Below are 58718 nucleotides of genomic sequence, written 5' to 3'. Positions count from 1 at the left end.
GGTAGCCATGGAGAAGCATATGTTTTGAAGGTTCATCCATGTGACAGCACATATCAGTATTTCATACATTTTTTATGGCCAAATACTATTTCATCGAATGTATGTATCACAACTTTCTTATTCATTTATCTGCAGATGGGCTGTTTCTATCAATTGACAATTATGGATAGTATTCCTATAAACATCAATTTTTTATTGTGATAAAATATATATGTAACACAAAATTTTCCATTTTAACTACTTGCATGGATACAATTCACAATGTCATCATCACAAGTAAGCATCACCACCGTAAATCTCCAAAACAACTTCATCATCAACAGAAAATCTGTATCCATTAAACAATAAGTCCTCTTTCCTCCCTCCCCACAACCCAGCCCCTGGCAGTCACCATTCTGCTTTATATCTCTATGAATATGATTAGTCTGGATACTCCAAGTAAATATTACATAATAGCTGTCCTTTCTTGTTTGGCTATTTCACTTAGCATCATGCTTTCAAGGTAAACATCAAATCTTTTACCAAATAACAACTACACATTTCATAGCTTAAAAGCTACCAAAGTTTAACACTGTAATCAAAAGCAATGACATCATCAACAACCTGTTCAAAGTATCTTTTGCTGGCACCACTTCATTTCTTCCTCACAACTTCCCTGTGAGATGGGCCTTACAGATGAAGGCATGAGGCTCAGAGATGAGTGACTTGCTCAACAACATGAGTCTCATAAACCAAACGTATATATTCAGGTCTTCCAATTCCACTCCCGAACTCCCAGTCCTTTGTAGTTACAGGATTAGCTGCCTTCCAACCCACCCTTTATAAGGATGGTCAGCAGAGACCTATGTAGAAGAAACAGTCAAGAACGTTCCAAAAAGAAGAAACATTTTGAGCCAGAACTTAATAAATTCGTTTTTTCTAGGAAGAGGGGAACAGAAGGGGCATTCCAGGCAGGTGACCATCTGACCTGGGTGCAGAGATTAGCCTGGTGGGTATTGGGCAAGGAGAGAAACAGGATATACAGAGTGACAGGATGTAGCCTAATCTGATTTGAAAAGAGTTTAGAAGAAATCTTTCTTTCATTCCCATCTACAATGGATTATCTTAAACAAGGACCTTTGTTTTGTTTTGTTTTTTCTTGCTTTACCAGAATATACAGATAAATAGAACTTTAGTCAAAATTTACATGTGCCCCTAGGGCTTCCTAGTTGGCATCTGCTGCATCTGTCTTCTCCCATTGCAGCCTGTACTGGGGCAGGAGGTGGGTGGGATGAATATCACTTAACACATGTTTGAGCCAAAATCTGGATAACCAAGTAGGAATTAAAGTGAGTTTGAGTCATTTATTCAATAACTTATGCCATAGGTTACCTATGTCCCCAAGAATAATTTCCAAAGATAGTAAAACAATACAAACAAAAATAGCATCAGTTATGAATGTTATCCCAACCACAACATTCCAGAATTTGTTTCTTAAAAAAAAACTTATTTTTTTTTATTTTTATTTTATTTTTTAACTTTACAATATTGTATTGGTTTTGCCTTATATCAAAATGAATCCGCCACAGGTATACATGTGTTCCCCATCCTGAACCCTCCTCCCTCCTCCCTCCCCATACCATCCCACTGGGTCATCCCAATGCACCAGCCCCAAGCATCCAGTATCGTGCATCGAACCTGGACTGGCGACTCGTTTCATACATGATATTATACATGTTTCAATGCCATTCTCCCAAATCAACCCACCTTCTCCCTCTCCCACAGAGTCCAAAAGACTGTTCTATACATCAGTGTCTCTTTCGCTGTCTCATATACAGGGTTATTGTTACCATCTTTCTAAATTCCATATATATGCGTTAGTATACTGTATTGGTGTTTTTCTTTCTGGCTTACTTCACTCTGTATAATAGGCTCCAGTTTCATCCACCTCATTAGGACTGATTCAAATGTATTCTTTTTAATGGCTGAGTAATACTCCATTGTGTATATGTACCACTGCTTTCTTATCCATTCATCTGCTAATGGACATCTAGGTTGCTTCCATGGCCTGGCTATTATAAACAGTGCTGCGATGAACACTGGGGTACACGTGTCTCTTTCCCTTCTGGTTTCCTCAGTGTGTATGCCCAGCAGTGGGATTGCTGGGTCATAAGGCAGTTCTATTTCCAGTTTTTTAAGGAATCTCCACACTGTTCTCCACAGTGGCTGTACTAGGTTGCATTCCCACCAACAGTGTAAGAGGGTTCCCTTTTCTCCACACCCTCCCCAGCATTCATTGCTTGTAGACTTTTGGATCGCAGCCATTCTGACTGGCGTGAAATGGTACCTCATAGTGGTTTTGATTTGCATTTCTCTGATAATGAGTGATGTTGAGCATCTTTTCATGTGTTTGTTAGCCATTTGTATGTCTTCTTTGGAGAAATGTCTATTTAGTTCTTTGGCTCATTTTTTGATTGGGTCATTTTGGAGGAATCAACCTGCCTGACTTCAGGCTCTACTACAAAGCCACAGTCATCAAGACAGTATGGTACTGGCACAAAGACAGAAATATAGATCAATGGAACAAAATAGAAAGCCCAGAGATAAATCCATGCACATATGGACACCTTATCTTTGACAAAGGAGGCAAGAATATACAATGGAGAAAAGACAATCTCTTTAACAAGTGGTGCTGGGAAAACTGGTCAACCACTTGTAAAAGAATGAAACTAGAACACTTTCTAACACCATATACAAAAATAAACTCAAAATGGATTAAAGATCTAAACGTAAGACCAGAAACTATAAAACTCCTACAGGAGAACATAGGCAAAACACTCTCCGACATACATCACAGCAGGATCCTCTATGACCCACCTCCCAGAATATTGGAAATAAAAGCAAAAATAAACAAGTGGGACCTAATTAAACTTAAAAGCTTCTGCACAACAAAGGAAACTATAAGCAAGGTGAAAAGACAGGCTTCAGAATGGGAGAAAATAATAGCAAATGAAGCAACTGACAAACAACTAATCTCAAAAATATACAAGCAACTCCTACAGCTCAATTCCAGAAAAAAACTTATTTTTATCTTATAGAAGAATCCATCTTGAAGAACAAAATCCATGGCTTTGCTATTAGGGGCAACATGGTTTAAAATATAAAGGCATTTAGTTTAATAATCAATCCTATAAAAAGATACCTTTTTTCAAAAAATAGGTTGTTTATTACAAAAACATGAAGGAAAATTGAGAGGAGTAAAGATTAGGCATTTTGGAGACTTCCTTGGTGGCTAAGACTTTATGCTCCTGAAGCAGGGGCCCCAGGTTCAATCCCTGGTCAGGGAGCTATATCCCTCATGCCACAACTAAAAAAAAAAAAAAGTCCCTCATTCCACAAATGAAGATCGAAAATCCTGTGTGCTACAACAAAGACCCTGTGCAGCCAAATAAATAAATAAATAAAAAATAATATGTATTAGACTATTGGAGCACAGAGATGCCATACTTACTTTAAAAAAAAAAAGAATAGGCATTTTCGATTTGTAGAGATCAACCATTCATAAGCAGAAGAATCATAAATTTGATATTAATGAAAAGGTTTGTTGGTCTACTAAAATTAAATGGTAAAGACTTCTTTGGACAACTCTGTTTGTCAATTGATATCTCCAGTGTCAACAGACAAAATTAGTAAAAAGAAAAGTAAAACAGGTTAGCCTCAGCAATGGAAATCCAGTAAGATTATGTAGTTGAAAACCAAACACACCAAGGTTCATCTTTCCCTTAAATCTTTCCTTGTCAAATGTAATTTATTAACCTTTAAGCCCCTCATAATTGAAAATTAGAGAAAAACATTTTAGTATACATTTAAATTTCTATGTGTGTGTGCTCAGTTGCTCAGTCGTGTCCAACTCTGTGATCTATATATTTTTTTAAATGCTTTAAATGTGTATGCATGCGTGTTCAGTCACTTTAGTCATGTCCAATTCTGCAACCATAGGGACAGTAGCCCACCAGGCTCTTCTGTCCATGGGATTTCCCAGACAAGAATATTGGAGTGGGTTGCCATACCTCCTCCTGAGGATCTTCCTGACCCAGGAATCAAACCTAAGTCTCCTGCATTACAGGTGAATTCTTTACCACTGAGCCAATAAAAAGGGATGCTCACTCACTCGTGTCCAACTCTTTGCGGTTCCATGGACTGTAGTCCACCAGGCTCTTCTGACCACGGAATTCTCTAGGCAAGAATACTGGAGTGGATTGCCATTTTTTTAACTCCAGGGGATCTTCCAACCCAGGGATCAGATGCAAGTCTCTTGCATCTCCTGCACTGCATGCAGATTCTTTACCACTGAGCCACCTGGGAAGCCCTATGCTTTTATATAAAGACATTCAAAAAGAAAGCGTAGACTGTAAGTAGCCTGGCACTTATAGAACATGAACACATAAACATCACATCTCAAACCCTAAGCTACTTATGATAAACACCTACATAAAGGACAAAAACATATCATTTTACCCAGAAAAAGGTGTAAGATACATCACTGAGGCTATTATTTATACCAGATAGAATTTAGGTCCTTGGACCAATCGTATTTTTTTTTTTAACATAAAAAAGTTTAAACTATGCTTCCCTAAACTTTTTATTTTAAGAATATAGAGTTTTGCTTGTTTTATCTATCTAACATAGTTGTGTTCATTTGTTACCAGGTCACAGAAATGTAAACAGAAGTATCAAACAATGGTTTATTAAATAACATGGTTAGAAAACAAATTAGAACCAGAAAATAACAACATTGGTCCCTAATTTCAATTCTAACCTATAACTGTGATCATTCCCTCAAAGGAAGAAATTTTTCAAATAAATATTAAAAGCTGGTGAATTTTAAGGGGTATGCCACCCCGAGATATTAAGTACTGAAAATGAATCAGCACAAGGAAACAGGAACAAAGCAGTAGTGTTACGGTGCCACCCACTGGCTAGAAATCCCCATAGCAAATATGAGAGCCAATCATAAAAGAGAAATTATTGAAATAGGAAGGAAAATAATATTGATGATTCTAATTCATGGTTAGTATCAGAAACTTCTAACAAAACAGAATCATCCGTATTATTTTAGTAGCACAAAGAAAGAGAGTAACTCTTAAAATGCTAACAAGAATTTTATTAATTTTGAAATGCCAGTCTACAATCTCCAAATACTAAGACTTTATCTCATAGTCAAAACAATTAACATATAAAATGTCATTTTAGCTATGTAGCTAAATATATGAAGACACGCAATCAAAAGATGCACATGTGCATTTCACTGCTAAGAAAGAAATTATAATATTAATAATATATTCAAATGTTAATGAAATGGTGTTAACCCCACTTTTACCTTTATCAGGGAAGTAACAAAATACATGAAACAAAGGACATGTCTAAAAAACTGGACTGAAAAATATGTTTCTCAAAAATTCTTAAGGAAAGGGGAAAGGGAAAAAGTCCTAAGAAAGACCATTCATAGAAACTAGTAAAAAATAAATGTTTTCTTTAAAGTACAACAGCACCATTAAGTCCAAAAGATATTTACCTTAATACAGTCTCCATTTTGTCCTAATGACATCCTTTTGTTTTTCTAAAACAGTTCTTTTCTTAAATGCTAACATTCTTAAAATTTCAGCATAAAAAATATTTGAGTTACTTCTCCTCAAACACAACCTTCCCATTAAGACTCAGAATAATATATAAACCTTGACATCAGTTTATAGTCCATGGGACCCTACTGAATGTTGATCTCTAAAGACCAGATTTCAGAATTTCTCTATAGACATGATCTGATCTTCCCTAATTAGAATTCATGAATACATTCCAGGCAGTCAGGACAGGCATCACGTTTTTTGGCTTGATGGTGATTATCACCTGGTCTGCAAAAGCCAAGGTCTTCACTCACTCATAGACGGTTGATTGCAGATAAGAACATAGTGAGAAAAGTCAAATTCCCACAAACATAAATTGCTAACACCACCTTTTTAAAAACATAACCCTAAAAGAAAAAAAAAATGAGATATGAAAAAAGGAAACTCCGATCACTAAGGTTTGTGCCAATAAATAAGAAGAAAGAACTTACTTCTGCTTCAGCTGCAGTAAACGACTGGAGGATCTGAATTCTATCATCATCCAGTATTTCAACTGTCAAGAACGAGAACAAAAGTTTGTAAGGCCAGTGTGTATGCAGGTAAACTCATTCTCAAAGAAAGCTCTGATTTGAAGCATTGGCAATTTTCCAAGATGTACATTCTTGCATTTCAAGTGACCAAATGTTGCAAACTTCTTGCATATTTAAGGCTCTTACAAATCAGGTCAAGCTGGCTACAGCATACATGTGAAAGGATTTTTTTCTAGTCAGAGTTCTAACAATCCAAGTGTTAAATACATATATATTTTTTAAATAGCAAGCCATAATCTAGTGGTTATCAAAAGTCCCTTTAGGGGTCAAACCCCACACAACATTGTAAATCAACTATACCAATCAAAAAAAAAAAAAGGACTCAAATCCTATGTATGTTACCCTATCAAGACCCAGAAAACGGTAGGACAGTTTTTACTACTCAGTTCCAAAAAAGCTGCTGAGCACACACGCTAGACAACAAAGAGGTTTTGTTTTTAGGAGGCCACCTTAGGACACAAAGGAAGTTAGCCTAGAAACCAGGCTAACATGTCACTGATTCTCTGCTAATCTCTCCACTACTAATGGCTACAGGTATCTTACCCTGCCTGGCACTGGGGCCAAAATGGACCTTGCCACTAGAGAGCACTGGCAAAGTATTAAGTCCTTCTTACGTAGCACGCTGGTTAGCTAGCTATATACAGTGCAGATGGCAACTTAAGTGATAGCACTCAGGAAGTCTGTTGAATAGGTAAAATTCATCTGCAGCTTTGCCCTGTCTTGACTATGGATGAGCATCTCATCCTCCTCCGTCTCAGGGGTCTCTCAGCTCCAGTCATTTAGGGCTCTCAGTTCATTGTAGCCCCACGTCAGAGCAGCATGCAAAGTAAAAAAGTACTTACAAAGAAGGCATCTTCCCTAAAAGCTTCCATCTTTTCCTTGCATTTTACTCACAAATTCTAATACTAGTGAATATAAAAAACAAAGGCAGAAAATTTCCACTATTTTTATCATAGACTGAGTGATGGAAATAAATTTTTAGTAAGGTACTATGTAAGAGTCAACCATTAGTGTTGAGAAACTAATTATATTCCAACAGTTTGTATAAAAGTGATTCTACAACACTGCTCTTTGAGCAGGTTACCTTTCCTAGAGAGTCGGTAAGCATGTATCTCCAGAATAATCTCTGTCCCAACGTGCCAGGCTACAAATCCAATCATTGCATAGGTTTTCCATGGGCCAGGAAGATTCAGTCCTGGCAAATCCATTCCCAGGAACATTGCTGCCACTACATTTATAAGAAAATACACATGTTAAAATACAATTCAAGAGGTAACTATGTATGTGTGTGCATACATGTGTGAATTATATCAAGTGAAATATACTAAAAGAGTTTATGAGATGAATTAGATTAATAATTAAGAACAAGTAGTTAATTTAGTCTTTATTGTAAGACTAGAAAGGCTAAGATGGGAAATTATAATTACAATCCTCCAATTGTTAAGAAAGAGGTGCCCAAAGTTTTAAGTCTACAATGAAGGAGAGGGGAAAAGTATGGAAGCCACTTCTGACTATACCTCCTCTTCCACGATTTCTATAGAACATAGAAATGTGAGGGCAGGAGATCAGCTTAGGTATTTATCACATAAAGCATCACAAGGAGATATAGATGTAAAGAACAGACTTTTGGACTCAGTGGGAGAAGGGGAGGGTGGGATGATTTGAGAGAATAGCATTAAAATATATACATTGTCATATGTAAAATAGATGGCCAGTGCAAGCAAGTTTGATGGCTGAAGCAGGGCACCCAAAGCCAGTGCTCTGAGACAATCCAGAAGAATAGAGTGGGGAGGGACCTGGGAGAGGGGTTCAGGATTGGGGGAGGGGAACACATATATACCAGTGGCCAATTCATGTTTTTGTATGGTAAAAACCATCATAATATTGTAATGTAATTATCCTCCATTAAAATTAATTAATTCATTTAAAAAATACTACAAAATCATACTTGACGTTTAAAAAACACCTTGCCCTGGAAGGTACCATTCCCAAGGAGAAAACCTGGCGACAGAGGGCTGGGTCCCCAAGCCTGATTCAGCCCAATCCATGACAGACTCTCAAGCTGAGCTGCTTATATATTTGGTCATCAGCATAACTTATCCTGCTGGCAAAGGCAAACACTAAAAAGAAGTCTTAAAAGGAGGGTTTTAAAGTCATTTTTAAAACCTTGAAACTGAAATAATAGCTTAAATAGTTACCTCTAGAAATTGCTTTCTGGATTTCAATGCTTAAGACTGATTTCTCCTCAACAACCAATTACTCCAGTTACTAATGTATCTAAAAATCATTTAAGCCAAATTACAACTTGCAGTATAAACAATTTTCAATTATATATGAATAAGTGGCATCACAATTACTTACCTGCTATTATTCTAGCAGCTGTTCCCATACTCCAATGAGTCCAGTTAAACATTTGCCTTCTACCAAATAAAGAACCAGTCAGTATTCTTTAAAGTGATGGAACTACAATAAATTCCCAAGAGAATAAAAAGCATGTAATTTCCCTTATTGCTTAGGCATCAGCTATCTGAAATACATTTTAAAACCTTTTTAAGTAAATATAATTTATCACTGAATTTTATAAAATGCAAAAAAAAAAAAAAGAATTGGCTTGCCAATTAAGGATATCTACCTTAAGGGCATTAATAAATAAAGACTACAAGTACCTTGGGTCATGTAAAGGTGGTCTGAAAGCTGCCAAAAGAAGCTGAAGAACTGCTAAAACCATCACTATAAAACCAAGGTATGGGTGATAACCTGCATGCTGAACAAAGATACATCATTTTAATGGTATTAATCCTGCCCATCAAATCTGCAAATTAAAAATAATACACACAGAAGCAGTTTCTTAGGGCTTTTCTCTAGCCATAAACATTTAATAATAATAATAAACACTGTTCACTGAGTGTCTATGCCAGGCACATACTTTATACACATTATCACTAACGCTCACTCTGATGCCTAATGATTAGTTATCAATATCCCACTTCCACAAACAAGGGAACTGAGGCTTAAGATGGTGAGTAATGTACCCAGGTCCACATAGTGCATAAATGGTTGTGATGGAATCCAATCACGGAATGCTGCACCCTTCCACCAGTACGTTAGATGACCGCTAACACCAGCACCGGAGAAGGCAATGGCACCCGACTCCAGTACTCTTGCCTGGAGAATCCCACGGACGGGGGAGCCTGGTGGGCTGCCGTCTATGGGACTGCACAGAGTCAGACACAACTGAAGCGACTTAGCAGCAGCAAAAGCAGCAGCAGTCGCAGCAACACCAGCACAGCCATTTGAAGCCCACCGAAGACTAGTTTTCATTTTAATACCAAAGAAAGGCAATGCCAAAGAGTGCTCAAACTACTGCACAATTGCACTCATCTCACACATTAGTAAAGTAATGCTCAAAATTCTCCAAGCCAGGCTTCAGCAATATGTGAACCGTGAACTTCCAGATGTTCAAGCTGGTTTTAGAAAAGGCAGAGGAACCAGAGATCAAATTGCCAACATCCGCTGGATCATCGAAAAAGCAAGAGAGTTCCAGAAAAACATCTATTTCTGCTTTATTGACTATACCAAAGCCTTTGACTGTGTGGATCACAAGAAACTGTGGAAAATTCTGGAAGAGATGGGAATACCAGACCACCTGACCTGCCTCTTGAGAAACCTATATGCAGGTCAGGAAGCAACAGTTAGAATTGTACATGGAACAACAGACTGGTTCCAAATCGGGAAAGGAGTATGTCAAGGCTGTATATTGTCACCCTGTTTATTTAACTTCTATGCAGAGTACATGATGAGAAACGCTGGGCTGGAAGAAGCACAAGCTGGAATCAAGATTGCCGGGAGAAATATCAATAACCTCAGATATGCAGATAACACCACCCTTATGGCAGACTTTATTGACTATTCCAAAGCCTTTGACTGTGTGGATCACAATAAACTGTGGAAAATTCTGAAAGAGATGGGAATACCAGACCACCTGATCTGCCTCTTGAGAAATTTGTATGCAGGGCAGGAAGCAACAGTTAGAACTGGACATGGAACAACAGACTGGTTCCAAATAGGAAAAGGAGTATGTCAAGGCTGTATATTGTCACCCTGTTTATTTAACTTATATGCAGAGTACATCATGAGAAACACTGGACTGGAAGAAACACAAACTGGAATCAAGATTGCCGGGAGAAATATCAATAACCTCAGATATGCAGATGACACCACCCTTATGGCAGAAAGTGAAGAGGAACTCAAAAGCCTCTTGATGAAAGTGAAAGTAGAGAGTGAAAAAGTTGGCTTAAACCTCCACATTCAGAAAACGAAGATCATGGCATCTGGTCCCATCACTTCATGGGAAATAGATGGGGAAACAGTGGAAACAGTGTCAGACTTTATTTCTGGGGGCTCCAAAATCACTGCAGATGGTGACTGCAGCCATGAAATTAAAAGACGCTTACTCCTTGGAAGGAAAGTTATGACCAACCTAGATAGCATATTCAAAAGCAGAGACACTACTTTGCCAACAAAGGTCTGTCTAGTCAAGGCTTTGGTTTTTCCAGTGGTCATGTATGGATGTAAAAGTTGGACTGTGAAGAAAGCTGAGTGCTGAAGTATTGATACTTTTGAACTGTGGTGTTGGAGAAGACTCTTGAGAGTCCCTTGGACTGCAAGGAGATCCAACCAGTCCATTCTGAAGGAGATCAGCCCTGGGATTCCTTTGGAAGGAATGATGCTAAAGCGAAGAGTTGACTCATTGGAAAAGACTCTGATGCTGGGAGGGATTGGGGGTAAGAGGAGAAGGGGATGACAGAGGATGAGATGGCTGGCTGGCATCACCGACTCAATTGACATGAGTCTGAGTGAACTCTGGGAGTTGGTGATGGACAGGGAGGCCTGGCGTGCTGTGATTCATGGGGTCGCAAAGAGTCGGACACGACTGAGCAACTGAACTCAACTGAATAAAAAATAGTAATAGCAGTGAACAAAATTATTTTGTTTAGAATGTGCCCGGAACTCTTTTAAGTGCATTCAGTTAATTAAATATCAACCCTCAGAAAGCCTATGAGATAGATACTCTATTATCTTCATTTGAGTAAACTGAGGGACTGAGAAGTTAAGCAACTTGCCCAAGATGTCTCAGGTAATCAGAGATGACTGCTGCTAAGTCACTTCAGTCGTGTCCAACTCTGTGCGACCCCATAGAGGGCAGCCCACCAGGCTCCCCCATCCCTGGGATTCTCCAGGCAAGAACACTGGAGTGGGTTGCCGTTTCCTTCTCCAATGCATGAAAGGGAAAAGTGAAAGTGAAGTCGCTCAGTCGTATCAGACTCTTAGCAACTCCATGGACTGCAGCCCACCAGGCTCCTCCACCCATGGGACATTCCAGGCAAGAGTACTGGAGTGAGGTGCCATTGCCTTCTCCAATCAGTGATGACACAAGGATTCAAATCCAAGGATCCAGCTATAGAATTATGTTTTTACCTTTTTACCACCCTTGTCACAACTATGAAGACTACAAGCTACGAAGTTTGTAAAGTAAGCATTACACTTGTCACAAGTACCTGGAGAAAATAAAGTCCCAATGTCTCAAGTCATATCAGAAAATCTTCATAATTTCCTTTAAAAAATAGGTTGACCAGTCTAAAAATACTTAAAAAGCAGAAAGGAGGTTTCCTAGTAATATCTATGACCCAAGATTCATCCATATTTACCCTTTTGGCAACAGCCCAAATTGAAATATCAAATTTTGATATCAAAATTTAACTGGCTGTTAAACTAGAAGAGTATACTGGAAACTCAGACTCTGACCTTAGGTACATCTCTGATTCTCAGTAAGCCTCATTCATTCATTTGATAAATATTTACTGACATGTCACATACCAGAATCTGATCTGAGTGTTATAGATACACTAACAAACATACCCATAAATATCCCATCACTCACAGAGTTCACATACTAGTGTGAGAAGACAAAAGAAAAAATACATTATTTAAGTAAATTATATTAAATTACATAAGGTAAACATTTCTTTAGAAAAAAAAAAAATAGAGCAGAGCAGGGCTCTTTGAGAAACTATGATTTAAGCAAAGACTTGCAGAAGGTAAGGGAGTAGAGGACACATGACCTAGGAAAAAGAAAGAATCTTTGTAAAGACTACAAATCAGTAACATGCTGAGAATTAGCCAAATATGAAATTAAATGAGCTAAGGTTGAGGAAAGGAAGAGGAGACCAATCCAGAGAGTAACTGGGAACCAGTGATAGAGGACTTTAGCTTTAACTTGGGGTAAAACTGAGACATTAGAGAAACCAGTTTGGGACATAGGAATGATATAATCTGATTTACATTTTTAAAAAATCACTCTGCTTCTTGATTGAAAACAGATTGCACATGGGCAAGGGTTGAAGTAGAGAGACCAACTAGGTACCTGTTGTAACAATTCAGGCAAAAAGATGATGTTGGCTCAAATCCACAGAGTAGCCAGTGATGGTTAAAAGTGCTTTTATTTGACATGTATTGCCAATGGGATTCCCTGATGGAATTGACACAGGGTGTGCAAGAGAGCAGAGTTAAGAATAATTCCAAGGTTTTGGCCCAAGAAGGGAACTGCTTGAGATGTCTTGGACACACAAGTTGAGTTTCTGAGTAGCCAGCTGGATGTTTGAGTCTCCAAGTCAGGGTAAAGGTCTAAACTTGAGATCCACATTTGAGAATAAGCCTCCATTTCTTCTTTAATGACATGGGATTATCATCAGTAACGACTTTATTTGAAGTTTAACTTTGATAGCACATGTAAAGCACTTAGCACAGCTGCTCACATAGTAGGAATACAACTAATGTTAACAGTGATAGTCACAGTATTAGAGAAAACCACTTAAAGTGTTCGTGTTCCTTAGATATCATGCTTTCAACTTTCACCGTTCTATAGTGAGAAAACTCATTAAAGCTACATAGTATATAGTTAAAATTTGAGACTGTCTAAAAACACATTCCACTACCAAGTAATCTGCACTAATATTCTAACTCCATCCCTGACACCAGCCATGTGAAACACTCATCAGATGATTCAAAAAGGAGAGAAAGAGGGACATGAAGATATATCTTTTCATGCATCATTTGAGAAAAAAAGCAGCAATCTCCTTTGGCATCAAAATGAATTTTAAACATATGAATATAATAAAAAAACATTCTGTGTAAGATCTACTTACCCAGTTCCAGCCTCCTCTGTAAATAAAAGGCAGAAGGAAAGCAATAAAGGTGAGGGCAGAAGTAGTGAGCATGAGAGTTCGATGCACCTGCAAGAGTGAAATGATAAATGAGAAGAGAGCGAACACGAAAGAGAAAGAAGCTGGTGTAACCATGAAGATCACCGGCTGAGATCCACAGAAGGTACCCATTCAGTTGACATCTAACCACAGTTCATTGTCAGTTTAAAAAAAAAATCTTACTATACCATTGAACTTTAAAGAAAAGTCTAAGCTGCCAACCTCATCACTCAAAAGCATCTGCCAAGACTTCACCTGCACAGAACAGCGGGAATGGATATTTTCACACACAGAGAGCACCTACCTGCCAAACTCATTTCCTTCCAAACACATTTATTAAGTTCCACCACCAAGCAAAATGGTTACATACAATGAAACTCCAAGGAAACAGAAAGTACTGTTTCCTGGGGAGCTTGGGATTTAATTGCGCAGATAAGAGAAACATATTTGAAATGTATAATTCATCATTCAAACAAGGAGAATACTGAGAGTGAAAATGGGCACTGATACTGGATTATTCCAGGATAACTGGTGCAAACCAAAACTACCCCAGAGAATGCAGGACCTATGGTCACTAAATATAGTATAAATATACACATATATATAGTCACCAGAAAGTAGGACCTATAGTCAGGCAATGTGTGCAGATATTATAGCTTTGAAGACAGTGGAGGACTTGAACTGGTTGAAAGGGAGACAAAGAGTTTTCCAGTTGGGAATATCCACGTGAGAAGAGGAAAAAGAGAGAGCGAACAATCAAAGGCAGAGACAGACAGGAGCAAGACATATGACAATCAGTAGTGAGAACAAATAAAACAGATTAACACTGCCAGCCAAAACTGAGAAATGATATTAGACAAGGTAAATCTTAAAAGCTACAAATTTATATGAAGTTTCAATAATACCTTCTTCTAAAGTCAAAACTGTTACAATAAGCAATATTTTTTTTCTACAAGCAGACATGCACATTCTATCTCAACACATATCTGTTGATCTTTCACTGTATACGCAAATATCCGTACTACATGACAAATGAAAGGTAAGGTTTGTTTTATTTTGTTTTGAGGGTCAGTTATTGACCCTTGCCCATGTTTCTATTAAAAGACTGCTTCCTCATCCCCCAGGGAAGGGACAGCATGAAAAAGGACACTTTCAATTTCTTTTCCCACCTACACAGGAAATACATAATCTTGACTGATGAGTCAAGGCTGTATATTGTCACCCTGCTTATTTAACATGCAGAGTACATCATGAGAAATGCTGGGCCAGATGAAGCACAAACTGGCATCAAGATTGCTGAGAGAAGTATCAATAACCTCAGACATGCAGATGACACCACCCTTATGGCAGAAAGTGAAGATGAACTAAAGAGCCTCTTGATGAAAGTGAAAGAGAAGAGTGAGAAAGTTGGCTTAAAACTCAACATTCAGAAAACTAAGATCATGGCATCTGGTCCCATCACTTCATGGGAAATAGATGGGGAAACAGTAGAAACAGTGTCAGACTTTATTTTTGGGGGCTCCAAAATCACTGCAGATGGTGACTGCAGCCATGAAATTAAAAGACGCTTGCTCCTTGGAAGAAAAGTTATGACCAACCTAGATAGCATATTAAAAAGCAGAGGCATTACTTTGCCAACAAAGGCCCATCTAGTCAAAGCTATGGTTTTTCCAATAGTCAGGTATGGATGTGAGTGTTGGACTATAAAGAAAGCTGAGCGCTGAAGAATTGATGCTTTTGAACTGTGGTGTTGGAGAAGACTCTTGAGAGTCCCTTGGACTTCAAGGAGATCCAACCAGTCCATCCTAAAGATCCGTTCTGGGTGTTCATTGGAAGGACTGACATTGAAGCTGAAACTCCAGTACTTTGCCCACCTGATGCTAAGAGCTGACTCATTGGAAAAGACCCTGATGCTGGGAAAGATTGAAGGCGGGAGGAGAAGGGGATGACAGAGGATGAGATGGTTGGATGGCATCACCGACTTGATGGACATGAGTTTGAGTAAACTCCGGGAGTTGGTGACGGACAGGGAGGCCTGGCGTGCTGCAGTCCATGAGGTCACAAAGAGTCGGACACGACTAAGTGACTGAGCTGAACTGACTGATGAGTGAGGGATTGCCTAACCTTCACTAGCCCATCAACCAGAGGACGGACCGCTGCTTTGCAGCATAGTGAGCAACCAGTTTCTTTCTTCTGCTTTGCTGCCTTCCTGGGCTTTCCTGATTGTTCAGCTGGTAAAGAACCCACCTGTCAATGCAGGAGATGCAAGAGATGCAGGTTTGATCCCTGGGTCAGGAAGATCCCCTGGAGAAGGAAATGATAACCCGCTCCAATTTTCTTGCCTGGAGAATCCCCATGGACAGAAGAGCCTGGTGGGATACCAGTCTATGGGGTCGCAGAAAGTCAGACACAACTGAGCATGCATGCACTGCCTTCTTGGACCCATCTGTACTCAGTGCAGTGGATGAATGCTCTTCTAATCTTCTTTTGCAACTAGACATGTAACTCAAGATCACGTTACATGCATTCAAGGTCTGTGTTCCAAAAAAACACACATGGTAATGATACATTCTCCAACTCAGCCTGATCCTTCATAAAGCTGTCTTTATTTTTATCTCCATCAAGTATCTTATGTCTATTCTCAGTTGGTTAGGAAACCAAAGGGCAAAGAGAGATTATAAGGATTCCAAAATTACAACTATAACCATCCAAAAATCCACTTAATTCATGTGTTTTCATGTTGCAACATTCAAGTAATATGGAAATTGCATTAAACTATTTCTCCACCTACCTGAAACCAAGCTGCATCACCAAATAAAGCCTTTGACCAAACAGGTTTGAAGAACCGGGCAATCAGTACACCTACACTAACAGTGGTCATCCATGCCACAAACATTAAGGCACCTACAGGTGAGAAAATGCAATGGTTGACAACACAATCTAATCAAGCTATTTCTTAAATGACCAATCCAAATGCTTAGAAAATGTAAACAATCAACAAGACATTCAGCTGACATAATAAATACAACCTAAAGATCAATGCTTTTACCACCACTACTACTTCTAATAGCCAACACTTTCAAAGCTCTTATTTCATGCCAGACACTGTCTCCAAGTACTTTATGCATATTAATCTAACTGATCCTAACAACAATTCCTATAAAATATTTACAATTATTATTCCAGTTCTGCTATATGGGGAAGGAAAGCATAGAGAAGTTAAGTAACTTGCCCAAGGTTATAAGTCAGAATTTGAATCCAGTCTTTTTTTAATTAATTGTGCTCTTAATCATTACACTAATACAACCTATCTATAGTTTTCTCAGAATCGTCTCACATTTTACTCCTAAAAATAATGGAAAACAAATAGGCACATTATTTCTGAATCCAATTACTGCTCAACTAGAGCTACTAGTAGAAGTGAAATAACAACAATAAAGATATTTTCAAGTTTTACTGAAACTCCCACTAGAATGGATAATTCTGAAGTATATAAAGGTAATATACCAATTAAGGAAAGTCCCCTGCCAGTATTAATATTTTATAAAAGTAGAGTATAGTACAGTATACACTTACACTATTCTCCTATTTTTAACCTCATTTTTCAACAATAACTGGACTGCTTTTCAAATGAAATCAATTTTTACTTGTACAACCAGAGTACATCAGAGCCTTATTTCTAGGCTACTGCTCTTCCAACTTGATTCCCTTCATTTTAAGTATGTGATACATAATGATAGCACTGAGTTACTTTGTATACCCTCAAATTCTTGTACATTGACCAGTTCTTCAACAACAACAACAAAAATTACATCTTTGAAACCAAGTGAAAGTGTTAGTTGCTCAGTTGTGTCTGACTCTTTGCGACCCCATGGTCTATAACCTACCAGGCTCCTCCGTCCATGGGATTCTCCAGGCAAGAATACTGGAGTGGGTTGCCACTCCCTTCTCCAGGGGATCTTGCCAACTCAGGAATCAAACTCAGGTCTCCAGTATTGCAGGCAGATTATTTACCATATAAGCCACCAGGGAAGCTTTGAAACCAAACTACTATTATAATTAAACAATCACAATCGCAAACTACTAATTTATTACCATTTATTTTAATAAATGGCATAATTAAAGTCTCATAAAAGTTAATTCACCCAATAATACTCAATCCTGGCTGCAATTAGAAACTAGTGTACTTTTAAAAATTCTATTGATAAATGCCTTAAAAGCTCCACTGGTGATTTTAATATAAGTCAGGGTTAAAACCACTGAAATATCCCTACTCTCTTTTTGTGAAAAAATAGTAAACATTAAGATAGATAATGCTACCTGCAAATGTTGTTGCCTAAACTTAGATTTATGGATATTTGCTAAATTGTGCCTGTTATCCTTCTCAATCTAGCCAGCATTAAATTTATCCCACAAAGTTAAGTTTATTCCACAAAGTAGTAATAATATACATGTAACTTACCATGAACCTTCAGAAGGAGTAAAGAATGGGATCCTCCTATGTTCTTTGGATCGCCTGTCACATTGTATTTTTCATATGTAATCAAAGGTTGCTGAGAATGCTTATGAATTCGACCTGAAATTTTTTAAGAAAATGAAGATGAATTACTTTCTCAGGAGAGAAGGAATGGAGAGACAATGACATGGCTTGAAAACAAAATTTCTTAAGGTAATAAAAAATAAATTTCAGTAGAGATGATATATACTATTATATACTGATATTATATTAATATGCAACATGTATTAATATAATATTAATATATATAGCCTTAATATATTATAATAATATTCATTATTTATAAAATAAAATCTATAATGTATAGAATTATTTCAGCTAGTTTGTTTATGTTGCTATGAATGGACGTGTGTCCATTCTGGGAATCAATCCTTCAGAAATATTCCCTTTTTAACCAAAGATATATACACAAGAATGTTCATAGAAACATTTCTTTACACTGGCCATACAAATTCAATCAAGCTAAATGTCCATCATTAGAAGAATGAGTAAACAAATTATGGAACATACATAATTTTTAGAATACAAGTGTCAAAAAGAATTAAAATAATTAAGAAATTTGATATGGTATGAATCTTTGTCTCAAGTAAGTATTAGACCACAGACTACACTTCAATGACTTCCAAAAAGAAATATGTTTACAAGTTATTTATCTAACTAAAATTAAGCAAAATAAAAATTAACAAAAGAAAGCTAGGAAAAAGTGGTCCAGCTAGATACTTATAAAGCTCTTCTAAATAATCCTTAGGATACATAGGAAGTCAAAACTAAAATTACAAACCTTTTTAAACAAATAACAATGAAGGCACTTTATATCAAAACACAGGTGATATAATCAAGGTACTATTCAAAAGTTTTTAATCATTCTAAAGCATTCTCTTAAAAAAATTTAAGAAGACTTTGAAGTAAATAATTTAATTAAAGATGCATTTAAAATTACAAAACATAACCTAGGAAACCAGAAAAGAAGGTGGATTAAAAATAAATGAATGAAATTAACAAACTAATAAGTCTAAAAATGAGAAAAATTAATTCTGTAAAAGCCAATAAAATTGAGTTTTTGATAAATCTGACCACAAGATTAAAAAAAAATCACAAACAATATTAGAAATGAAAACAATGACATAGCTGCTGATATGAAGATATTCCTTAAAATTATATAAAAATGGTATATACAACTTTAAGTCAGCCAAAAATATTTCAAAATCTAACTGAAGTAGATGACTTTCTGAGAAAATCTAGAATTACAAAAATTGATCAAAGTAGTAGCAAATCTGGAGAATAATAACAATAAAATTTTATTTAATTAGTCAAATATTTCCATCCCTAAGTCAGGCTGTTATGTGAATGAGTTCTATCATACAACTTTAAAATTTTTTTAACTTCAAAAATTCATGTTTATTTAAACTCTTCTTGAGTTCTTTCTATAAGATTAGCATAACACTGAAACCAACATGAGGCAGGCATGCACACACACAAAAACACACACAATCCCATAACCATACACCAAAAACATTTATGAATATAGATGCAAAAAGCTTAAATAAAATATTAGTGAATTATATTAATCTGCATTAAGGGAATAACAAGACATGACCGAGCACTTTCATCCCAGGAAAGTGAGAATTGTTCACTGTTCAGAAATATACATAAGTAATGATAAACTGTCATGTCAGTTGCTGCCTGAAAGACAGTAGATGAAATTCAGCACACACCCATGACAAGAACTCTTTGTAAAGGTAGGAACAGAATACTTCCTAAACACAATAAAATATATCCCCCAGAAAAATACAATAAACATGAGACAACACTGAATATTAGAAGCAATCCCATAAAAATCAGGAATAAGACAAGAATATTTGCCATATTACACTATCATTCCACACTACTCTGGGAGAAGTAAGAAATGCAGTGAAACAAGAAAAGAAAGAAAACGAGGGCTGCTAATATCATTATTTGCACAAAACACAATGTTTTATCTAGAAAATCCAAGATATTAATTTGGAAAACTAGCTGGCTACTTTCAAGATAAGCATTCAAAAATCAATAACTTTCCTAAACATCAACAAATTGAGAAAATGTCAGAAAAAAAATTCCATTCACAATAGTATGTATTAGAAATTTATAAAATACCTAGGAACAAGGTAACAAAAATAAATAAGCCCTATAGGAAGACATGAAGAATACTTCAGGATATGAATCAATGCAATTTCCCAATATATTCCTGGATAGGAAGACTCAAAGATGTTGATTATCCCACAAATTAATCTAAAATTTCAATTCCAACCATAAACCCAATAAGATTTTTAATGAAACTTGACAAATCATTTCTAAACTCTATCTAGAAGAGCAGATACACAAAGAGGAGGCAAGAATTCCTGAAAAAAGAAAGCTAGGAGGGGAATCATGCTTTATCAAAACTTACAACCTATTATTCAAACAGTATAGTAATAGACAAATAGATCAATGGAAGAATAAATTAGAAATAATGTGATTTACTGACAGATTTTTAGTGTATGATAAAGAGCCTTTAGAAACAGAGGAAAAATGGACTGTTCAAAAACTAGTGTTTGGACACCTGGTTATTCATTTGGTGAATACAATTATATCATGTCTTGTTATACCAGAGAAGATCAGAGATAAAACAGAAAATGAGAAGTTTTTATAATGAATACCTATAGACTAGTGTCAAGAAAAAGGAGACAATAGCTATCAGAAGCTACAAAAATGTCAAATAGAAGATAATGAAAAAAAAAAAACTATTGAAAATGACAAGGAAGGCTTTGAAGAACCTAAAAATATTGGATTAGTACAGTGGTAGTATTAAAAACCAGACCACATTCTTAACAGCCTGAGAATCAAGTTGGAAGAAAAGTGTTTTAAAACTGAAGTACCATGAAGCCATGGACTAACATGAACGTAACCTTCATTAAAGCAGAAATCCATATAATTTTGGTGTTCCATTGCATGGCTCCATTATAAATTTGGTGTTTTGCCTTAAGGGACATTGAGTTCATGTTTAGCATCCTGATGGCTCAACGGTTAAGAATCTGCCTGCAATGCAGAGGATGCAAGTTCAATCCCTGGGTCAGGAAGATCCCCTGGAGAAGGAAACGGCAACTCACTTCAGAATTCTTGCCTGGATAATCCCACGGACAGAAGAGCCTGGCAGTCTACAGTCCATAGGGTCACAAAGAGGCAGACAGAACCTAGCATATGCATACAATGCTTTCACTTCACTTCCTGCAGTATTATTCCTAAATTGCCAAAATAACAGGTCATGTGATAATGGGGTCTCTACATTAATTATTTAAATTGGTAGATTTTCTCATTGTGAATAATTTATTCACACAGATGAGTTCTGTCTTTCAGTTCGGACTCAGCATTTCACATGATGGCTTATTTCACGATAAGACAAAGCTTTCTGAGGGTAAAATAGTAGTTAGAACAAGGTTTTAAATGGGTTTTACTAAATATGACAATACTTTTAACTCTCAATTATCTTTTGTTTGCTTCTGACCCCTTTTCCTAGGTGATTTCTCCCATTGTGGGTCATTTCTCAAGTTTTTCTTCTTATAGTAAAATATATATCTTGTTTCTTTTCATTGATCCAGTTTGTAAATGTGTGCTAAAAAAAATCAGAATATATTTATATAAATAGAATTATTTATTTACAGAGAAGGTTTTTTTCCTCACTGACATTGTGTTATACATTAACTCCATTTGTTAATACTGTGCAAAACAACCTTGTTTACAAGGGAATTGGGTAAACATTTATACCATTTTGTTCACTGCATTTAGTAGACATGAATGTTTAACAGTCATGTAATCATCATGATTTAGTAACTTGGAAGAATAGCTATGACAAATCTAGACAAGGTATTAAAAAGCAAAAACATCACTTGGTCGACAAAAGTCCGTATAGTCGAAGCTATGGTTTGACTTAGTTACTGAACATCATGATGTAAAGAAATGTGACAATATTTAGGTATCTGCTTTCTGAATGTTTCAAATTGTAATCTACAATCACTGTTGATACCCAGAGAAGAGAATTAAATTTCCTGTGAAAAGGTAAGAAAAATAAAACACCTCAGCAGTCAGAAAAAGAACAGAAAGATAGCTATATGCCAGCTTAACACCAAATATGAGGATAACAAGAAAAATTAGTAGAAAATGAAAATCTGAAAACATTAAGCAATTTCATCTGTATATTAATATTGATCACTTTTGCTGAATCACTTTTGGATGAAGTGATATATTTGGATAAAGAAACTGGTTAATTTTTGTTTTTGCTAATAACGTAGTGTCCTTTGGAGCTTAGCATAGTCTGTAAGAATCATCAGAAGCTTCTGATTCAGCATCACAGTCCCTCTGACCTTCAGTCTGCATTACTAAACAATGTCTCCTGAGCTTGTCAAATTTGCCCAGGATGACCTTGTTCTATTTATGTTTACATGGGTTACAGAGATATTATTGCTCTGAAAAAGGGTTTCAGCCTCATAAAGTCTCACTGTTTTTAAGCAGAGTGCAGCATATAAGTGATCCACACATATATGACCAGACAACAAATGGACTGAAACAATGGACTGGTTCAAAATTAGGAAAGGAGAACATCAAGGCTGTATGTTGTCACCCTGGTTATTATTTAACTTATATACAGAGTACATTATGTGAAATGCCAGGCTGGATGAATCACCAGCTGGAATCAAGATTGCCATCAGAAATATCAATAGCCTCCGATATGCAGATGATACCACTCCAATGGCAGAAAGTAAAGAGGAACTAAAGAGCCTCTTGATCAGGGTGAAAGAGGAGAGTGAAAAAGCTGGCTTAAAACTTAACATTCAAAAAACTAAGATTATGGCATCTGTTCCCATCACTTCATGGCAAGCAGATAGAGAAAAAGTGGAAACAGAGATAGACTTTATTTTCTTGGGCTCCAGAATCACTGAGGACGGTGACTGCAGCCATGAAATTAAAAGACGCTTATTTGTTGGAGGAAAGCTATGATAAAGCTAGACAGCATATTAAAAAGCAGAAACATCACTTAGCCAACAAAGGTCCACATAGTCAAAGCTATGGTTTTGTCAGTAGTCATGTATGCAGGTGAGAGATGGACCATAAAGAAAGCTGAGCATTGAAGAACTGATGCTTTCGAATTGTGGTATTGGAGAAAACTCCTGAGAGTCCCCTGACAGCATGGAGATCAAACCAGTCAGTCCCAAAGAAAACCAACCCTGAATATTGATTGGAAGGACTGATGCTGAAGCTGAAGCTCCAATACTTTGGCCACCTAATGCAAAGAGCTGATTCATGAAAAAGACCCTGATGCTGGGAAAGATTAAGGGCAGGAGAAGGGGGAGGCAGAGGATGAGATGGTTGGATGGCATCACTGACTCAATGGACATGAGTTTGAGCAAACTCCAGGAGATGGTGAAGGACCAGGAAGTCTGGTGTGCTGCAGTCCATGGGGTCACAGAGTCGGACACAACTGAGCTACTAAACAACAACAAAAACAACGAAAGCAACAGTGATGTGTGGGGGAACTGTATTTTGTTCAGGGGAAGTGAGAAATAGATTTAAGGGCCTAGATCTGATAGACAGAGTGCCTGATCAACTATGGACAGAGGTTCGTGACATTGTACAGGAGACAGGGATCAAGACCATCCCCATGGAAAAGAAATGCAAAAAAGCAAAATGGCTGTCTGGGGAGGGCTTACAAATAGCTGTGAAAAGAAGAGAAGCGAAAAGCAAAGGAGAAAAGGAAAGATATAAGCATCTGAATGCAGAGTTCCAAAGAATAGCAAGGAGAGATAAGAAAGCCTCCCTCAGCGATCAATGCAAAGAAATAGAGGAAAACAACGGAATGGGAAAGACTAGAGATCTCTTCAAGAAGATTAGAGACACCAAGGGAATATTTCATGCAAAGATGGACTCGATAAAGGACAGAAATGGTATGGACCTAACAGAAGCAGAAGATATTAAGAAGAGGTGGCAAGAAGACACAGAAGAACTGTGCAAAAAAGATCTTCATGACCAAGATAACCACGATGGTGTGATCACTCATCTAGAGCCAGACATAGTGGAATGTGAAGTCCAGTGGGCCTTAAGAAGCATCACTATGAACAAAGCCAGTGGAGATGATGGAATTCCAGTTGAGCTATTGCAAATCCTGAAAGATGATGCTGTGAAAGTGCTGCACTCAATATGCCAGCAAATTTGGAAAACTCAGCAGTGGCCACAGGACTGGAAAAGGTTAGTTTTCATTCCAATCCCAAAGAAAGGCAATGCCAAAGAATGCTCAAACTACCACACAATTGCACTCATCTCACACGCTAGTAAAGTAATGCTCAAAATTCTCCAAGCCAGGCTTCAGCAATACGTGAACTGTGAACTTCCAGATGTTCAAGCTGGTTTTAGATAAGGCAGAGGAACCAGAGATAAAATTGCCAACATCCGCTGGATCATGGAAAAGGAAGAGAGTTCCAGAAAAACATCTATTTCTGCTTTATTGACTATGCCAAAGCCTTTGACTGTGTGGATCACAATAAACTGTGGAAAATTCTGAAAGAGATGGGAATACCAGACCACCTGACCTGCTTCTTGAGAAACCTATATGCAGATCAGGAAGCAACAGTTAGAACTGGACATGGAACAACAGACTGGTTCCAAATAGGAAAAGGAATATGTCAAGGCTGTATATTGTCACCCTGCTGATTTAACTTCTATGCAGAGTACAGCATGAGAAACACTGGGCTGGAAGAAGCACAAGCTGGAATCAAGATTGCCGGGAGAAATATCAATAACCTCAGATATGCAGATGACACCACCTTTATGGCAGAAAGTGAAGAGTAACTAGAAAGATTCTTGATGAAAGTGAAAGAGGAGAGTGAAAAAGTTGGCTTAAAGCTCAACATTCAGAAAACAAAGATCATGGCATCTGGTCCCATCACTTCATGGGAAATAGATGGGGAAACAGTGGAAACAGTGTCAGATTTTATTTTTCTGGGCTCCAAAATCACTGCAGATGGTAACTGCAGCCAGGAAATGAAAAGACGCTTACTCCTTGGAAGGAAAGTTATGACCAACCTAGATAACATATTCAAAGTCAAAGACATTACTTTGCCAACAAAGGTCCGTCTAGTCAAGGCTATGGTTTTTCCAGTGGTCATGTATGGATGTGAGAGTTGGACTGTGAAGAAAGCTGAATGATGAAGAATTGATGCTTTTGAACTGTGGTATTGGAGAAGACTCTTGAGAGTCCCTTGGACTGCAAGGAGATCCAACCAGTCCATTCTGAAGATCAGCCCTGGGATTTCTTTGGAAGGAATGATGCTAAAGCTGAAACTCCAATATCTTGGCCACCTCATGCAAAGTGTTGACTCACTGGAAAAGAATCTGATGTTGGGAGGGATTAGGGGCAGGAGGAGAAGGGGACGACAGAGGATGAGATGGCTGGATGGCATCACCGACTCAATGGACATGAGTTTGGGTGAACTCCGGGAGTTGGTGATGGACAGGGAGGCCTGGCATGCTGCGATTCATGGGGTCACAAAGAGTCAGACACCACTGAGCAACTGAACTGAACTGAACAGAGGAACTAAAAAATAAATTCCCTGAACTGATAATGTCCAGGTTGGCTTGTTTTGTTTTGCAGTTTGGTTTTGTTGCTTTGCACTCCACCAGTTAAAAAAAAAAAGTCTATGATTTATGTATATGTTTGTTAATAAACATATTCATGTACTATTATTTTAATCTGTTTAACACTATTAAAATAGAAACTTTTAGTGAGATAAAATAAATCTAAATAGAAAGTTCAAGCTTGTTTTCTGTATCCCCTGGACTGTCTTACAATATGTACACCTTCGTTGGAAGAACACTGTCCTAGAGCACTAAGTTATCAAACCACAGTATACAGAACAATCCCCTGAAATGTTTGTTACAATGCAGATTCCAAGCATAAACAACAGAGATTCAGTGAGTCTGGGATGGAGCTCAGGAATGTGCATTTCAGCAGTCATTCCAGGTGGTTCTGAAGCAAGTTATTTGATCCCCACACTTTGGAAAATACCACAAAACATGATAGAGACTCTCCTTACCATGCCATGAGCATAGCAACACCAGCAGAAGAGGGAGATAAAACAATGCTCTGTTCTGCACATGTATCATCCACAAACTCGGTTTTTCCAGGAAAATACTAATTAATTAAAATACTGTTTCTATCAGAAAATGCATTCTAATTACTACAATGCTGGACTAAGAAGAAACAGATATAATCACCGTACACCCCAAAACACACATAACTTATAGTACAATGGAATTCACCTATTTAAATGACACTGTGGTACATGTGCACAATGGAATATTACTCAGCCCTAAAAAGGAATGCATTTGAGTCAGTTCTAATGAGGTGATGAACTTAGAGCCTATTATACAGAGTGAAATAAGTCAGAAAGAGAAAAACATATATCATATATTAATGCATATACATGAAATCTAGAAATATTGTACTGATGAATCTATTTTCAGGGCAACAATGGAGATGCAGACATAGAGAACAGATTTATGGACACAGGGGATGCAGGGAGGAAAGAGAGGATGGGACAAATGGAGAGAGCAGCAGGGAAACATATACACTGCTGCCGCTGCTGCTCAGTCGCTTCAGTGGTGTCCGACTTTGTGCGACCCCACAGACGGCAGCCCACCAGGCTCCCCCGTCCCTGGGATTCTCCAGGCAAGAACACTGGAGTGGGTTGCCATTGCCTTCTCCAATGCAGGAGAGTGAAAAGTGAAAGTGAAGTCGCTCAGTCGTGTCTGACTCTTCTCGACCCCATGGACTGCAGCCTACTGGGCTCCTCTACCCATGGGAGTTTCCAGGCAAGAGTACTGGAGTGGGGTGCCATGGATGTAAAATAGCCAGTGAGACTTAGTTGTATGACTCAGGAAGTTCAAAATGGTGCTCTGTGACAACCTAAAGGGGTGGGAGGTGGGAGGAAGATTCAAGAGGAAGGGGAAATATGTATACCTATGACTGACTCATGCTGATGTATGGCAGAAACCAACACAGTATTGTAAAGCAATTATTCTTCAATTAAAAATAAAGAAAATTTTAAAAATAAATGACACTTTTAAAGTATGAACTTTTTAAAAGTATAAATGCAAACTGTTAAGTCTTCTAGCAATTTAAGTCATCCATTCAAGTTGATAATCATTTTTGGAGTACCTATGACATTCTGGGCACTAAAGGAAGTAGCTGGATATGATGAAAAGGGCACAGCATTTGTAACTGGAATCAGCTTGAGTTTAACTCCTGAGTCTGCTACTTGTGTGACTTTGAACAAGTTGCTTCACCTTTCTAGGCTCTAGTTCTCTTATCTCTACAAACGGGCAATATATCTATTCATAAGATCTCTGTGAGGGCTTCCCTGGTGGCTCAGTAGTAAAGAATCCACCAGCCAATGCAGGCTTCAATCCCAGATTTCACATGCTGCATGGCAGTTAAGCCTGTGCACCACAACTGTTGAGCCTGTGCTCTAGAGCCCAGGAACCACAACTACTGAGCCCTTGCGCTGCAACTACTGAAGCCTGCACACCCTTGAGCCCAAGCTCTGCAACACGAGAAGACACCCCAGTGAGAACCCTGCACACCACAACTGGAGAGTGGCCACCGCTCATCACAGCTAGAGAAAAGCCCACGCAGCAAGGAAGACCAGCACAGTCAGTAAATAAATAAATAAATTTAAAAATATATATATAGAAACCTTAAAAGAAAGTTTTAATAAGTTGTATTTTTTAAACTGTATAGTTTAAAGAAAAAAAACTTCTGTAAGAAATACTGAGATACATATAATTTATTGTAAGTGACAGCTGCAGATAACAATAATACAATTACCTGCACTTTAGTAATATGTTTTAAAATGCAAATGTTTGAGTTTTTCCTCGTTAAAAATTCATTTCCTACATTTCCCATGTTAGAAGGTATTAAACACTGAGGCTGTGAGCTCAAAGAGTTTAGGTTCATATTCCAACTCCACTGTTTACTTATCTGGGCAAATGACCTAACCTCTTGAAGCCTGTCTCCTTCCAGGTAAAATAGGGATAATAATAACGCATATCTTGTGTAGGTTTCTATGAAGATAAAATGAAAACCTTAATGATAGTGCTGAGCCAACAATTGGCCTCATTATATACTAAGTAATTTTACCCATTATTATCATTTAACCAAAGTTATTTTCAAGCTACATTTGCTGTTGTTGGTGCAAGTAAGAATACACGATTTGCCTAAGATAACCAAACATATCACCCACAACTAAACCTGCAAATATTCCTAAATTTTCTCTAACACTGAGTAGATATTTCATCCTCTTTAAAACCTTTTGAACCTCTACTTTACCTATAGGATAAAATCTAAACAACATAATAGAATATAAACTACTATATACAAAAACAGATAATTAACAAGGTCCAACTGCATAGCACAGGGAACTATATTTAATATCTTATAATAGGTTCAGGATTGGGAACACGTGTACACCCATGGCGGATTCATGTTAATGTATGGAAAAACCAATAGAATATTGTAAAGTAATTAGCCTCCAGTTAAAATAAATAAATTTAAATTTTAAAAAATTTAAAAAATAAAAACACTAAAAAAAATAAAAAATAAACTATAGTGGAAAGAATCTAAAAAAGAATACATTTTTTTTTCAGAAATACATGTATAGTTTCAAATCTATATCTGAATCACTTTGCTGTACACTAGAAACTAACACAACATTGTAAATCAACTGTACTTCAATTAAAAATAAATAAACCACATGATAGACTATGCAAGGCTTTCACAATTTTGCCCACACCACATTTCTCCTCCTCCTCTCTTACCCCCATTCTTCCATTCTGTGTGCCCAGTGCCTCACGACTTTCAGAGTAGGCCATATGCTCCAAGTTTGAGGATATTAAGTTTGGGAGATGAGTCACTAACTACAACATTACCTTGGCATTTCCTGCAATTCTTCAGAATATCATTAGCTAAGACCTTAAACAAAATCTCTTTATTCTTTTTAATGTGTTTCAGTACCTACCGGGGCTGTATTAAAGATAAACTAAACATTCAAACTCATAAAACTTCCTTGAGCTATACCTAGCATCCGACTGACTTAGAAGGCTGTGAGACAGGAAACACAGTTCACCTGCAGGGCACCACGAGGCATCCTTTTTCAAAGGGAGGTCCTGTAGAAGCTTACTCAGCTGTTAAGGGTTATTCCCTTTACCCCTCTCTTCCACCCTGGAGAAAGCTCAGGTCCAACGAGATGAGATTCGTATTGGACAGGTCATCCACAAGAGCCGATATGTCCTGCAAAAACCCCACACAGTCCTGCCTTTAGGGTCCCTGCAAGGAAACTGCCAAAGTCACTATATCCAATCAGGTATTTACAGTTTTCCCTGGTCCAAATGCAGTTTACCAGCCAGAAATCACATATATTGTGCTGCCTGATAACATAGTTGACACTACCTTTACCTAGTTTCCAGGGAAACAAAGCTAGAAGGTCAACTGAGGTCAAACTGTCAGGCAAAGATGGAAAAGAATTTGATAACTCTTTATTCACAAATGCATATCTCAAAAAAAGAGCAATTACCATAGTCTCTCCAAAAAAATGAGGGAAAGGAAAAAAATAAGAGACAAACCTTAAAAAGATAGTTTTCTTTCAATATACTTACCATCAACAGCTGCACCATCTGCTACAAATATGTAGTAGCTTGCATTTAGATCAAATCTATTCTTAACCCCAGGAAGGGTAATGTTTCTTCTGAAAGAACACTGCATAACACCATCAACCAACCTCCAAGCCATGTCCTCAAGAGGATCCTGCAAACACACACAATGGGTCTTCTCAGCACATTCCAAATATTTGCTAAAAATAAGATGTGATCAAAATCCTGGACCTGTTCAATTTCCTTTCTCTAAGATCCTCTGTGCATGTTTTGTCTGCAGTGTCATTGTTTTTCCACTTCCTCTTTGAAGAGGACAAGAAACACATTCTCCCAGTTTATTTGTGTTTATCCCACTTGGCAAAAATAGTATTTTTACTACCTAGGCTAGAAACTTTGGCAGATGCACTAACTCCATCTGGCCCCTAATATACAATCAACAACACTAAAGAAATACTTAGCAAGTAATACACTAGTAGCCAAAATGCAACTTGTGAGAAGCTCTAACCTCACAAGAAAGCTATGCAGAGAACATGTCACGAGGTGGTAGCTACTGCCCCTTCGGAATTCATTTTCATGTCAATTGCCATGTGAAAATGACACTTCTCTACCAGAAATAGGCCACATTTGGCACAGATGTCAACATCGGGCACTTAAGACAATTGCCCAAGGCACTGAACCAGCACCTACCATATATCCACCTCTTTCCCATCAGTCAAGAAATTCTGTGTCACTAACAAACCTCTTAAAAATCTGTCTGCAAGCTTTTTTGACCCTCTTAACAAATTATAAAATATTTTTAACAGATGCAATAAAAAAGAATTTAAGTGAAACAAACAAGAATTCATCTTTTACTAAAAAAGAAAACTTTCCTGTGCTTGCTAAAGCATAGAAAAGGGGCATGGTAACTGTAGTTTATATTACTGGACTGTATACTGGAAATTTGCTAAGAGAGTAGATTTCAGCTGTTCTCATCACAAAAAAAGAAAAAAGTAACTGAGGCAATGGATATATTGATTAGCCTGATTTTAGCAATCATTTCACTATGGAGAGGGATATAAAAACATCATGCTATACAACTTAAGTACATACAATTTACACACATATATAATAAAATGCAGAAAGGTTTCTCCCAGACTGTAAGATAGGAACTCTGCTCCCAGGACCCTGTTTGGTCTTTGCTGCTAGCTGCAGGTTTGGAAGCTATTTTGCACCACAGCCATGGCACTGTTGGTCGTATAGCCAGAAGATGGACCAGCCAGGTGGCAATTCCAGAATCCTCACACCTACCCCAAAATCCATTATAGGATGACTTCGCCCTGTCAAATGGGAAGGTTGTATGTGAACAATCTGATCTTCAAGAATACACACATAAGCATCATCATCACCCTGAAAAACAATGACAAATGAAAAAAAGGTCAAGGGAATTTCAACAAGGGAGCATTGTTTGTCAGTCTAATTCTTATCTCTCCTTTAATCTCCAATATTCCTTAGCTCTAAAAATTAAATCTTATTTACAGTGATTATCAGACAGCAGACTGTATCCTTAAAGCACATTTAAGTTATGGTACAAATGAATGACAGGGCTTCCCTGGTGATTCAGCGGTTAAGGAATCCACCTCCCAATGCAGGAGACGTGGGTTCAATCCCTGGGTCGGGAAGATCCCCTGGAGAATGAAATAGCAACCCACTCCAGTATTCTTGCCTGGAGAATCCCATGGACGAGGAGACTGGTGGGCTACAGTCCATGGGGTCACAAAGAGTTGGACATGACTTAGCGATAAACAACACTGCTGCTGCTGCTAAGTCGCTTCAGTCGTGTCTGACTCTGTGCGACCCCAGAGACGGCAGCCCACCAGGCTTCCCTGTCCCTGGGATTCTCCAGGCAAGAACACTGGAGTGGGTTGCCATTTCCTTCTCCAATGCATGAAAGTGAAAAGTGAAAGTGAAGTTGCTCAGTCATATCCGACTCTTAGAGACCCCATGGACTGCAGCCCACCAGACTCCTCCATCCATGGATTTTCCAGGCAAGAGTACTGGAGTGGGGTCCTATTGCCTTCTCCGAAACAACACTACCACCACCAAATAAATAATATGGATTTTAAGTTATTGTGTACAGTTTTGGTTCTTTCATCTATTCTAAACTGTTTTCCATAAACTATCTAACAAGGTCTTTAACCAGCTCTTGTCACTAAATTCCTTAAACAAGACCCAAGACTAACAAGCTATAATTAAAGTCTTGTTAAAAATACCAATATGATTTTCTAACATTTGTAAAATTTACAAAAAATTTGAAATTTCTTGTAAAAAGTTCCAGTTTTAACTCTCAAGTACATAACATTAGCAAAGAAGTTCCCTGTTACACATCTTATGCTCAAATCAGAATTAGTGCAACTCAAGAAACTTGGAGTTATCATAATTTAAATCACCACACACTGTGGCACACAGACCAACTTTAGTCTGATGCCTGTTCTTATACAGGCTACAAGCTGAGGATGGTGTTTACATATCTAAATGGTTTTTTAAGAATGATAATTCATGATAGTGAAAATACATTAAATCCAAATTTCAGTGCCTATAAATAAAGTTTGACTGAACACGGCCACACATACTAATTTACAGCAGTCTGTGCCTGCTTTAGCACTATAAAAGAGCTGAGTAGCTGCAAAGAGACCAGGCGGCCCACAGATTCTGAAGTCGTTGCTATCTAACCTTCTGCAGAAAAAGTTGGCTGATCTCTGATTTAAACAAACAATGTGTATCTTCTAGAATGTTTATCATCAATGAAACGATAGAATTTTCTTGTTATTTCAAACAAAATTTAATATAGCAAAATGGTTGATTTGAGGCAAACTGATGGTAAGTCAACTAAGTCATTAAGGCAAACCTCTCAAATACTGGTGAGGTGATGAGGATGAAGGAGAGGTAACACTCAGTTTTCATGGCTCTACAGTGAGGGAAAGAGAAGGTGCTATGACGACCTTATGCTTCAGGCAGCTGTAGACACCCCAAGTTTTGAGCATGGTAGAACACACATGAGAAGTTCCAACCAAACCCCAGAATTAGACAGAACCTCCTGCCCCTGTTTGCTCCTCTCAGTTCCAGCATTTAGAACGCACTCTATAAGAAAATATCAAGAGGGAGAAACAAAGATGACAACATAGTTCTTATGATCAAAGACTATGTTTTAATAGAGGAGACAATTAAAATAGTATGTATAAAATAGAGATTTAAACAAAGTGCTATAGAAAGACAAATTAGGTAGGGTCAAAGGATTGAAAAAGGCTTATCAGAAAAGATAGCATTAACTATGCTTCAGAGAATAAAAAATACATGTGGATAAGGTAGAGCTGCAATAAAGGGAAAGGTTTTTAAAACTGAGGAACTTCTAGGGCCAAAGATATAGAAACATAAAAAGTATATGGAAACTTTAGGAAACAGGTGGCACAAAGCTAAAACATATACAGGACAAGGCCAGAAATACCAACAAGGACTTTGAAAAGTTTCAAAAATACGTTAAAGAAAAAAATATTTCCCTGTAACTACTAAAGGTTCACCAATGCTTTGGGGGCTAGCATTGAGGTTATCTCAAATGTGGTCTAAAATCATAACCTGAATCTATTGTAAAAATTTCAGGGCATTCTACAAAACAACCAGCCAGAAAAAAAATCAAGAAAAAAGGTAAGAGTAAGCATTCTAAAGAAAAGGAGATTAAAGAGATATAACAATTAAATGCACTGAGTGATAACTGATTAGTCTGGATCAGAGATTTTATACATGACTTTATTGGGACAATTAGGGAAATTTGAATATACACTACATTGAATAAAATTATTGTATTATATATTTGATGGTGATATTATGATAATTGTAGGAGAATATCCTTCTTAGGAGATACATGCTGAAAAGGAAACATAAAAGGTCATGATAGCTTTAACTTAATTTTCAAATAGTGCAGGGAAAAAAATGTGTGTTAATATACAGTGAAAAAGTTAATCTACACATATGCACACAAGGAAAGAGAGAGAGACAGTGACAAATGCAGGTGAAGGGTTTACTGGTGTTCATTATACTAGTCTCTCAACTTTCACATAGGTTTAAAACTTTTCAAAACAAAAAGTTAGGGTGGGTAAAAGAAGAACCTGAGAGGTGACTAAAAGAGAGGAATCTAAGTCACAAAGTTTTCTTGAACACCAGAGAAGATGGTGGCAGCAATGAATGAGATAATCAGTCCATAGGCTTCCCAGACAGTATCTGAAAAGAAGCAAGAGATCAATAACAGTAGTTACTTTTTTCCTATTGTTGCTGATCACCAAGAATGGGAAACACAAAAGGATGTTAGAAGGGTAGATAATAAATTCAGTTGGTAGATGATGGCCTGTGTTGTCCAGAACACTCATCTGGAAGTAACCACCCAGAAGCTGGAAATTTCACACTGGACATACAAGAGAGGCCAGCACTGGGAGCACTCTGGAATTGGAGTGTTAAGAAATTATGTACAGAATAAGACAACACTGGGTGGGGAAACAGAGAACAGCAGCTAATACAGTGTGTATACTTGAATACTTTATCTCAGAGAACAAAAAAATATCTAAGATGAGGGAGACGTGCATATTCTGAGTTTCAGTTAAAATTCAGATATTAGCAAATACTGTTAGGAAAAATATGGAAAGTTGTACTTTCAATTTTAGTAATGAGGTCTAATAGCAAAACAGAACTGCTATCATTCATGTACAAACCAAATTGAAAAAAGGTATAATTTAGCTTATCTAATCAGTATTCATAACATCAGATACCTTTGGTATTTGAACTTACATGACATACTAATAAGAAATCGCAGGTCATAAAAATATCCTAAGAATTTAAAAATAATCAAAAATAGAAACAACTACTTTACAAATATTTTTGGTGATGATTTATTTCCCTCAATTTAGGCAAACAGGTGTACAGATGATTTTAATCATCAAATAGGCTTGCTCCATAAATTAACTGCACCTGTATAATTAAGTCTTTTTATAAACATGTTTGATGAGTACTATACTAGAAACATAAGATTTCTAAGTAAGATAAATATATCTTGAATTAGAGGTAAACATTTTTGTGTCATCTATGCCTACAACTTAGAACAGAATTAATTGTGGTACTTGCAGGCTCCTCATCACAACACTCTGTGTAACAATAGTCTTTTCCTTTGGCTGACAGATTTTATGTGACCAGGAAAGGAAACATGTTAGTGTACTATTGCAGGGAGTTTGGCTAGAATTCTTTTATTTAAGTGACTAGAGTACGTATCTAAATGTGTACTCTACCTTACACATGCACCTTAATAAACCTACACTTATTCCAATAAGGCTATCATTGTTAACCCCTGCTGGACTCATCAGTTTCCTTCATAGCCAGTTCCACTCATATAACAGGCACTACCACCATCTTTCCTTATGGCTTTACAGTCACACTTATTTTTAACCCAGCTTCCTCATGCACCGTATGAATAAGGTTCATTTTTGCCAAAATTGAGAACAAAAGGATATGCTGTAAGTATAATGGTAATCATAAAAGGAAAAATGGGGAAAATGTTTTGAGGAATTGCAACATCATTTGATCAAGTATAAAATTTGCCATAAAAGCAACTTTAAAAGGGAAAGAGTCACAATTTCTTTTATGGTATTTTTAGAAGCCTATTAAATATCTTCTATCTCATAGGTTTAAGGTATACCCTGTGTTGAATGAAAAAAGATAATGAGTGCATTGTGAAACTACATTTTAAAATATACAGGTCATATCACATATTGCAATGTCATCCACCCCCAAAAAAGTCACACCTGGCTCCCTGAAATATTTGCAGCCAGCATAACAAGGATTACTGCAATTAGCATGCACTTTGAAGGAAAATATTTGTTCTTCTATCACAGAATCTCAGAGTTCCTTTTCTTTTTAAAAAAATAATGATTTCCTTAAAAAGTGATGTTTAAAGCCTAACAGGAAGAAAACTCTCAAGAAAAGACTTCTTGCATTTGTTAATGTGGAAATGAGAGGCTTTCTCCATTTGTAGCCAACCCCCTCCACAGTCAGCTCCGCTGGAACAGGATAGACACATGTCCTGGCCTTAATAGCCTTCTTCCTCTCCTGGGAAATCAGAATGCTAATGCAGGACTCTGTTCTTCCGCACCACAGCACAAGGCTGCCACCTACAGAATCTCTTAATCCATTCAGCACTACCCAAGGAGAGTGAGACATTTTGTAGACCCGGTAAAGAAGCCACTTATGCCTGGAGACACTAGGTTTAATTCCCTGTTGGGGAAATGTGCCATGACCATCAAAATGGGGACAACAAGAGCAGCAATCCAGGCTGTAGTCACTTGAGAAAACCAGGAGTTGAAGAGCATCAAAAACAGCATGAGATTTTATGAAGAGCAACTTTTTCTTAACTGCACTCCCTGCTTTATCACAGAGACAGAGGTAGACAGATAAAGTGGCAAATCCACTGGAAACAAAATGCTTTTCCTAACTTTCCTCAGGACAGCCTTGTCCTTAGAGATATTAATATGGAATGGCTCAACTCAATGCTGCTTAACTGAGAATCCAAGTTAGTTTCTCTGCTCTCCCTTCCCATTCCTCCCTAAGTATGAGAATCTGACTCTGGAACAAATGCTAAATTGCTGTTGATTATCACTCACTCCAGTGACTCTCCTTTCATCACCACTGATGTAAGTGAGAGGTACAAACCATCCATCGGTCATGAGAAAATGCCACGGATAAATAGCCTTTACTAGGACCGCTCATTTCAACCATCACTGATTGGTCATCTCGTGTGAAGGACAAGAAGACACAGGCACGCTCCTTCTCTGGGTCACAGTTCAAAGGACTCCTGATACAGAACTTCTTGTTCCCACAGTCTGAAGCATTGAACTAGAAAAATGACAGGGGGGAAAGACTTAATTATCAAACAGGCAATTCATCTCCAATGACAGAAGAGCTTCTACCTTGAAGTATGGGTTTTAACAAGAATACATTTTCATAATAAGGATTCAAACGACAGGAAAAAGACCACATCCCAAATTAAAAATTATCAAAGCAGTAGTTAGGTTGTAAACTTTTAAATTTAATTAATATTAATTAAAATTTGGAAGACACAACATTACTTGAACTATAATTACACACGAGTATTAAGATCCCTTTAATACACAGAATACTTCACATTAATTATGTTCTGGAGCAAAGTTTCGAGTAAACTTTGAGAAATTTCTTAGGGAATATTTAAGTCCACATTGACATTCTTGCCTAAAGGATATCCTCTAGCTTTCAGAGATGGAATTTTTAAAACCAAACAAACAAACCTTTAGCAAGTTTTTATATTTAGATCCTGGACTCTGCCTCTAGAATTCAAGTTTGACATTAAAATAATGTAAGAAAAAAATGGTTACTCCCATATATACCACTGCTCCAAATAATAGTAATAACAATTTAGTGGAGAAGAAGCAAAAACAATCTATGATTATTTAATTCAGAGCTTCTTGGTATTGCAAATAAGAAAGACTATTGAAAAATGTCAGCTCTACAATTTGACAGAGCAAACAAGCAGTCATACTGAGTTAGAATGAGGTATGACACCACATTTCAGAAGAGAGCTAAACATGAGTTTAAGTAACAGGATTTAATGGGAACTGTACAGAAAAATTCTCATTTCTTCTTCTACTCTACCAATATTTCTGGGCACCAAACAGGTGTGGGCATGTTCCACAATAAGCAATTCTGAAATTCTCTGCAGACATAACTGAGTGTGCTACAAGTCAACTCTTCTCTGACACTATCTACCTGAAATTGGTGTCAGATCCCACAGGCTAAGGGCTCAGTCCCACAAAACTGCACCCACTTCAGATGCCCATCACAGATGCCAATCACAAGCCCCAGGTTGCCACCTGTACTTCTGAATTGTTGGCCATAAACTGGAGGTTCTCAGCACCTCCTCCTTGAGTTAGGTGATTTATAAAGATGGCTCACAGAACTTACTAGATTACCAGTATATTATAAAAGGATAACAACCCACAAACAGCCAGATGGAAGAGCTGCGTAAAGTATGCAGGAAGGGGCAGGTGCAGAGCTCCCATGACCCCTCTGAGGCACCAGCCTCCCCACACCTCCATGTGGTCAGCAACCCAGGAGCTCTCCGAAACCTACACTTTTGGAACTTTTATGGAGGCTCCATCATGTGGGATGGAGAAAGAAATGGCAACCCACTCCAGTATTCTTGCCTGGAGAATCTCATGGACAGAGGAGCCTGACAGGCTACAGTGCATGGGGTCGCAAGAGTCGGACACAAGTTAGCGACTAAACCACCACCACTATCATGTGGGATGAAGGATTATTAGCTCAGTTTTCAGCCTCTCTCCCTTCTCTGGAGAATGGGGTCAGTGGGCTGAAAGCAGCAAGCTTCTAATCATGGCTCAGTGTTTTGGGCGACCAGCCCCCATACAGGAGTCCACCCAAGAGTCACCTCATTAGAACAAAAGATACCCCATCATTCAGGAAATTCCAAGGGATTTAGCAACTCTGTATTAGGAACTGGGGTCAAAAGGCCAACTATTAACAGAAACCAAGCAGAGACCAATATATATATATATATATATATATATATATATATATAAATTTTTGTTTATTATTTCACAGGAACTTAAAGAGAAAGTATAGTAGAACGGAGAGAATAAGCCACTAGAAGCCTGGAAACATGGGTCTGGTCTGTCTCTGTTCTCCCCTTTACTCCACCGTTGCATCGTGTTTGCTGCAGAATTTCTCTCTCAGGGTCTGTTTATCTTTAACTATGCAACAGGGACCCTGAGGCCTCCTCTAGCTCTCTACAAGTGCCAACATCCTGTGACTCTGAATGAATCTCTCCATAATTGGAGATTATAAACTTGGTACAGAGATACAATAAAAAATCTCCAACAAGAGCTAATGCCTTTTATACGAATATAAGAAAAGATAACAATCTTTTCTTAGATTGTTAATAGAGTCCTCCTGGGAAGCTCAGATCCAAAATGACTGGGAATCCCCCAAAGCAACTTTAAAATACATAAACATTGAGACTAAACAACCTGAGAATTACTGCAAACAACAAATCGAATTGTTTGGTCAAACAAAAGTTCATAATAATGTAATCAAATGGCTCATCACATATTGCATAATGTGGAAAAGAAGGTAAACAAAACAAGACACTGTATAGGGGCATAGGAGATTTAGCCTTCCCTACGAGAAAAAAGAGCTATAAAGAGACAAGAAAGTGGAAGGAAGAGAAAAAATGAACGAATGTTTACTAAATACCTATTAAGTACAAATCAATCAGAAATCTTATATTCATTCTATTTGGTTCTCACAGTAATATATATGGTTCTATAAGAATTAGATATTATTATTTCTCATTTATAGGTGAAGAAACTGAGACTTTAAGATTTAAGTAATTTGTCCAAACTCAAACAGAAATTAGACGAATCAGAATTCAGGCCCAAATTTGTTCTTCTAACTGTAATAACCTTCCTTAAGACATTTTTTGTTATCGTCACTTCTGAATTCAGAAGTCTAATTCATCCGAATTGCTTTCAGTAAAGCCTTTCCAATGTTTGTAATATGAATAACCCTTTGCAAGATGTGTTTTTTTAACTGTACTTCTTTTGAATCAGAGGGCCTAAACAGAATTCTAGCTGATTAGCTTGCAAGAGTTCAACCTGTAGAATTCTGCAGTACTCATTGGCCTTAGTTGAAATAAAAGTGAAGAACTATATCACCATTTCAAGATTCTACCCCCACACCCCTTCCCAGTTTAGCTGAAACCTAAATTTAGCTTCAGCTTTAAGTTCCCTCTTCAGGTTTGCTATTTGGCTGTATTTTAAAAAAGAAAATAAACCCTGCTGCTTCAGATTTATTTTCAAATGAAAACATATGCACTGCTAGTATAGACTACACGTGAACGTCACAACCACACCTTGAACATCTAGGGTCCTGCACTCCTCTTATTCTAACCTATAAGTCGTAAAGTTGCAGTGAAGACTCCCTCCTGATTTCCTGACAGGCACTCAAAAACCTGCTTCCATAACCCAGGACAGCCACTCCTTTACAAACATCCGCAAGCACAGAACCACAATTTCTAAGGAAGCTGTTCCTTTAGACTGTATTTCATGAAACTATAAAAACTCTACTTACTGATCTTGTTAAATGGGAGACTGACGGTACCGTTGGCATGGGTGCTATTGTAGCTTCAGGTGTTGTAAAAGGAGGTACATTTGGTTGTGAAATTACAGGACCAGGAATCTTCACCCAGTAGATTTTGTACTTCTCAACGACTGTGGCTCTGAAATGCAGTTCCAGCGAGATTAGAAAGAACCATGATTGTGGCTCATTATAAAGCGAACCAAAAAAAGGTAACTAACTAGGAACATACAACCTGATACAGGTATTTCCTGGATATATTGAGGGTTCAGTTCCAGACCACCACAACAAAGCACATATTATGATACAGTGAGTCACAGAATTATGGGCTTTCCAAATGCATATAAAAGTTGTGTTTACACTACACTGTAGTCTATTAAGTGTGCAATAGCACTATATCTAAAAAACAATATCTATACCTTAATTTTAAAATTGTTTTATTTGCTAAGTTGTGTCTCACTCTTTTGCGACCCAATGGATTCTAACCCACCAGGCTCCTCTGTCCATGGGATTTCCTAGACAAGAATACTGGAATGGGTTGCCATTTCCTTCTCCAGGGGATCTTCCTGACCCAGGGACCAAACTCCTGTCTCCTGCATTGGCAGGCAGATTCTTTACCACTGAACCACCAGGGAAGCCCAATTTTAAAATACCTTCTGGCTAAAAAACACTAACCATCATCGAAGACGTCAGCAAATTACGGTAGTAACATCAATGATCACTGACCACTGATGAATGATCACCATAACAAACATAATATTGATGGAACAGCTTGAAATGTTATAACAATTAACAAAATGTGGCACAGAGAAACAAATTGAGCAAATGTGTTTGAAAAATGGCTCCCAAAGACTCATTTAATGCAGGGCTGCCACAAACCAATTTGTACAAAACAAACTATCTGTAAAGTTAAATAAAGCAAAGCGCAATAAAACAACAATGCCTATACTACCTGACAGAGTTTTGTAGGAGGCAAATCTCTAATGACTCTCTTCAACCTCTCTTCAACTTTGATTGTTCTCTCTCTCTTGTCTTATCTGTTCTTTGGGCATATTCACAGCAGCTATGAATGCTAGACCCAGGGACTGAAGTGCACAGACTTCTACTCCTGACATATACATGACATACTACTATTACACTTTTCACAGTGGTCATTCAAATTATTCCAAAAGGCATGTGTAATAAGCAGCTTATGGAGAAGGCAATGGCAACCCACTCCAGTATTCTTGCCTGGAAAATTCCATGGACAGAGGAGCCTGGTAGGCTGCAGTCCATGGGGTCGCTAAGAATCGGACACGACTGAGCGACTTCACTTTCACTTTTCACTTTCATGCATTGGAGAAGGAAATGGCAACCCACTCCAGTGTTCTTGCCTGGAGAATCCCAGGGACGGGAGAGCCTGGTGGCCTGCCGTCTATGGGGTCACACAATGTCGGACACAACTGAAGTGACTTAGCAACGGCAATAAGCAGCTTAAGAAAGAAGCTATACAGAGGCTGCACAAGCAACCATCAGCTCTTACTGGGGTCAAATCTCCTTTTTCACATTCCACTCAACACACAGGTGTACACAGATCAGTGTACAAAGTGTACTCTGTGTACAAAGTGAAGCAGAAAATAGAGACAGGGTAGGAGAGCAATTCTTCCCTTAAATGACGTTCATGACATCCCCCTTTATGACAGTCCATTTCCTCTTTGCATGTAAGATTAAGAGAGAAGTACTGTTCTAATTCTACTGAATTTCATAATTCTGAGGAACACACAGAATCTTACTTTTCTGACAATCTAATCTGCAAGTAGTAACAATGAGAAAAAAGTCATTCAAATTTCAGGACTGCTTTTTTTCATATTCTCGTACTAATACAGGAACAGAACTTTTAAAAGTATTCATCCATACACCATACAGACTCAAGTTATTAACTGATGGCTCTTACTAGTTTGAAGGCACTACCACACTTCATTCACTCAACAAATGTCCATTAAGTGTCTATTAGGTCCTGGGTCCTGTGCTAGGTACTCAGTATATACTGCTGGAAAAAAATAAACAAAACAACTACTTATATCAGTAAACTGGTGTCATTACTATCCTAAACCTCTGACATACTGGTGACTGTTCAGTAGTTATAAAAAATGATGCAGACTCTCATTATTTCAATTATACTAGTTACAGAGTTGCAAATTCTTCTACTCACAGGAAGGTTATGTGATTTGGGGCACCGCTTGGAGCATCCCAAAAGACCTTGATTTCTGTTTTCTTTGATGGACTTCTATGACTTACAGCTGATCCCTGAAAGAAAATGGAAAAGAACTACCATTCAGTTACTCAATAGCTCAATATAGCTGGAACTACAACCATTTATCACTGTACAACTCTGGTATTCTGTTAAACACAAGGACTCAGGTGCTCAATAAAAACATGTTGATTGGTTGACACCAAATTAGTAGCTGGCTGTAGAGTCAGCTGAAATGTAAGAACTGAAGAGCGTTACAAACATTGGGTGTGTTGATGCTGTATAGAGTCTGCTGGTTATTTCATTTATGTGGGGCTTTTCTGGTGGCTTAGTGGTAAAGAATCTGCCTGCAATACAGGAGACCTGGGTTCAATCTCTGGGTCGGGAAGATTCCCTGAAGGAGGACATGGCAACCCACTCCAGTGCTCATGCCTAGAGAATCCCATGGACAGAGGAGCCTGGCAGGCTGCAGCCCATAGGGTTGCACAGAGTAGGACATGACTGAAGCGACTAAGCAGCAGCAGAAGCATTATTTCATTTATACTGTAAGCTTCTGGTTTTCTATTAATATATACAAATAGAATACAGAATATTCACCAAAAGAAAAAATTCCTGCCTCCAAATATGTAGCATTATCTTCTAGTAATTCCTTTCTCTTGAACAATCTTATTTCCCACTTTCATTTATCTGGATACTCATCCTTTGAGGTCTAGCTTAGATAAGCTCTTCCGAAATGCACTCACTCAATTCCCTACAGTCAGTGTGGCACTTCTGCCATGCTTCTCACCCACCCTGTGTATGGTTCTAATCTGAGTCATCATACTATCCTACTAATGTGTCTGTCCTATATCCATATGTTCTGCTTATGTGTCACATAGCATATGTCCATATGCTTTGCTTATGTGTAAGGCTCTGAACTCATCAAATAACAAATCTTGTTCATCACCATATCCCTTGCAGGAAAGTTCCTGGTATAGTAAATGTTCATTTAATTAATTAATTAATTACAAAAGCCAGACCTCTGTTTCACTCTAGAACTCTATCTTCAATATCAACATCCTTCAAAATTCAGTACAGTAAGAAACAATATTTTGATAAAATAGCAAAAGCTATAAACAAAACTATGAGCCTACCTTTTCTAGGATGTTGATGTATAAAAATATATTGCCAGTAGAAAAATTAAGTGGAAACTTTGCTCATTGTGACTCTATTCAGATGTCTGCAATACATAGGTAATGTCATCGTTTATCTTGCAAACACCACTCCAGTGAAAAGACCCATGGAAACTGATAGAAATCAGTTTCAAACTAAACACAAACCTGTACATCTTCACAGGTCAGAAGCTGTGACACGTGACTGTCAATCAGTGTGAAGGAGCCAACAGGAGGGCCACTCAAATTCTCAGCGTCACGTGCTTCTAAGAGAAAGCCTTTAAATGGTGGCCCTGACAAAGTAACTGAGAAACAAATAAAAAGGTAAGTTAGGAGTTTAGCAACATCCCCCAAAAAGACTGTTAGAGGAAACATGTCACAAAATCAGGTGTACATATACAAAACTACTCTAGGAGAGAAAACAGTAGAAATCATCTCATAGTCAAAGAAATTCTAAACCATGTTCCACAGGACATTATTCCATGAGGTGTAATAGCTATTCCACAGGGAAGAAAAGGTTGGTTATGGTCGGAGTGTGGTTAACGGGGCCAAAGTAGCTTGAAAAATGCTGGTTTAAAGTACACTTGTGTCTTGACTGCAGATCCTCAGGGTTTTAACAACCTACTATATCCTATAAAGCTCTAAGAAATAGAATCCATGTAACCCATAAAGTGTTCTAAATTTATTTTTTCCATAAACTCTTTTTGTTAGAAAATATCTATTAATATTTTGCATTTCTAATATTGCAGAAAATGGAGTTTGTAAAATGCTCTTATAGATACATCCTTAAGTTTCAGCCTACTTTGTGCCAGAAGAATTAGGGAAACATATGAAACTATACAATATTAAGTAGGATAAGGGTTTAATCAGATCAGATCAGATCAGTCGCTCAGTTGTGTCCGACTCTTTGTGACCCCATGAATCGCAGCACGCCAGGCCTCCCTGTCCATCACCAACTCCCAGAGTTCACTGAGACTCATGTCTGTCGAGTCAGTGATGCCATCCAGCCATCTCATCCTCTGTCATCCCCTTCTCCTCCTGCCCCCAATCCCTCCCAGCATCAGAGTCTTTTCCAATGAGTCAATTCTTCGCATGAGGTGGCCAAAGTACTGGAGTTTCAGCTTTAGCATCATTCCTTCCAAAGAAATCCCTAAGCTTTATTTTCCTCTTCTACTGAGTAAACAGTACTGTTAATAAAAAGATATTAAATAATGACAAAAATATTTTAAAACCTATTCTGCAGAATTCCCCAGTGGTTAGCATCTAGCACTTTCACTGCAGGGCTGGGTTCAATTCCTGGTTGGGGAACTAAGACCCTGCAAGTTTCATAGTGTGGTCAAAAAAAAAAAAACCTAGTCTGAATGGATAGTAAATATACTGCTTACATAATATAGTCATCAGTAGTAGTTAAACACAAAAATGAGAAGTGTAAGATTATGGTATCTTATGAAAGCAGATGAACAAATTAAATGAAACTATATCAATCCAGCAGTAATAAAGATTCAATGTATAGTAAAAAAAGCAAAATGAAAAATGCAAACTGTTAATAGCAGCACAATACCTTTGATTTGATCTCCTGGCCTGAATGTCTTCTGACTCACTGAAATGTTGTGAGCGGGATGAGACTGTGGGGTATGACCATGCTCAGGAATCATTCCACCGCATGACTTTGTTACTTTTCCACTGGGATAATTAGCCACAAAACTAACATGCAACAGAAGGATGAAGGCACTGACGGTAAATCCAGGAGCTGTCATCTTAAAAAGAAGATTAAAAGTACACTATTTTCAAAGGTAACTAAAATACAAGACCTTTCATATCACAGGACAGTAAGTTCTAGACAACTATTTGCTTTCAATAATCATTTAACCACATTCTCAAAAGTATATAATATAAAGAATGTGATGTATGAAACTTGACCTGGATTTGAATCTCAGCTTTTCTTATTACTAACTGTGAAACTTTAGGTAAATCACTTAAGCCTCCTTTCTTACCTGAAAAATAAGGAAACGAAAACTCTCCTTTCAAAACTATTTTAATAAAATCTACAATAGATACAACCAAAAGTCTGAAAAGGAAGATAATGTTAGCTTTCGTTAGCATGATCGGGAAATAATAAAATAATCCAGTAAAAGCAAAAGGTTTTGCTCCATTTCATACTAGAAAATTTAAACAAATAAGAACTGTTTCTTCTGAATTTAAATATCATAATCTGAATAAATCTTTGATATGAATTCTCCTAGCTTCCCATTAAGCTACTCATAATGACAGTTTTATTTGTAGCACTGAAAACTGAGGATAACAACAATTGTAAGAAACAGTATTTCCATTACCTATCGCTCAAATGGGCTTTCCTGGTGACTCAGTGGGAAAGAGTCCACCTGCCAATGCAGGAGACTCAGGTTCAATCCCTGGGTCGGGAAGATCTCCTAGAGAAGGAAATGGCAACCCACTCCAGTATTCTTGCCTGGGAAATTCCACGGACAGAGGAGCCTGGCAGGCTACAGTCCATGGGGTCGCAAAAGAGCAGTAAACAGCTTAGCAACTAAACAATAGTCCAGATACTTCTGAATCCTTAGCCAACGAAATTTTCTTCTCTCATCCAATTTATCTGCCTCTTACCACCTGCTTAACAGAAAACTAGTCCCACCCTTGTCTAGTCCACATCAACCACTCACTTTGTGCATACATTCAGAACCTGAAAATCACAGTATTTAATAAGACTAGAGGTAGACAGGTGGGCTTCTCTGGTAGCCCAGCTGGTAAAGAATCCACCTGCAATGCAGGAGACTCTGTTCGATTCCTGGGTCAGAAAGATCCTCTGGAGAAGGGATAGGCTACCCACTCCAGTATTCTTAGGCTTCCCTGGATGGCTCAGTCAGTAAAAGAAACTGCCTGTAATGTGGGAGTCCTGCGTCAATCCCTGGATTGGGAAAATCCCCTAGAGGAGGGCATGGCAACCCACTCTAGTATTCTTACTTGCAGAATCCCCATGGACAAAGGAGCCTGGCAGACTGCAGTCCATGGGATCCCAATGAGTCAGACATGACTGAATGACTAAGCACAGCACAGCACAGCAGAGGTAAATGGGTAGGAAATGTTATAGGGCAGCAAAGTTCACAAAGTAGACAGGCTACAGATGAAAAGAGCTCAAGAGGCAGTGCATTCTCCATAGAAATGGGAGCTTTTTATACTGTAACTTTGGTCATAAAATAAAAGCACCCTTACAATCACTAGAACAAATTATCCTTTTATAATCATGTAAATTACAACCACACACTGGACCAGAGCTAAGCTACAAAAATTCCTACTAGACACAAGAAATTGTGTTGGAGCTACACTCTTTAACTGGCCCTACATGTTACACCAGTGGTAACCAACTAGGTAGCCTGGCAACCAATTCTATACCCCTATCCTTTACACACATTGAAGCTAGATAGAATTATTCTCACTTGAAGATAAGCTAAAAGGACAAATGAACCAATCAAAAGCTTCTGAAAAATTCTGTATCATAAGAGAAGCATATACCTAGACCGCATATTAAAAAGCAGAGACACCACTTTGCCCACAAAGGTCTGAATAGACAAAGCTATGGTTTTTCCCATAGGCATGCACAGATGTGAGAGCTGGACCATAAAGAAGCCTGAGTGCTGAAGAATCTATGCTTTGGAATTGTGGCACTGGAGAAGACACTTGAGAGCTCCTTGGACCACAAGGAGAGCAACCCAGTCAATCTTAAAGAAAATCATCCCTGAATATTCATTGGAAGGACTGATGCTGAAGCTCCAATACTTTGGCCACCTGAAGTGACAAGCTGACTCACTGGAAAAGACACTGATGCTGGGAAGGATTGAAGCCAAAAGGGGAAAGGGACAGCAAAGTATGAGATGGTTAGGTAGCATCACTGACTCAATGGATATGAATTTGAGCAAACTCCGGGAGATAGTGAAGGACAGAGAAGCCTGACTCGCTGCAGTCCATGGGGTTGCAAAGAGTCAGACACGACTTAGCACCTAAACAACAACAGCAAAGATTTCTCTGTAGACTCAGAGGAAAAGCATAACTCTGAAAATCAGTTCAGTTCAGTCGCTCAGTCATGTTCGACTCTGCGACCCCATGGACTGCAGCACACCAGGCTTTTCTGTCCATCACCAACTCCCAGAGCTTGTTCAAACTCAGTCATGTTTGGATGGACATCAAGTTCAAACTTGATGTCCATCAAGTCAGGGATGCCATCGAGCCACCTCATCTTCTCTCATCCCCTTCTCCTCCTGTCTTCAATCTTTCCCAGCATCAGGGTCTTTTCTTATGAGTCAGTTTTTCATATCAGGTAGCCAAAGTATTGGAGTTTCAGCTTTAGCGTCAGGCCTTCCAATGAATATTCAGGATTGATTTCCTTTAGAATTGACTGGTTTGATCTCCTTGCAGTCCAAGGGACTCTCAAGAGTCTTCTCCAACACCACAGTTCAAAAGCATCAATTCTTTGGCACTCAGCTTTCTTTATGGTCCAACTCTCACATCCATACATGACTACTGGAAAAACCACAGCTTTGACTAGATGGACCTTTTTTGGCAAAGTAATGTCTCTGCTTTTTAATATGCTCTCTAGGTTGGTCATAGCTTTCCTTCCAAGGAGCAAGAGTCTGTTAATTTCATGGCTACGGTCATCTTCTGCAGTAACTCTGAAAATAGTTAATTACTATAGGAAACAATATTTAAGAAAACAACTGCTAGAGCAGTAGAAAAATTTTATGTTCAAACATGGCTTCCAGATCCTTTTTTAGGACAGACCAGCTTTTAAGGCCATACAAGATTTACTGGAGAGGATCAAGGTCATTATATTAACCATGTGATCTTGGCCAAGTTATTATGAAAATTAAATGCACAAATGTGCCTCACCTAAAGAATAGTACAATGAAAAGTTTGTGAATACAGTGAATATTGTGAATATATTCACTATAGTGAACAGTTAGTTTGATTTAACTAATATTTATTTGTCACTGATTTTGTGTCAGATGAAAGTGGAAACAAGATTTTTTAGTCTCTGCTATGAATCCACCTGTCAGTGCAGGAGACCCAAGAGACTCAGGTTTGATCCCTTGGTGGAGAAGATCTCCTGGAAGAGGAAATGGCAACCCACTCCAGTATTCTTGCCTGGAAAATTCCATGGACAGAGGAGTCTGGCAGGCTACAGTCCCTGGGGTCGCAAAGAGTCAGACATGACTGAGCAACAGCACACGTGCATTTAGTAGCTGAGTAACATCAATCAGTTCATTTAATCTCTGTTCCAGTTTCTTCATTTGCAAAACACAATAAGTGAACTGGAATAAATCCAGGTCCAATCCTAACATTACAATTTTAGGAAAGCAAAGTGGAAAAGCATACTGGGAATTATCAGAGCTCACTGTACAAGATGAGAAAGGGAAGTGACTAAGACACCATTCACTACTGTCATTCATTAGGAAAATATAACAAGGTCAGACAGAGAAATAGAAAACAGCAATTTCTTTGTCCTTGGTCAGATACTGACCATTCAAGGTAAAGTCTATTTTCATTCCAATGGGCGATGACAATTTTCCAATTAATGATTTAAGTAACAACTTTTTAAAAATAATGTTAATCCATTAACCAATCTATGCTAACAAGACTGTATAGTTATGAAAAAGAATAAAGAGTTATATATGGAAACATTTAAGCTAAAAGTGTGGAAGGCGGATAATGAGCTATTATATTACAAGACCACCCTTCAAGCACTGGAAAAACTCCCACCAATTTTGTATGATTTTTGCAGGTTTTTAATATTCACATTCTACCATGAGTATGATATAGAGAACAAAAGAAAAGATACCAGAGCTTGGATTTTGTCATCCCAGGACGACAGACCTCTTCCTTTAAAAGAGAGATTATCCTGATTCTCTAACTGAAAAATTACCAAACCTGATGAGATTTATACAGTTTTCTTTCTTGCCTGGAAGACAGGTACTTAGTAAAAAGGTATAATGACTGCCTTTACATGCTCTGGGCTTCTCAGTTGGCTCAGCAGTAAAGAATCTGTCTAGAGTGCAGGAAACCTGGGTTTGATCCCTGGGTCGGGAAGATCCCCTGGAGAAGGGACTGGCTACCCACTCTAGCATTTCTGCCTGGAGAATTCCATGAAGAGAGGAGCCCAGCAGGCTACAGTTCATGGGGTTGCAAAGAGCGACTAACACTTACCACACTCTACATACATCTCACATGAAAATTAACTTTATTATTTAAATACTAAGCTCTTGTACCTGGATGAATATGTAATTATTATTATTGTGACTGTGAACTACAGAGATTAATCAAGACAACATATTTATTACAACAAAGTAAAATTCAGGTAAAATGAGAAGAAATCAATTGAAAATACATGTAAGAAGAATTATTATGTGTTAATTAAGGATACTTTTAAATAAAGCAGTCATTAAACATCTTTTAATTGTGTTACTCTAAGAACATGTGAGAAAAATAAATACGGAGGAAAGCATGTCTTTGAAAACCATGTGAGATGAGTAAGCTAGCAAATAACTAATCAAGCCTAGTTATATTTCATTAAAGCTCTAGCTTTTATTACCAGTCATTTATTTTCAATGAAAGCATCAAAGGAGTTCAAAAGTTAACCCAGACACAAAAAACTGTGGGAAGTCGCCAGTAACACCTACTCCACATCAAACAGGAAATGAGTGCAGGCACTGAGAGTCTTAATTAAAGCATAGGTGTGAAGTAAAAAGGTTTTCTCAATTATGAAAAGTCACAAAAAAGTAAAAACCGAACCAGAAGAGTTTACTATAAAAAATATAAAAATTTGGGGAAATATATTTTTTGCTATATCTTGTGGGTATTTTTAATATTTTTACCACACCCAAGGTTAAGAAATATCTTTATGACCTTACAAACATTTCAAGAGCCATCATTTACTTGTATCACACATGATAAACTCATATATTTTCTATTCCTTCCTTTTTTTTATCCTGTTACATCCTTGTTGTTGTTGTTGTTTAGTCATTAAGTCATGTCCGACTCTTTTGCAACCCCATGGACTATAGCCCTGCATGCTCCTCTGCCCATGAGATTTCCCAGGCAAGAATACTGGAGTGGGTTGCCATTTCTTTCTCCAGAGGATCTTCCTGACCCAGGGATTGAATCCATGTTTCCTCATTGGCAGGCAGGCTCTTTACCACTGAGCCACCAGGGAAGCCCTGGTTACATCCAACTGAATTGTTATTTCGTAATCTACCAATGACTCTAACCTGCAATTTGAAAACATTATTTCATGGCACATAAAGACCAGACCATTAAAGTTCAGTCTTGAAAGTTCTAATTTAGGAGGATCAGGGATTTCAGGTAAAAAAAAAAAAGGAGAGTTCTCAGAACTATAGAAGAGTATATAAGTATATAAGCCAAGCCACAAGGAGGATTTTGGAGATAGAGATGGACTTATTCAATGGAAAAAAAAGTCTGATTCTGTATTATATCATTTGTAAACCTGAACAAAAACTATAAATATGGCTAGTAAATTAGCTTTCCTTAGATATCTGAAAACTGTTCCAAAGAGGTAAACGGAGAGATCAGTATTACATGATTTTTAGAGAGGAGGGTATGTGCAATCAAGTACACATCTTGGTAAAATGTACTGTTTTTCTCAAGGAGGAGATATCTTAGTGAATGGTTTTAGTGCTCCTCTAAGTATGGGAAGATGAAAGAAACTGGGTTCATAAAATTCTCCCCTAGAAAAATCTGTCTGCAGGCCTGTCCTGCCAGTTTCCCCAGAGCACAGAGTGCCTCCTGCTGGTCTTCACTGTGAACTTTTTTCAGGGTATACCATGGGTCAGCGACTGAAGCAGCTGATGACTTGATTCCGAGGTTGAGCAACATTCTTTACAATCCCTTCCCTTTCTATCTTAACTTCAACCAGGGTTTAGTAAGCATTTTGTGACAAATTTGCCCCCCAGTAGTAGGAAGGCTCATTCCCAGATCAGCAAAGATTTCACTGATAGGCTCTCAATGTGCTATTACTGAACTAAGCCCAGTTAACAGTAGCCAAAAGTCTCCAGACCACCTGTCTTACTAGTCTGTTATGGTCCAAGAAATGGTTCCTTTTCATTGCTTCTTCCCACTACTAGTTATAATCGTTGAGCTTATAGTACTACATAGTTGGTCAATCATTTCAGGTTTCCTAATCATCACTGAATTTACCTGAGGTCAGTGACACATTTGGTAGTGCAAAAAACAATAATCATGTAAAATAGGCAGAATACAAATAATATAGCTAGTAACATAAATAAGGACATCAGTGAGTATTTAAGCTAAAGACTTTCATCAGGTGCAACCCAGTATTTCCCCAGGTCATCTGACCAGTTTGTTTTACATCAATCGCTGTCTTTAGGAGAAATAATATACTGGCTTCATACACAAAAGTGAAAGTGTTAGTCACTCAGTTGTATCTTTGCGACCCCATGGACCATAGCCCACCAGGCTCCTCTGTCCATGGAATTCTCCAGGCAATACTGGAGTGGGTAGCCATTCCCTTCTCCAGGTGATCTTCCCAACCCAGGGGTCAAACCTGGGTCTCCTGCATTGCAGGTGAATTCTTCACCGTCTGAGTTCACTAAAGATGTCTGCATGTACAAGGTAATCAACCTTGGGTAATCAACTCCTGACTGGATTGAGAAAGGAATGTTATCTTTAAAAGAGTAGCATGACTGGTGCCAGAAGAAAAATCGATCTTTATTGTTGAGGAGGTATTTGTCTGGTTAACCCATAATACAAATGCACAGTGCACACTAGAGGTGAGATAGGTGGCCAAAAGGGGCAGAGAAAAAGTTTATGTTTAAATGTTCCTTGTCTGGCAACTCACTCCAGTATTCTTGCCTGGAGAATTCCATGGACAGAGGGGCCTGGCAGGCTACTGTCCATAGGGTCACAAAGAGTTAGACATGACTGAGTGACTAACATTTTCACTTTCACTTCTCTGGCATAAAATATGAATATTTATTTCATCGTAACCATAATATAAAGACATTGCAATCCCTAAAGCACTTGAATGCTCCTTTCAGAATTTCCATCAAGCACATTCCATAATGTTTAAAATTAATAACTACTTTTTATTCAAAATTGCTTTTATTTTACTAATTAAAATTACAATGGCATCATTTTCTTTTACTTTGTTATAAGTATAAAAATTTTCAATTTGCTTATAAGTTAAACATGTTTTTGTTTATGTTTTAGCCTAGAAACAGAAGCACCATTTTTTAATAATGCTTCCATTAAAAAATGAAATTGAAATTCCAAGGTGAATGATAAATTAATTTTGGGACACAGTATGTGTAATTTCAGGATTTCATCTAGGAGCTAGGGCAAAACTGTTAAGCCTATGACCAAAAGCTAGAGGGACCGGGGTTAAAGATACCCATAGGTGTTCACCTTACAGTGGCAGAGCTAGGCATGAAGAGTTTTAGAAAAGTAGGTAGAACCAGAGAAGGATAAGGAGACTGACAAAATCAGATAAGACTAAGCGCAAGAGATACACAGAAAGCAATGAAATTTCTATAGCAATAAGAAAGGAAAGGATTAGTTTTACTATAGAGGGGGGAAGAAAGGGGACATAGTGTGAAAAAGAAGACAAAGAAACATATATTTGGTGATAAACTAGTAGAGACTACATCTAATATAATCCTTACAACAAGCATCAGTTTAGAGATGAAGAAACTGAGACCAGGAAATGTACACAAAATCCTGTACACTTTTAAGATTAGAATCCAAATCTAACTCCAACATTTGCATTCTCTTCACTTCAAATCTTTGCTCCCTCCTTGGAGACAGAGGATCTGGAAGGTGCAGTGAGAATCCAAATTTCACAACAAACAATGTGAGTGGGGGCATATTATGACAAATGAGAAATCGAAATTAGCCTACTTTATTCAGAATGTTGGGTCTACTATATGAGTCTAAGAAGCAATGTAGAGATTTCTCTCATAAAACAAAAGCCCCTGAAACAATGGATATAAAAACAACTAGTTTAATGCTTAAAAACACCATCAATAAATGATAATTGTCATCATTTATTATCACTAGTCACTTTCCATATTGCCATTATGTGCTAAGTTTCTGATGAACACCATTGTGGTTAAACAATTGAGATTTCCATGTGTTTCTTTCATCTGCATTTAATTTGTTCAAGCCTTTTGAAATATTTCAGAAAATGTGTTCCCCTTCTTGCTAGTAATTTAACTTCACCTTCATAGAAAGCTTCCATATCAAGAGTTAAACTGACTTTGATAACTGAATCTCAAATTTTAGAGAAATTGAAAACCAGGTCAAGTATTTCCAATTTCCCAGATAAAAATGTTTCAGACTCCATTTTCACAGCAGGAAGTACAGAGAAAAACAATTTTTTAAAATTAACAATTGGAGTTATGACATTTTCAGTAAAAGTTCTAAAAAACAAAGAGCATTTTAAAAAATGACACATTAACAGTCAATTTGAGATTTGTCAGGTGTGATGACAACCTAAAATGGTCGAAAAGAATTTAGAGTTTAAGTAAAAGAAAAGATAAAGGAAAACCACTGAAGAAAAAGAACCGGAAGCTCTCCAGTCTAATTCTGATTCCCCTAATCACAGCATCATCAGAAGGCTTTTTCTCTTACATGAAGATGTCATTGTCATTGGACACACAGTGTGTGACTGCTCAGTCGTGTCCGACTCTTTGCGACCCCATGGACTGTAGCCCACCAGGTTCCTCTGTCCCTAGAATTTTTCAGGCAAAAATACTGGAGTGGTTGCCATTTCCTTCTCCAGGGGATCTTCCTGACCCAGGGATTGAACCCACGTCCTCTGTAGTTCCTGCATTGGCACGCAGATTCTTTACCACTAAGCCACTTGGGAAGATATCCATCCCCAAGACTTTTTCCCTTACCCCTGCATTTCTCTACAGGCTATCCCTTCCATAGCCTCAGTTATTACCCCTGAATAATTCCCAAATCTTTCAATTGCCCCCATCCCACATTTCCATAATGCTTCAACTCAGATTTCCTAGTATCTATAGATTTCTGTTTGGATGACCATAAGCTCATTTTTTTCTGAAATGAAATTCATTATTTTTTCCTCCAAACTAGCTTTTGCATCTGACTTTCCTATTTTGATGATGGCCTATAAACATTTCTAGTCAACAGATTTGAAACCCCAAATTCTCAAGATCTGACTCCAAGCACTCTTTGAGACCCCAATTTCCAAACAAGCTCAGCAGATTCCACCTCTACTCTTCCATTCGCCTACTTATCCCTTCAGCTTCTCTCTTCTACCTTTCATTCTATTATATCTGTCTGCTGCTTTCCATTCCAACAACACCTTCAAGCATAAAGCTTTCATTACCTGTCACCCAGATTAGTGAAATCCTTTCCATTGCCTCCTTGTTTTTGCATCTCCATTCTAATCTGTCCTACAAAACACCACAAGATCATTTCTCCAAGGCACAATTCTCATTACATCACTCCTCTCTCCAAAAACCTTCTACAGCTTCTCAGGACTTATTCCATTAAGGACAAAAGCACTATGCATTTAATGTGTATTTAACCCAATCCATGCTCCAGCAACAATGTACCATTCTGGAGCAAGTACTTCACTTTCTTTCTACACTTGTTCTGTCTTCTAACTGGGACCTCCATTATGCTACACATCCAATTCCTACCCATGTAAAAACAGAAATACGTTAAATGGAAAAAAAAAAAAAAGACACAGAAATATCTGAACACTGTTAAAAAAAAAAAAAGGTAAGTTGCCTATCATTTCATGTAAAATGCAAAAGACTAGTAATATCCAATATAAGCAAGGATGTGGAGAAGTAAGTGCTCTCATACAGTGAAGAGTCTACATCACTGCAATAGTTTTGGAGGAAATGTAACAATCTCCTACTGAACTAGAATATGTTTAACCTTTGAGGAATTTCACTTCTAGGAATTTATCCTACCAAAAAAACCCCACACAACAAACAGCACAGGAAATACAGTCAATAGTTTTTTTAAAACTTTGTATGGAGTATAGTTTATATAAATTCTAATTACTCTGTTGTATACTTGAAACTAATATAATATTGTAGGCCAACTATACTTCAATTTTTAAAAAAGAAAAGTCCACACAGTTATGCAAGGATTATTTGTAATAACAAAAATTTAAGACAATTTAGGTGTTTACAAAAATATTCTATGCTATGCATGTTCATGCTCGGTCTCTCAGTCGTGTCCAACTATTTGCCACCCCATGGACTGTGGCCCATCCTCTGTCTACAGGATTTCCCAGGCAAGAATACTGGAGTGGGTTGCCATTTCCTTCTCCAGGGAATCTTCCCAACCCAGGGATTGAAACTGTGTCTTCTGTGTCTCCTGCATTGGCAGGTGAATTCTTTACCACTGAGTCACCTGGGATGCCCCTTATTCTATGCTATCCCCAAACTCTAAAATAATGTGTACCTACGACTATGTATAACTTAAGTAATCAACAAGGATATCTATATAGCATAGAGAACTATACTCAATTTTTTGTAATAACCTATAAGGAAAAAGAATAGATACATATAAACATATATATGTGTATAAATATAACTGAATCACTTTCCTGTACACTTAAATTAACATATCATTGTAAATCAACTATACTTTAATAAAATATAAAATAAAATACTGTGTATCCATTTAAAAGAATGAAATAGAGTAAATAATTACAGGAATAACAGCTAATAATTACTGACTGCTTTCTAGGAGGCAGGAATTCTTTTAAATGCTTTGCAAATATAAACTTTTTTCACAAAATCCTAAGACATGAATCTACATGCACTTGGGTGGAGACATGCTCATGCCATAGTGATGAATGAAAAACATACTACAAAAGGATACTTAAGTTACATACAAAAGAAAAAACACCATCGTTTAACCAGTCTCAATAGCGGTTACCCGCTAGGAAAGTGTTTTCAATATGGGAAGAGGAGTGGACTTCTTTTTAATCCTTTTTAAATTGTGTATTTTTTTTTAAGCATGCAGTGCTTTGTAATTTTAAAATAGACTACAAACATGCATATGTGAAGACTGTAAAGAAACATTAAATAAACTGTAAGATGTTTAGAATTTTTTTTCAATTTTCAAATATTCTATATTACTTTTACTGTTTTTTGTTTGTTTTGTTTTCATAAAACCTCCACGCCTCTTTCAAGGTCCATTTAAAATGCTATCAACCACTCTGTCCTATGAGACAGTGTGTAGTAAGGACTCTGAAATCGCATAGACCTAGGTTTGAATCCAGCAGGCACCACCTTAGTGACTGACCTTAGGCAAATTATTTAATCTCACTGGGCAAAATTTCTTATTTTGTTAGACTATGATACCAACATCATGGGCCTTGGTGAAGATTAAATATAATAACATCTGTGAAACATTTAGCACAGTGTCTACCACAAACCAGATCTTCCATAAAATCCTTTCTTCCTTGGAATACTGCCTAATTCCACCAACTTTTAATAACTTGTCTCTTCTGGGAGGCTCCAAAAGCTGTAGTTTTTTGCTAATAAATAACGTTAATGCATTTTTTTTGCCACAACTGATTGACTTGTCTTAAGGAAGCAAAGGCATCCTACTCCCTGATTTCCTTTCACAATGACTAAGCAGACAACCTTGAAAACAGCACTCAACGCAATGCAACAGTGTGATTTCCAGAGAATCTGACATTACCTAAGCGGACAGGTGTGAAACAGAAGGTACGGTCAGCAAAAAGAATCAACATATTGGCTTATTAAAAGACTTAGTAGAACTCTTCCCCTTAATAAAAAAAAAAAAAAAAAGTCCTTCAAAAAGTTAAGCTCATTGTTTTCAGTAAATCAACAGACCAAGTTTTAGCCTCCCACCTCTGCACTATTCAAGTAAACATTCAAAGCTTTCTTCCACCTTTTCTCTAATTCAGAGAAAGAAGAAAATATCTGAAGTAAAAGTTTAGCTTTATAAAGAATTATTTCTGATAATACATTTACAAACTGAAAACTCCCCCCTTTACCCCTAGGACAGCACGACAAGATATTAAAAAAAAATTAAAGGCAGAGGTAACACCTAGTCACCCCAGAGCCTCTCTAAAATTCTAAAGGCACACCAGAGCTGGGAGTGGGGGAGCTAAGATTGCTAAATTAAAAGACACTTTAAAAATCAAATAAAGGATGCCATTAGGTTAAGTAAAAAGGGAGCTTCCATTGCTAAAAATTAAGGGCAAAACACTGATGCATGAATAAAGTCAGTGCTTTTCATGATCCCAAACATGTCTCATGGGATTAAAGCTCTGTAGTCAAAGTCATGGAACATATTATTAACCTAACTCGCTAGTGAACACTCATTAGCTCAACACAAGCTCACAAGCTCCAGAACACAGTTCGTTAAGACATCCATCCTGCGTATCCGACAGCCTGGGTCAGCACAAGCGACTGCTCTCTCAGTACAGTCACTGAGCTGGAATTAATTCTTAAGCGCCTTGCAAAAAGCTCTGGCAGAAAGAAAACAGGAGACACTTACCTTGAGAAGCAAAGGCAGCCTATCCAACTTCCGGTTTTGTTAACAACTCGTATCTCTTTCTCAGCAGCTGGGTGGAGCCAGCTTACCCATAAGAAGAGAGTTTCCCAAACTAAGCAGCAAAACAGGATTTGCAAGACCGGCACTAGTCTCAGGACTCTGTTTCTGAGAATTAACCCTTCTGTTCTACACAAAGAAACAATTTTACCATTACCAACTAATCACTGTTTCACTGAGAAAATTAAATTTTTGTCTTTAACTATAAAACCATTTGAAATACAACCTGCTCTGTATAATGTTAAGTAAAGACAGAGAACCTGTTTGTGCTTAGGTAAGGGTTGCCAAATTTAGCAAAATAAAGCATAGGATGTTAAATTCAAATTTCATATAAACAACCAATCATTCATTAATATAAGCATTATCCTATGCAATATTGATGACACATTTATATTAAAAAATGATTCATTGTTTCCCTAAAATTCAAATTTACCTTCTATTTTATCTGACAGGGTTTCCCTAATTGCTCAGTTGGTAAAGAATCTGCCTGCAATGCAGGAGACCCCGGTTTGATTCCTGGGTCGGGAAGATCCGCTGGTGAAGGGATAGGCTACCCACCCCAGTATTCTTGGGCTTCCCTTGTGGCTCAGCTGGTAAAGAATCCGCCTGCGAAATGCGGGAGACCTGGGTTCCATCCCTGGGTTGGGAAGACCGCCTGGAGAAGGCCACTATTCTAGCCTGGAGAATTCCATGGACTGTATATTCCATGGGGTCACAAATGGTCGGACATGACTGAGCGACTTTCACTTAGCTTAGCTTAGTTTAGCTTAGTTTATCTGGCAACCTTATCTAGGGAATAACAATAATTAGCAGACTATTGCAATTAACTACAAAAGGTGTA

The 58718-nt window shown here is 37.7% G+C and overlaps 1 protein-coding gene across 1 annotated transcript; it reads right to left on the bottom strand.

Moving 5' to 3' along the window:
* Positions 1–5122: 5122 nt before the first annotated feature.
* On the bottom strand, positions 5123–57929 carry FRRS1 (ferric chelate reductase 1). Its single transcript, XM_027536423.1, has 16 exons — positions 57824–57929; positions 44820–45015; positions 43427–43563; positions 42069–42163; positions 39872–40019; positions 36404–36586; positions 30968–31066; positions 29687–29834; positions 17915–18028; positions 16244–16356; positions 13396–13482; positions 8857–8954; positions 8552–8610; positions 7275–7418; positions 6092–6153; positions 5123–6007 (listed from the first exon to the last, which is right to left on the bottom strand). The coding sequence occupies exons 2-16, from the start codon at positions 45013–45015 to the stop codon at positions 5915–5917; spliced, it is 1776 nt and encodes a 591-aa protein (XP_027392224.1). The 5' UTR covers positions 57824–57929; the 3' UTR covers positions 5123–5914.
* Positions 57930–58718: the final 789 nt, after the last annotated feature.

The sequence above is a fragment of the Bos indicus x Bos taurus genome, chromosome 3 (genome assembly GCF_003369695.1).
Source record: "Bos indicus x Bos taurus breed Angus x Brahman F1 hybrid chromosome 3, Bos_hybrid_MaternalHap_v2.0, whole genome shotgun sequence".
In the NCBI taxonomy this organism is placed as follows: domain Eukaryota; kingdom Metazoa; phylum Chordata; class Mammalia; order Artiodactyla; family Bovidae; genus Bos; species Bos indicus x Bos taurus.
Note: the sequence above shows the minus strand (reverse complement) of the source record. Positions and strands in the feature narration are given on the sequence as shown.

Excerpts from the sequence above, each read along its gene's own strand:
- FRRS1 (XM_027536423.1), bottom strand. The coding sequence starts at position 45,015 with ATGACAGCTCCTGGATTTACCGTCAGTGCCTTCATCCTTCTGTTGCAT. Across the intron at positions 42,164-43,426 it reads TGACCTGTGAAGATGTACAG|GGATCAGCTGTAAGTCATAG; the intron begins GTTTGTGTTTAG and ends ATTTTCTTTCAG. Across the intron at positions 6,154-7,274 it reads TTACCGACTCTCTAGGAAAG|TTGAAATACTGGATGATGAT; the intron begins GTAACCTGCTCA and ends CGTTCTTGACAG.